This window comes from Rhipicephalus microplus, unplaced genomic scaffold, assembly GCF_043290135.1.
Source record: "Rhipicephalus microplus isolate Deutch F79 unplaced genomic scaffold, USDA_Rmic scaffold_60, whole genome shotgun sequence".
NCBI classification, from domain to species: Eukaryota; Metazoa; Arthropoda; class Arachnida; order Ixodida; family Ixodidae; genus Rhipicephalus; species Rhipicephalus microplus.
In genome coordinates, this window is record NW_027464633.1 from 280812 (window position 1) to 352900 (window position 72089).

Here is a 72089-nt window from a genome sequence, read left to right on the forward strand (position 1 = left end):
TAAAACCGCATTAAACAATGTCACTTGGTGAGATGTAGTGTTTTTCAACATTACAAGTCGGGAACTACGATATCTAATGTGAAAGCGCATGAAACCGTCGTAATCTTGTAGAAAACATTGTAAAGTTGCGAATAAAACGTTTTCTAACGATAGAAGTGCGAAGGTTAGGTTAGGTTAGGTTAGGTTAAGCTAGGTAGCGTCGTGAAACTACCAAAAAAGACGTCATCTAACGAGATAGTGTTGTTTTATTGCGAGTATTAAACTGCGATAGGTGAAATGTTGTGAAAGCACACAAAACGGAATGAACAAGCCAAATACTGCGTGTTCTACCGTTACAAGTGCGAAACTGCTATATTGTGATATTCTCGTTAAAGCGCATGCAAGCATCGTGAAACCTTAAAGAACAATGTCATTTAGCGAGATACAGCGTTCTGTGCTGCAATAAGTTGGTGAAAAACTGTGAGGTTATGCAAATATCGTAATTGTGAACGAAACAGTGTAATAGAGCGTTTTTAGATACAAGTGCGAATGTTAGGTTAGGTTAAGATATGAACCGTCGTAAAACCGCATTAAACAATGTCCCTTAGTGAGATGCAGTGTTTCTCACCATTACAAGTCGGGAACTGCGATATCTAATGTGAAAGCGCTCTCAACCGTCGTTAGGTTAAGTTAGGTTAGGTTAGGTTTGGTTAGGTTAGGTTAGGTTAGCTTAGGTTAGGTTAGGTTGGGTTGGGTTGGGTTAGGTTGGGTTAGGTTAGGTTAGGTTAGGTTAGGTTAGGTTGGGTTAGGTTAGTTTAGGTTAGGTTAGGTTAGGTTAGGTTGGGTTGGGTTGGGTTAGGTTAGGTTAGGTAAGGTTAGGTTAGGTTAGGTTAGGTTACGTTAGGTTAAGGTATGAACCGTCGTAAAACCGCATTAAACAATGTCACTTAGTGAGATGCAGTGTTTTTCACCTTTACAAGATGGGAACTGTGATATCTAATGTGAAAGCGCTTGAAACCGTCGTAATGTTGTAGAAAGCATTGTAAAGTAGCGAGTAAAACGTTTTCTAACGATAGAAGTGCGAAGGTTATGTTAGGTTGAGTTATGTTAGTTTAAGCTAGGTAGCGTCGTGAAACTACCAAAAACAACGTCATCTAACGAGATAGTGTTGTTTTATTGCGAGTACGAAACTGCGATAGGTGAAATGTTGTGAAAGCACACAAAACGGCATGAACAAGCCAAATACTGCGTGTTCTACCGTTACAAGTGCGAAACTGCTATGTTGTGATATTCTCGTTAAAGCGCATGCAAGCATCGTGAAACCTTAAAGAACGATGTCATTTAGCGAGATACAGCGTTCTGTACTGCAATAAGTTGGTGAAAAACTGTGAGGTTAGGCAATTATCGTAATTGTGAACAAAACAGTGTAATAGAGCGTTTTTAGATACAAGTGCGAATGTTAGGTTAGGTTAAGATATGAACCGTCGTAAAACCGCATTAAACAATGTCAATTAGTGAGATGCAGTGTTTTTCACCATTAAAAGTGGGGAACTGCGATATCTAATGTGAAAGCGCTTGCAACCGTCGTTAGGTTAGGTTAGGTTAGGTTAGGTTAGGTTAGGTTTCGTTAGGTTAGGTTAGGTTAGGTTAGGTTAGGTTTGGTTAGGTTAGGTTAGGTTAGCTTAGGTTAGGTTAGGTTGGGTTGGGTTAGGTTGGGTTAGGTTAGGTTAGGTTAGGTTGGGTTAGGTTAGTTTAGGTTAGGTTAAATTAGGTTAGGTTAGGTTGGGTTGGGTTGGTTAGGTTAGGTTAGGTTAGGTTAGGTAAGGTTAGGTTAGGTTAGGTTAGGTTACGTTAGGTTAAGGTATGAACCGTCGTAAAACCGCATTAAACAATGTCACTTAGTGAGATGCAGTGTTTTTCACCTTTACAAGTTGGGAACTGTGATATCTAATGTGAAAGCGCTTGAAACCGTCGTAATGTTGTAGAAAGCAATGTAAAGTAGCGAGTAAAACGTTTTCTAACGATAGAAGTGCGAAGGTTATGTTAGGTTGAGTTATGTTAGGTTAGGTTAGGTTAGGTTAGGTTAGGTTAGGTTAGGTTAGGTTACGTTAGGTTAAGGTATGAACCGTCGTAAAACCGCATTAAACAATGTCACTTAGTGAGATGCAGTGTTTTTCACCTTTACAAGTTGGGAACTGCGATATCTAATGTGAAAGCGCATGAAACCGTCGTAATCTTGTAGAAAACATTGTAAAGTTGCGAGTAAAACGTTTTCTAACGATATAAGTGCGAAGGTTAGGTTAGGTTAGGTTACTTTAAGCTAGGTAGCGTCGTGAAACTACCAAAAACGACGTCATCTAACGAGATAGTGTTGTTTTATTGGGAGTATTAAACTGCGATAGGTGAAATGTTGTGAATGCACACAAAACGGCATGAACAAGCCAAATACTGCGTGTTCTACCGTTACAAGTGCGAAACTGCTATATTGTGATATTCTCGTTAAAGCGCATGCAAGCATCGTGAAACCTTAAAGAACAATGTCATTTAGCGAGATACAGCGTTCTGTACTGCAATAAGTTGGTGAAAAACTGTGAGGTTATGCAAATATCGTAATTGTGAACGAAACAGTGTAATAGAGCGTTTTTCAATACAAGTACGAATGTTAGGTTAGGTTAAGATATGAACCGTCGTAAAACCGCATTAAACAATGTCACTTAGTGAGATGCAGTGTTTTTCACAATTACAAGTCGGGAACTGCGATATCTAATGTGAAAGCGCTTGCAAACGTCGTTAGGTTAGGTTAGGTTAGGTTACGTTAGGTTAGGTTTGGTTAGGTTAGGTTAGGTTATGTTAGGTTAGGTTGGGTTAGGTTAGGTTAGGTTACGTTAGGTTAAGGTATGAACCGTCGTAAAACCGCATTAAACAATGTCACTTAGTGAGATGCAGTGTTTTTCACTTTTACAAGTTGGGAACTGCGATATCTAATGTGAAAGCGCTTGAAACCGTCGTAAAGTTGTAGAAAGCAATGTAAAGTAGCGAGTAAAACGTTTTCTAACGATAGAAGTGCGAAGGTTATGTTAGGTTGAGTTGTGTTAGTTTAAGCTAGGTAGCGTCGTGAAACCACCAAAAACGACGTCATCTAACGAGATAATGTTGTTTTATTGCGAGTACGAAACTGCGATAGGTAAAATGTTGTGAAAGCACACAAAACGGCATGAACAAGCCAAATACTGCGTGTTGTGCCGTTACAAGTGCGAAACTGCTATGTTGTGACATTCTCGGTAAAGCGCATGCAAGTATCGTGAAACCTTAAAGAACGATGTCATTTAGCGAGATACCGCGTTCTGTACTGTAATAAGTTGGTGAGAAACTGTGAGGTCAAGCAAATATCGTAATTGTGAACGAAACAGTGTAATTGAGCGTCTTTATAAACAAGTGCGAATGTTAGGTTAGGTTGACATATCAACCGTCGTAAAACCGCATTAAACAATGTCACTTGGTGAGATGTAGTGTTTTTCAACATTACAAGTCGGGAACTACGATATCTAATGTGAAAGCGCATGAAACCGTCGTAATCTTGTAGAAAACATTGTAAAGTTGCGAATAAAACGTTTTCTAACGATAGAAGTGCGAAGGTTAGGTTAGGTTAGGTTAGGTTAAGCTAGGTAGCGTCGTGAAACTACCAAAAAAGACGTCATCTAACGAGATAGTGTTGTTTTATTGCGAGTATTAAACTGCGATAGGTGAAATGTTGTGAAAGCACACAAAACGGAATGAACAAGCCAAATACTGCGTGTTCTACCGTTACAAGTGCGAAACTGCTATATTGTGATATTCTCGTTAAAGCGCATGCAAGCATCGTGAAACCTTAAAGAACAATGTCATTTAGCGAGATACAGCGTTCTGTACTGCAATAAGTTGGTGAAAAACTGTGAGGTTATGCAAATATCGTAATTGTGAACGAAACAGTGTAATAGAGCGTTTTTAGATACAAGTGCGAATGTTAGGTTAGGTTAAGATATGAACCGTCGTAAAACCGCATTAAACAATGTCCCTTAGTGAGATGCAGTGTTTCTCACCATTACAAGTCGGGAACTGCGATATCTAATGTGAAAGCGCTCTCAACCGTCGTTAGGTTAAGTTAGGTTAGGTTAGGTTTGGTTAGGTTAGGTTAGGTTAGCTTAGGTTAGGTTAGGTTGGGTTGGGTTGGGTTAGGTTGGGTTAGGTTAGGTTAGGTTAGGTTAGGTTAGGTTGGGTTAGGTTAGTTTAGGTTAGGTTAGGTTAGGTTAGGTTGGGTTGGGTTGGGTTAGGTTAGGTTAGGTAAGGTTAGGTTAGGTTAGGTTAGGTTACGTTAGGTTAAGGTATGAACCGTCGTAAAACCGCATTAAACAATGTCACTTAGTGAGATGCAGTGTTTTTCACCTTTACAAGATGGGAACTGTGATATCTAATGTGAAAGCGCTTGAAACCGTCGTAATGTTGTAGAAAGCATTGTAAAGTAGCGAGTAAAACGTTTTCTAACGATAGAAGTGCGAAGGTTATGTTAGGTTGAGTTATGTTAGTTTAAGCTAGGTAGCGTCGTGAAACTACCAAAAACAACGTCATCTAACGAGATAGTGTTGTTTTATTGCGAGTACGAAACTGCGATAGGTGAAATGTTGTGAAAGCACACAAAACGGCATGAACAAGCCAAATACTGCGTGTTCTACCGTTACAAGTGCGAAACTGCTATGTTGTGATATTCTCGTTAAAGCGCATGCAAGCATCGTGAAACCTTAAAGAACGATGTCATTTAGCGAGATACAGCGTTCTGTACTGCAATAAGTTGGTGAAAAACTGTGAGGTTAGGCAATTATCGTAATTGTGAACAAAACAGTGTAATAGAGCGTTTTTAGATACAAGTGCGAATGTTAGGTTAGGTTAAGATATGAACCGTCGTAAAACCGCATTAAACAATGTCAATTAGTGAGATGCAGTGTTTTTCACCATTAAAAGTGGGGAACTGCGATATCTAATGTGAAAGCGCTTGCAACCGTCGTTAGGTTAGGTTAGGTTAGGTTAGGTTAGGTTAGGTTTCGTTAGGTTAGGTTAGGTTAGGTTAGGTTAGGTTTGGTTAGGTTAGGTTAGGTTAGCTTAGGTTAGGTTAGGTTGGGTTGGGTTGGGTTAGGTTGGGTTAGGTTAGGTTAGGTTAGGTTGGGTTAGGTTAGTTTAGGTTAGGTTAAATTAGGTTAGGTTAGGTTGGGTTGGGTTGGTTAGGTTAGGTTAGGTTAGGTTAGGTTAGGTAAGGTTAGGTTAGGTTAGGTTAGGTTACGTTAGGTTAAGGTATGAACCGTCGTAAAACCGCATTAAACAATGTCACTTAGTGAGATGCAGTGTTTTTCACCTTTACAAGTTGGGAACTGTGATATCTAATGTGAAAGCGCTTGAAACCGTCGTAATGTTGTAGAAAGCAATGTAAAGTAGCGAGTAAAACGTTTTCTAACGATAGAAGTGCGAAGGTTATGTTAGGTTGAGTTATGTTAGTTTAAGCTAGGTAGCGTCGTGAAACTACCAAAAACAACGTCATCTAACGAGATAGTGTTGTTTTATTGCGAGTACGAAACTGCGATAGGTGAAATGTTGTGAAAGCACACAAAACGGCATGAACAAGCCAAATACTGCGTGTTGTACCGTTACAAGTGCGAAACTGCTATGTTGTGATATTCTCGTTGAAGCGCATGCAAGCATCGTGAAACCTTAAAGAACGATGTCATTTAGCGAGATACAGCGTTCTGTACTGCAATAAGTTGGTGAAAAACTGTGAGGTTATGCAAATATCCTAATTGTGAACGAAACAGTGTAATAGAGCGTTTTTTAATACAAGTGCGAATGTTAGGTTAGGTTAAGATATGAACCGTCGTAAAACCGCATTAAACAATGTCACTTAGTGAGATGCAGTGTTTTTCACCATTACAAGTCGGGAACTGCGATATCTAATGTGAAAGCGCTTGCAAACGTCGTTAGGTTAGGTTAGGTTAGGTTAAGTTAGGTTACGTTAGGTTAGGTTAGGTTAGGTTTGGTTTGGTTAGGTTAGGTTAGGTTAGGTTAGGTTAGGTTAGGGTATGTTAGGTAAGGTTTGGTTAGGTTAGGTTAGGTTGGGTTAGGTAAGGTTAGGTTAGGTTAAGATATGAACCGCGCTAAAACCGCATTAAACAATGTCACTTAGTGAGATGCTGTGTTTTTCACCATTACAAGTCGGGAACTGCGATATCTAATGTGAAAGCGCATGACACCGTCGTAATCTTGTAGAAAACATTGTAAAGTAGCGAATAAAACGTTTTCTAACGATAGAAGTGCGAAGGTTCGGTTAGTTTGAGCTAGGTAGCGTCGTGAAACCACCAAAAACGATGTCATCTAACGAGATAGTGTTGTTTTATTGCGAGTACGAAACTGCGATAGGTGAAATATTGGGAAAGCACACAAAATGGCATGAACTAGCCAGATACTGCGTCTTGTGCCGTTACAAGTGCGAAACTGCTTTATTGTGATATTCTCGTTAAAGCGCATGCAAGTATCTTGAAACCTTAAAGAACGATGTCATTTAGCGAGATACAGCGTTCTGTACTGTAATAAGTTGGTGAGAAACTGTGAGGTCAAGCAAATATCGTAATTGTGAACTAAACAGTGTAATTGAGCGTATTTAGATACAAGTGCGAATGTTAGGTTAGCTTGAGATATCAACCGTCGTAAAACCGCATTAAACAATGTCACTTAGTGAGATGTAGTGTTTTTCAACATTACAAGTCGGGAACTACGATATCTAATGTGAAAGCGCATGAAACCATCGTAATCTTGTAGAAAACATTGTAAAGTTGCGAGTAAAACGTTTTCTAACGATAGAAGTGCGAAGGTTAGGTTAGGTTGGGTTAGTTTAAGCTAGGTAGCGTCGTGAAACTACCAAAAACGACGTCATCTAACGAGATAGTGTTGTTTTATTGCGAGTATTAAACTGCGATAGGTGAAATGTTGTGAAAGCACACAAAACGGCATGAACAAGCCAAATACTGCGTGTTCTACCGTTACAAGTGCGAAACTGCTATATTGTGATATTCTCGTTAAAGCGCATGCAAGCATCGTGAAACCTTAAAGAACAATGTCATTTAGCGAGATACAGCGTTCTGTACTGCAATAAGTTGGTGAAAAACTGTGAGGTTATGCAAATATCGTAATTGTGAACGAAACAGTGTAATAGAGCGTTTTTCAATACAAGTACGAATGTTAGGTTAGGTTAAGATATGAACCGTCGTAAAACCGCATTAAACAATGTCACTTAGTGAGATGCCGTTTTTTCACCATTACAAGTCGGGAACTGCGATATCTAATGTGAAAGCGCTTGCAAACGTCATTAGGTTAGGTTAGGTTAGGTTAGGTTAGGTTAGGTTAGGTTACGTTAGGTTAGGTTTGGTTAGGTTAGGTTAGGTTAGGTTAGGTTATGTTAGGTTAGGTTGGGTTAGGTTAGGTTAGGTTACGTTAGGTTAAGGTATGAACCGTCGTAAAACCGCATTAAACAATGTCACTTAGTGAGATGCAGTGTTTTTCACTTTTACAAGTTGGGAACTGCGATATCTAATGTGAAAGCGCTTGAAACCGTCGTAAAGTTGTAGAAAGCAATGTAAAGTAGCGAGTAAAACGTTTTCTAACGATAGAAGTGCGAAGGTTATGTTAGGTTGAGTTATGTTAGTTTAAGCTAGGTAGCGTCGTGAAACCACCAAAAACGACGTCATCTAACGAGATAATGTTGTTTTATTGCGAGTACGAAACTGCGATAGGTAAAATGTTGTGAAAGCACACAAAACGGCATGAACAAGCCAAATACTGCGTGTTGTACCGTTACAAGTGCGAAACTGCTATGTTGTGACATTCTCGGTAAAGCGCATGCAAGTATCGTGAAACCTTAAAGAACGATGTCATTTAGCGAGATACAGCGTTCTGTACTGTAATAAGTTGGTGAGAAACTGTGAGGTCAAGCAAATATCGTAATTGTGAACGAAACAGTGTAATTGAGCGTCTTTATATACAAGTGCGAATGTTAGGTTAGGTTGACATATCAACCGTCGTAAAACCGCATTAAACAATGTCACTTAGTGAGATGTAGTGTTTTTCAACATTACAAGTCGGGAACTACGATATCTAATGTGAAAGCGCATGAAACCGTCGTAATCTTGTAGAAAACATTGTAAAGTTGCGAATAAAACGTTTTCTAACGATAGAAGTGCGAAGGTTAGGTTAGGTTAGGTTAGGTTAAGCTAGGTAGCGTCGTGAAACTACAAAAAAAGGCCTTCATCTAACGAGATAGTGTTGTTTTATTGCGAGTATTAAACTGCGATAGGTGAAATGTTGTGAAAGCACACAAAACGGAATGAACAAGCCAAATACTGCGTGTTCTACCGTTACAAGTGCGAAACTGCTATATTGTGATATTCTCGTTAAAGCGCATGCAAGCATCGTGAAACCTTAAAGAACAATGTCATTTAGCGAGATACAGCGTTCTGTACTGCAATAAGTTGGTGAAAAACTGTGAGGTTATGCAAATATCGTAATTGTGAACGAAACAGTGTAATAGAGCGTTTTTAGATACAAGTGCGAATGTTAGGTTAGGTTAAGATATGAACCGTCGTAAAACCGCATTAAACAATGTCCCTTAGTGAGATGCAGTGTTTCTCACCATTACAAGTCGGGAACTGCGATATCTAATGTGAAAGCGCTCTCAACCGTCGTTAGGTTAAGTTAGGTTAGGTTAGGTTTGGTTAGGTTAGGTTAGGTTAGCTTAGGTTAGGTTAGGTTGGGTTGGGTTGGGTTAGGTTGGGTTAGGTTAGGTTAGGTTAGGTTGGGTTAGGTTAGTTTAGGTTAGGTTAGGTTGGGTTGGGTTGGGTTAGGTTAGGTTAGGTTAGGTAAGGTTAGGTTAGGTTAGCTTACGTTAGGTTAAGGTAAGAACCGTCGTAAAACCGCATTAAACAATGTCACTTAGTGAGATGCAGTGTTTTTCACCTTTACAAGATGGGAACTGTGATATCTAATGTGAAAGCGCTTGAAACCGTCGTAATGTTGTAGAAAGCATTGTAAAGTAGCGAGTAAAACGTTTTCTAACGATAGAAGTGCGAAGGTTATGTTAGGTTGAGTTATGTTAGTTTAAGCTAGGTAGCGTCGTGAAACTACCAAAAACAACGTCATCTAACGAGATAGTGTTGTTTTATTGCGAGTACGAAACTGCGATAGGTGAAATGTTGTGAAAGCACACAAAACGGCATGAACAAGCCAAATACTGCGTGTTGTACCGTTACAAGTGCGAAACTGCTATGTTGTGATATTCTCGTTGAAGCGCATGCAAGCATCGTGAAACCTTAAAGAACGATGTCATTTAGCGAGATACAGCGTTCTGTACTGCAATAAGTTGGTGAAAAACTGTGAGGTTATGCAAATATCCTAATTGTGAACGAAACAGTGTAATAGAGCGTTTTTTAATACAAGTGCGATTGTTAGGTTAGGTTAAGATATGAACCGTCGTAAAACCGCATTAAACAATGTCAATTAGTGAGATGCAGTGTTTTTCACCATTAAAAGTGGGGAACTGCGATATCTAATGTGAAAGCGCTTGCAACCGTCGTTAGGTTAGGTTAGGTTAGGTTAGGATAGGTTTCGTTAGGTTAGGTTAGGTTAGGTTAGGTTAGGTTTGGTTAGGTTAGGTTAGGTTAGCTTAGGTTAGGTTAGGTTGGGTTGGGTTGGGTTAGGTTGGGTTAGGTTAGGTTAGGTTAGGTTAGGTTGGGTTAGGTTAGTTTAGGTTAGGTTAGGTTAGGTTAGGTTGGGTTGGGTTGGTTAGGTTAGGTTAGGTTAGGTTAGGTAAGGTTAGGTTAGGTTAGGTTAGGTTACGTTAGGTTAAGGTATGAACCGTCATAAAACCGCATTAAACAATGTCACTTAGTGAGATGCAGTGTTTTTCACCTTTACAAGTTGGGAACTGTGATATCTAATGTGAAAGCGCTTGAAACCGTCGTAATGTTGTAGAAAGCATTGTAAAGTAGCGAGTAAAACGTTTTCTAACGATAGAAGTGCGAAGGTTATGTTAGGTTTGCGTTATGTTAGTTTAAGCTAGGTATCGTCGTGAAACTACCAAAAACAACGTCATCTAACGAGATAGTGTTGTTTTATTGCGAGTACGAAACTGCGATAGGTGAAATGTTGTGAAAGCACACAAAACGGCATGAACAAGCCAAATACTGCGTGTTGTACCGTTACAAGTGCGAAACTGCTATGTTGTGATATTCTCGTTGAAGCGCATGCAAGCATCGTGAAACCTTAAAGAACGATGTCATTTAGCGAGATACAGCGTTCTGTACTGCAATGAGTTGGTGAAAAACTGTGAGGTTATGCAAATATCCTAATTGTGAACGAAACAGTGTAATGGAGCGTTTTTTAATACAAGTGCGAATGTTAGGTTAGGTTAAGATATGAACCGTCGTAAAACCGCATTAAACAATGTCACTTAGTGAGATGTAGTGTTTTTCTACATTACAAGTTGGGAACTACAATATCTAATGTGAAAGCGCATGAAACCATCGTAATCTTGTAGAAAACATTGTAAAGTTGCGAGTAAAACGTTTTCTAACGATAGAAGTGCGAAGGTTAGGTTAGGTTAGGTTAGTTTAAGCTAGGTAGCGTCGTGAAACTACCGAAAACGACGTCATCTAACGAGATAGTGTTGTTTTATTGCGAGTATTAAACTGCGATAGGTGAAATGTTGTGAAAGCACACAAAACGGCATGAACAAGCCAAATACTGCGTGTTCTACCGTTACAAGTGCGAAACTGCTATATTGTGATATTCTCGTTAAAGCGCATGCAAGCATCGTGAAACCTTAAAGAACAATGTCATTTAGCGAGATACAGCGTTCTGTACTGCAATAAGTTGGTGAAAAACTGTGAGGTTATGCAAATATCGTAATTGTGAACGAAACAGTGTAATAGAGCGTCTTTAGATACGAGTACGAATGTTAGGTTAGGTTAAGATATGAACCGTCGTAAAACCGCATTAAACAATGTCATTTAGTGAGATGCAGTGTTTTTCACCATTAAAAGTGGGGAACTGCGATATCTAATGTGAAAGCGCTTGCAACCGTCGTTAGGTTAGGTTAGGTTAGGTTAAGTTTGGTTAGGTTAGGTTAGGTTAGGTTAGATTAGGTTAGGTTGGGTTGAGTTGGGTTAGGTTAGGTTAGGTTACGTTAGGTTGGGTTAGGTTAGGTTAGGTTACGTTAGGTTAGGTTACGTTAGGTTAGGTTAGGTTGGGTTACGTTAGGTTAGGTTAGGTTAGGTAAGGATAATTTCGTTAGGTTAGGTAAGGTTAGGTTAGGTTAGGTTAGGTTGGGTTGGGTGTTGTTGGGTTGGGTTGGGTTGGGTTAGGTTGGGTTAGGTTAGGTTAGGTTACGTTAGGTTAGGTTAGGTTAGGTTAGGTTACGTTAGGTTATGTTAGGTTAGGTTAGGTTACGTTAGGTTAGGTTAGGTCAGGTAAGGTTACGTTACGTTAGAATAGGTTAGGTTAGGTTAGGTTACGTTAGGTTAGGTTAAGTTAGGTTAGGTTAAGTTTGGTTAGGTTAGGTTAGGTTAGCTTAGGTAAGGTTAGGTTGGGTTGGGTTGGGTTGGGTTAGGTTGGGTTAGGTTAGGTTAGGTTAGGTTAGGTTGGGTTAGGTTAGTTTAGGTTAGGTTAGGTTAGGTTGGGTTGGGTTGGCTTAGGTTAGGTTAGGGTGGTAAGGTTAGGTTAGGTTAGGTTAGGTTACGTTAGGTTAAGGTATGAACCGTCGTAAAACCGCATTAAACAATGTCACTTAGTGAGATGCAGTGTTTTTCACCATTACAAGTCGGGAGCTGCGATATCTAATGTGAAAGCGCTTGCAAACGTCGTTAGGTTAGGTTAGGTTAGGTTAGGTTACGTTAGGGTAGGTTTGGTTAGGTTAGGTTAGGTTAGGTTATGTTAGGTTAGGTTGGGTTAGGTTAGGTTAGGTTACGTTAGGTTAAAGTATGAACCGTCGTAAAACCGCAATAAACAATGTCACTTAGTGAGATGCAATGTTTTTCACCTTTACAAGTTGGGAACTGCGATATCTAATGTGAAAGCGCTTGAAACCGTCGTAATGTTGTAGAAAGCAATGTAAAGTATCGAGTAAAACGTTTTCTAACGATAGAAGTGCGAAGGTTATGTTAGGTTGAGTTATGTTAGTTTAAGCTAGGTAGCGTCGTGAAACCACCAAAAACGACGTCATCTAACGAGATAGTGTTGTTTTATTGCGAGTACGAAACTGCGATAGGTAAAATGTTGTGAAAGCACACAAAACGGCATGAACAAGCCAAATACTGCGTGTTGTACCGTTACAAGTGCGAAACTGCTATGTTGTGACATTCTCGGTAAAGCGCATGCAAGTATCGTGAAACCTTAAAGAACGATGTCATTTAGCGAGATACAGCGTTCTGTACTGTAATAAGTTGGTGAGAAACTGTGAGGTCAAGCAAATATTGTAATTGTGAACGAAACAGTGTAATTGAGCGTCATTAGATACAAGTGCGAATGTTAGGTTAGGTTGACATATCAACCGTCGTAAAACCGCATTAAACAATGTCACTTAGTGAGATGTAGTGTTTTTCAACATTACAAGTCGGGAACTACGTTATCTAATGTGAAAGCGCATGAAACCGTCGTAATTTTGTAGAAAACATTGTAAAGTTGCGAGTAAAACGTTTTCTAACGATAGAAGTGCGAAGGTTAGGTTAGGTTAGGTTAGTTTAAGCTAGGTAGCGTCGTGAAACTACCAAAAACGACGTCATCTAACGAGATAGTGTTGTTTTATAGCGAGTATTAAACTGCGATAGGTGAAATGTTGTGAAAGCACTTAAAACGGCATGAACAAGCCAAATACTGCGTGTTCTACCGTTACAAGTGCGAAACTGCTATATTGTGATATTCTCGTTAAAGCGCATGCAAGCATCGTGAAACCTTAAAGAACAATGTCATTTAGCGAGATACAGCGTTCTGTACTGCAATAAGTTGGTGAAAAACTGTGAGGTTATGCAAATATCGTAATTGTGAACGAAACAGTGTAATAGAGCGTTTTTCAATACAAGTACGAATGTTAGGTTAGGTTAAGATATGAACCGTCGTAAAACCGCATTAAACAATGCCACTTAGTGAGATGTCGTGTTTTTCACCATTACAAGTCGGGAACTGCGATATCTAATGTGAAAGCGCTTGCAAACGTCGTTAGGTTAGGTTAGGTTAGGTTACGTTAGGTTAGGTTTGGTTAGGTTAGGTTAGGTTAGGTTATGTTAGGTTGGGTTGGGTTAGGTTAGGTTAGGTTACGTTAGGTTAAGGTATGAACCGTCGTAAAACCGCATTAAACAATGTCACTTAGTGAGATGCAGTGTTTTTCACCTTTACAAGTTGGGAACTGCGATATCTAATGTGAAAGCGCCTAAAACCGTCGTAAAGTTGTAGAAAGCAATGTAAAGTAGCGAGTAAAACGTTTTCTAACGATAGAAGTGCGAAGGTTATGTTAGGTTGAGTTATGTTAGTTTAAGCTAGGTAGCGTCGTGAAACCACCAAAAACGACGTCATCTAACGAGATATTGTTGTTTTATTGCGAGTACGAAACTGCGATAGGTAAAATGTTGTGAAAGCACACAAAACGGCATGAACAAGCCAAATACTGCGTGTTGTACCGTTACAAGTGCGAAACTGCTATGTTGTGACATTCTCGGTAAAGCGCATGCAAGTATCGTGAAACCTTAAAGAACGATGTCATTTAGCGAGATACAGCGTTCTGTACTGTAATAAGTTGGTGAGAAACTGTGAGGTCAAGCAAATATCGTAATTGTGAACGAAACAGTGTAATTGAGCGTCTTTATATACAAGTGCGAATGTTAGGTTAGGTTGACATATCAACCGTCGTAAAACCGCATTAAACAATGTCACTTAGTGAGATGTAGTGTTTTTCAACATTACAAGTCGGCAACTACGATATCTAATGTGAAAGCGCATGAAACCGTCGTAATCTTGTAGAAAACATTGTAAAGTTGCGAATAAAACGTTTTCTAACGATAGAAGTGCGAAGGTTAGGTTAGGTTAGGTTAGGTTAGGTTAGGCTAGGTAGCGTCGTGAAACTACCAAAAACGACGTCATCTAACGAGATAGTGTTGTTTTATTGCGAGTATTAAACTGCGATAGGTGAAATGTTGTGAAAGCACACAAAACGGAATGAACAAGCCAAATACTGCGTGTTCTACCATTACAAGTGCGAAACTGCTATATTGTGATATTCTCGTTAAAGCGCATGCAAGCATCGTGAAACCTTAAAGAACAATGTCATTTAGCGAGATACAGCGTTCTGTACTGCAATAAGTTGGTGAAAAACTGTGAGGTTATGCAAATATCGTAATTGTGAACAAAACAGTGTAATAGAGCGTTTTTAGATACAAGTGCGAATGTTAGGTTAGGTTAAGATATTAACCGTCGTAAAACCGCATTAAACAATGTCAATTAGTGAGATGCAGTGTTTTTCACCATTAAAAGTGGGGAACTGCGATATCTAATGTGAAAGCGCTTGCAACCGTTGTTAGGTTTGTGACAGGTTCAGTAAATAAAGCCAGTCGAGCTAGCTGTGAAACGTTAATCTCTCACGAGAAAAGGAAGTGAGCGTTTGATTTGCAAAAAAAGAAATCATACTTTCACAAACACACAAAAAAAACCACAAAAAGGAAAATACTAAGATCAGAAAAATGTTAACTAACTAGCACTGTCAGTTTCGTTAGCGAGCGGAAACCTCTAAGAGTCTAAACAGTCCTTTTCGTTAAAGTCCTCGTGTTTGAGTCCGGACGCGAGAGAAGACGGATACGGCTCACCAGCGGTTCACGCCCTTCAATAGTCCATTGGGGAAGCTGCCGTGGTGAGAGTGCATAAGCTCGGGCCCGTAGCCCGACGGCTTGCTCCCGCTCCCGGTAGACGTCATCTGCTGCGCTGTCTTCCGCTCGAACATCAGACCAAGGTCTTGCCAAGGATTCGCCAATAGCCGCTGCGGTTGAATGGTCACCAGGACCCCGTGGAAACAGTCGCCCGCTAGGTGGATGCCCTGACGCCCAGGAGGTACTCGCACCCGACGAGGTCGCACGCCGCACCCTAGCCTTCTTCTTCCAAGCACGAGCCCGAATCTCCTCTTCCTCTTTCTTCGATGCCCTGGCTCTGGATTTTTCTCCCATTCCCTTGAATTTTCTTCTTTTTCTAATCGCCAGTGTTCGCCGCACTGGCGCAATACGCCATCTTGCACACATTGTCAGTAGTTCATCTTACGCGCCAAATTTGAAAGTCACTTGACTCGCGCACTTCACTCACAACAAGAGTCCCCCCTTTGAAAAGTTTCTTTTGCGAAGAAAAATAAACTGCAGTTCAGTGCGCGAGAAGTCACCACGCGTCGTCCATTCACAAGATGTCCTTAACAAACAAACAACTTGAAGTAGTCGCTTGTCTCGAGAAAACGTAAAAATTCACAACCGGCTCATATAATCTGCGCCGACATTTTCAGAGCCTCTAATGTGCTCGACTCGGAATGAATATTCTTGTAACGCGAGGCTCCACCGTAATACCCTACTGTTCAGGTGTTTTGCCCTTAAGAGATACTGCAGTGGTTGGTGATCGGTCTGTACGACAAATGACGTTCCGTACAGAAAAACATGATACTTTTCTATCGCCCAGACCAACGCTAAGCATTCCCTCTCGATTGCTGAGTATCTCTTTTCGCGAGGCTGAAGTTGACGACTGGCATATGACACAGGGTGGAGGATGCCATCATGCTCTTGCATAAGGATAGCGCCTATACAAGAATCAGAGGCGTCAGACCGAAGCACGAATTCTCTTTTCAGATCGGGTGCTTTGACGATTGGCCCAGAAGACAAAGCCTTTTTGAGTGATTCAAACGCTTCTTCTCTATCCGTGGTCCACGTAATCTTGTTTTTCTCCATCTTCCTCGTCATCTCAGTAAGCGGCTGTGCTTTCTCGGCGTACCGAGGTATCAGGTCACGGTAATAGCCAGCCAGTCCAAGGAATGACCGGAGTTGCTTCTTTGTTTCAGGCTTAGAAGCACAGGTGATCTTCTGTATCGTGCTTTCGACTGGCCGTATGTTGCCATCTCCCAATCGATGTCCCAAAAAGGTGACTGTGCTCATAGCCACTTCACATTTCTGTGGCTTGATCCTTAGTCCGGCTTGTCGTATCCTGGCAAAAAATTGCTTCAAAGTTGTTAGATGTTCTTCCCACGTAGTGGTAGCCACCAGTACGTCGTCTATGTAATGAACGACGTTGGGTATTCCAAGCAATAACTTTCTCATCAGACGAGTGAAGACCGCGGATGCGGTCTTGATGCCAAAAGGCATATACAGGAAATGATAATGCCCTGATTGGCTTGAAAAGGCGGTCTTTTGCTGCGAGTCTTTTGCGAGAGGAACCTGCCAATATCCTTTAGTTAAATCAAACTTCGAGAACCATTTCTTTGTTCCCACTTCGGCAAACAAGTGATCAGTTCTGGGTATAGGTTCTGCATCAGATACCAGAACATTGTTTATACGGCGAAAGTCTATACAGGCCCTGTAGCCATTGTCTGGCTTTTTGACTAGTACCAAAGGAGAATTATATGGTGACTCTGAGGGTTCTATAATGCCAAGTTGCAACATGTCTTGCACTTCCTTTTCAACGACTTCCTTCATAGAGAATGGCAATGGGTATTGTGGGGTGTTAACTGGTTCTGAACTGGTCGTTTGTAACCGACACTCCACAAGGTTTGTTTTACCTGGGATCTCCGAGAATACGTCTTCGTAGGTACTTAAGATGTCCCGTATCTCCACCCGCTGTCGCTCCCCGATTTCATCTCCAAGCTTTATGGAGTCAATACCGCAGCTACCCTGTACTTTGAAAGTTGGTAGTGGTTTCTCAGACTCCTCTTCCTCCAGAACGACAAAAGATGATGTCTGAGGAAGCTGTTCTTCACGGCGTTCTTCATACTTTTTCAGCATGTTTATGTGGAAAAGTTTTTTTCTGTGTCCAAGGTCCAGCCAGTAGTCATAGTCGTTTTTCTTTTCTATGACTGGAAACGGCCCTTTCCAATGCATCAATAACTTGTTGTTGCTTGTGGGAAGCAAGATCAATGCACGGTCACCAGCTTTCAGGTCCCGTTGCTTGCTGTGGCGGTCGTAATACCTTTTCTGCGACACCTGTGCTCGGCTCAGGTTTTGTCGTACCAGCTCTAGTGTCTTCTCAATTCGCTCTCTTAAATCCAGGACATATCCGTACGTCGTCTTAAGTTCTTCGTTCTCCTGATCATGAGTCCATAGCTCTTTCAGGATGCTCAGAGGTCCTCGAATATGTCGGCCATAAATAAGTTCAAATGGTGAGAACCCGGAGCTTGCTTGTGGGGCTTCACGATAAGCAAACAAAAGAGGTGCTAGCAAGCGATCCCAACATTTAGGCTGTTCTTGAACCATTTTGCGGAGCATTTGCTTGAGTGTTCCATTAAACCTCTCTACCATCCCGTTGCACATAGGATGGTATGGAGTGCAGCTAAGATGCTTGACTGCCAGTAGTTCATTCACCTCCTTCATTAGATCTGAGGTAAAGCACGATGCCTGATCAGCCAAGACTTCTCGTGGAAAACCAATGCGAGAAAACATCTCGACAAGTCCCTCGGCCACTGTAGCTGAGTCAATTGCTGTCAAAGGCACTGCATCAGGGTAGCGAGTGGCGAAATCCACAAGAGTCAAAATATACCGATGGCCTTTTGCCGAGGCTGGAGTTATCGGTCCAATGATGTCGACCGCCACACGTTCAAAAGGGGTGTCGATCAACGGCATACGCCCTAGAGGCACCTTGCCCACCTTGCCTTTCGGTAAAGTCCTTTGACAGGCGTCACATGATCGGACATATCTGCGGATATCTTCTTGTACCCCGGGCCAGTAGAAGGCGTCCAGAACTCGATCTATTGTTTTTTTTACACCCTGATGACCTGACATGACATTTTCATGAGCCAAACGTAACACTTGGCCTCTCAGGGACTTCGGGACTATGGCTTGTTCAATGATCTTACCAGGGGACAGGAAGTATTGTCGGTAAAGAATACCATTCTTGGCTACGAAAGAAAAAGATGTCGAGCCCTTTCTAACAAACTTCTTACCCACTCTGGCTCTGCAGATGTCAAGTGTCTGGTCTTTTTCTTGTTCTTCGCGAAACATTTTGCGAGACATCTGGCCAGGGAGCCCAACAGAGATGGCCCTTCGCGAACTATTGAGACGTGCGGCACCAACCAGTTGAGAATTTGGGTGGTTACCTTCGTCCGCAGAATGAACTTTTTTCTTAATGAATTGATCTTGAGAAAGTTTCCGCGAAACGTCGGGGTCATTGGCGTCACGGGCCCCCGGTACGTTCCCAACTATGACGTCATACAGTGGCGACGGCATACACTTGACGATGGCCATGCCGGAAAAGTATGGAGATCTGATACGTATCTCCGCCTCAGGGGTTACGATGGTGCTGCCATCAGCCAACCACAACGTCGCGGTAGTGCCAGTTAGTGCTTCATCAGGTACTAATGACCGGCGTACTACCAACGTGTTGCTTCCGGTGTCCCTTAGGACTCGAACAATTTGTCCATTCACTTCCCCTGGTAACACTGGCATGGGACGTTTCTTACATTGCGCTTGCGTCTTCACCGTGCCCATAACATTGTCGTCTCGGTCCGAGTCGTCGCCATCAATCATGGATTGTTGTGGACCGGTCTCTTCTTTGGGTAGCATTAAACAAGATGTAGTTGATTTCGAAGTGCCAGTCATTTTCTGACAGCCCTTCACATCATGCCCCCACTTACGGCAGTTTGTACAAAATACTTGTTTAGGTTTACTTCGACAGTCAGAAGCCTTGTGCCCCTTACGGCCACAAACAAAACATTGCATCTCTGCTCTTGGGCTTGAAATCAATTTAGCCTTCCCAGTTGTGTCCTCACTCTTATTCTGAACTATTAATAAGTTCTTCAATCTCTTTGCCTCTATATATATATCAGCTGCCTCTGCCATGGCTTCCAGAGTCTTGCAGTTCTTCTCCCGTAAGAAGAGCGCCAGCTGACTACTGCAGTTCGCCATGAATTGTTCGGCTACAATCAAGTCACAGACTGAATCGAAATTCCTCTCTGTCTGAGACATTTCTATCCACCTGTCAAAGAAACTTTGGAGTCTCGTGGCATACTGTTTTCCAGTTTCGCCGTCTTCAGGCTTGCTTTTCCGGAATTTCTCACGGTAGCCATCAGCCGTGAAGCGAAAACGCTGGAGCAGTGCCAATTTGACTTCGTCGTATGACAGGGAATCGTTCGGTGACAACCGTCCAAATACCTTCAGAGCCTCTCCGCCAAGGCACAAACTAAGAGCCGTGGCCCACTTTTCCCGTGGCCAATCTTGACCTGTCGCCACTCTCTCAAACCTTTTCAGGTAGGCGTCAAGGTCGTCTCTGTCCTCGTTGAAAACGGGTATAAAGTTATGCGGGTTCACTACCATAGGCGCGTTCCTTTGGTTGCCCGTGTCAGCCACCATAGGCTGACCGACACCGGCCTCAGCTACTCTCAGGCGCAGTTGCAGCGTCCTCTCTTCTACTTCCAAGTGTCGCTGGCTTGCTTCTCGGGTTTGGTTCTCCGTTTTTGCTACTTCAAGACGTAGCTGTAAATTGCGGCCTTCCAGCTCCAACTGTTCTTTCTTCGCGTCTCTCTCCGCGGCTCGTTCATCGCGCTCACGCGCTTCTCGTGCGTCAAACCAAGCCTGCAATTCTGCTCCCTCCAACCCCATGCGTTCTGCCAGCGCCATCAACTCTCGCGAGCCCATTTTACTTTTTTAGTTAGCCTTACTCAAATCTACTTTTTAGTGGCAAACACTCACGTCCTGTCGTAGCGGACGCCAATTTGTGACAGGTTCAGTAAATAAAGCCAGTCGAGCTAGCTGTGAAACGTTAATCTCTCACGAGAAAAGGAAGTGAGCGTTTGATTTGCAAAAAAAGAAATCATACTTTCACAAACACACAAAAAAAACCACAAAAAGGAAAATACTAAGATCAGAAAAATGTTAACTAACTAGCACTGTCAGTTTCGTTAGCGAGCGGAAACCTCTAAGAGTCTAAACAGTCCTTTTCGTTAAAGTCCTCGTGTTTGAGTCCGGACGCGAGAGAAGACGGATACGGCTCACCAGCGGTTCACGCCCTTCAATAGTCCATTGGGGAAGCTGCCGTGGTGAGAGTGCATAAGCTCGGGCCCGTAGCCCGACGGCTTGCTCCCGCTCCCGGTAGACGTCATCTGCTGCGCTGTCTTCCGCTCGAACATCAGACCAAGGTCTTGCCAAGGATTCGCCAATAGCCGCTGCGGTTGAATGGTCACCAGGACCCCGTGGAAACAGTCGCCCGCTAGGTGGATGCCCTGACGCCCAGGAGGTACTCGCACCCGACGAGGTCGCACGCCGCACCCTAGCCTTCTTCTTCCAAGCACGAGCCCGAATCTCCTCTTCCTCTTTCTTCGATGCCCTGGCTCTGGATTTTTCTCCCATTCCCTTGAATTTTCTTCTTTTTCTAATCGCCAGTGTTCGCCGCACTGGCGCAATACGCCATCTTGCACACATTGTCAGTAGTTCATCTTACGCGCCAAATTTGAAAGTCACTTGACTCGCGCACTTCACTCACAACAAGGTTAGGTTAGGTTAGGTTAGGTTAGTTTAGGTTAGGTTAGGTTTGGTTAGGTTAGGTTAGGTTAGGTTAGGTTAGGTTAGATTAGGTTAGGTTGGGTTGAGTTGGGTTAGGTTAGGTTAGGTTAGGTTAGGTTAGGTTGGGTTAGGTTAGGTTAGGTTAGGTTAGGTTACGTTAGGTTAGGTTAGGTTACGTTAGGTTAGGTTAGGTTAGGTTACGTTAGGTTAGGTTAGGTTAGGTAAGGATAATTTGGTTAGGTTAGGTAAGGTTAGGTTAGGTTAGGTTAGATTGGGTTGGGTGTTGTTGGGTTGGGTTGGGTTGGGTTAGGTTGGGTTAGGTTGGGTTACGTTAGGTTAGGTTAGGTTAGGTTACGTTAGGTTATGTTAGGTTATGTTAGGTTAGGTTAGGTTACGTTAGGTTAGGTTAGGTCAGGTAAGGTTAGGTTACGTTAGAATAGGTTAGGTTAGGTTAGGTTACGTTAGGTTAGGTTAAGTTAGGTTAGGTTAGGTTTGGTTAGGTTAGGTTAGGTTAGCTTAGGTTAGGTTAGGTTAGGTTAGGTTGGGTTGGGTTGGGTTAGGTTAGGTTAGGTTAGGTAAGGTTAGGTTAGGTTAGGTTAGGTTACGTTAGGTTAAGGTATGAACCGTCGTAAAACCGCATTAAACAATGTCACTTAGTGAGATGCAGTGTTTTTCACCTTTACAAGTTGGGAACTGTGATATCTAATGTGAAAGCGCTTGAAACCGTCGTAATGTTGTAGAAAGCAATGTAAAGTAGCGAGTAAAACGTTTTCTAACGATAGAAGTGCGAAGGTTCGGTTAGTTTGAGCTAGGTAGCGTCGTGAAACCACCAAAAACGATGTCATCTAACGAGATAGTGTTGTTTTATTGCGAGTACGAAACTGCGATAGGTGAAATATTGGGAAAGCACACAAAATGGCATGAACTAGCCAGATACTGCGTCTTGTGCCGTTACAAGTGCGAAACTGCTATATTGTGATATTCTCGTTAAAGCGCATGCAAGCATCGTGAAACCTTAAAGAACGATGTCATTTAGCGAGATACAGCGTTCTGTACTGCAATAAGTTGGTGAAAAACTGTGAGGTTATGCAAATATCCTAATTGTGAACGAAACAGTGTAATAGATCGTTTTTTAATACAAGTGCGAATGTTAGGTTAGGTTAAGATATGAACCGTCGTAAAACCGCATTAAACAATGTCACTTAGTGAGATGCAGTGTTTTTCACCATTACAAGTCGGGAACTGCGATATCTAATGTGAAAGCGCTTGCAAACGTCGTTAGGTTAGGTTAGGTTAGGTTAGGTTAGGTTAGGTTACGTTAGGTTAGGTTAGGTTAGGTTTGGTTAGGTTAGGTTAGGTTAGGTTAGGTATGTTAGGTAAGGTTTGGTTAGGTTAGGTTAGGTTAGGTTAGGTTGGGTTAGGTAAGGTTAGGTTAGGTTAAGATATGAACCGCGCTAAAACCGCATTAAACAATGTCACTTAGTGAGATGCTGTGTTTTTCACCATTACAAGTCGGGAACTGCGATTTCTAATGTGAAAGCGCATAAAACCGTCGTAATCTTGTAGAAAACATTGTAAAGTAGCGAATAAAACGTTTTCTAACGATAGAAGTGCGAAGGTTCGGTTAGTTTGAGCTAGGTAGCGTCGTGAAACCACCAAAAACGATGTCATCTAACGAGATAGTGTTGTTTTATTGCGAGTACGAAACTGCGATAGGTAAAATGTGAAAGCACACAAAACGGCATGAACAAGCCAAATACTGCGTGTTGTACCGTTACAAGTGCGAAACTGCTATGTTGTGACATTCTCGTTAAAGCGCATGCAAGCATCGTGAAACCTTAAAGAACAATGTCATTTAGCGAGATACAGCGTTCTGTACTGCAATAAGTTGGTGAAAAACTGTGAGGTTATGCAAATATCGTAATTGTGAACAAAACAGTGTAATGGAGCGTTTTTAGATACAAGTGCGAATGTTAGGTTAGGTTAAGATATGAACCGTCGTAAAACTGCATTAAACAATGTCAATTAGTGAGATGCAGTGTTTTTCACCATTAAAAGTGGGGAACTGCGATATCTAATGTGAAAGCGCTTGCAACCGTCGTTAGGTTAGGTTAGGTTAGGTTAGGTTAGGTTAGGTTAGGTTTCGTTAGGTTAGGTTAGGTTAGGTTAGGTTAGATTAGGTTAGGTTGGGTTGAGTTGGGTTAGGTTAGGTTAGGTTTGGTTAGGTTAGGTTAGGTTAGCTTAGGTTAGGTTAGGTAGGGTTGGGTTGGGTTGGGTTAGGTTGGGTTAGGTTAGGTTAGGTTAGGTTAGGTTGGGTTAGGTTAGTTTAGGTTAGGTTAGGTTAGGTTGGGTTGGGTTGATTAGGTTAGGTTAGGTTAGGTAAGGTTAGGTTAGGTTAGGTTAGGTTACGTTAGGTTAAGGTATGAACCGTCGTAAAACCGCATTAAACAATGTCACTTAGTGAGATGCAGTGTTTTTCACCTTTACAAGTTGGGAACTGTGATATCTAATGTGAAAGCGCTTGAAACCGTCGTAATGTTGTAGAAAGCAATGTAAAGTAGCGAGTAAAACGTTTTCTAACGATAGAAGTGCCAAGGTTATGTTAGGTTGAGTTATGTTAGTTTAAGCTAGGTAGCGTCGTGAAACTACCAAAAACGACGTCATCTAACGAGATAGTGTTGTTTTATTGCGAGTATTAAACTGCGATAGGTGAAATGTTGTGAAAGCACACAAAACGGCATGAACAAGCCAAATACTGCGTGTTGTACCGTTACAAGTGCGAAACTGCTATGTTGTGACATTCTCGGTAAAGCGCATGCAAGTATCGTGAAACCTTAAAGAACGATGTCATTTAGCGAGATACAGCGTTCTGTACTGTAATAAGTTGGTGAGAAACTGTGAGGTCAAGCAAATATTGTAATTGTGAACGAAACAGTGTAATTGAGCGTCATTAGATACAAGTGCGAATGTTAGGTTAGGTTGACATATCAACCGTCGTAAAACCGCATTAAACAATGTCACTTAGTGAGATGTAGTGTTTTTCAACATTACAAGTCGGGAACTACGATATCTAATGTGAAAGCGCATGAAACCGTCGTAATTTTGTAGAAAACATTGTAAAGTTGCGAGTAAAACGTTTTCTAACGATAGAAGTGCGAAGGTTAGGTTAGGTTAGGTTAGTTTAAGCTAGGTAGCGTCGTGAAACTACCAAAAACGACGTCATCTAACGAGATAGTGTTGTTTTATAGCGAGTATTAAACTGCGATAGGTGAAATGTTGTGAAAGCACACAAAACGGCATGAACAAGCCAAATACTGCGTGTTCTACCGTTACAAGTGCGAAACTGCTATATTGTGATATTCTCGTTAAAGCGCATGCAAGCATCGTGAAACCTTAAAGAACAATGTCATTTAGCGAGATACAGCGTTCTGTACTGCAATAAGTTGGTGAAAAACTGTGAGGTTATGCAAATATCGTAATTGTGAACGAAACAGTGTAATAGAGCGTTTTTCAATACAAGTACGAATGTTAGGTTAGGTTAAGATATGAACCGTCGTAAAACCGCATTAAACAATGCCACTTAGTGAGATGTCGTGTTTTTCACCATTACAAGTCGGGAACTGCGATATCTAATGTGAAAGCGCTTGCAAACGTCGTTAGGTTAGGTTAGGTTAGGTTACGTTAGGTTAGGTTTGGTTAGGTTAGGTTAGGTTAGGTTATGTTAGGTTGGGTTGGGTTAGGTTAGGTTAGGTTACGTTAGGTTAAGGTATGAACCGTCGTAAAACCGCATTAAACAATGTCACTTAGTGAGATGCAGTGTTTTTCACTTTTACAAGTTGGAAACTGCGATATCTAATGTGAAAGCGCTTGAAACCGTCGTAAAGTTGTAGAAAGCAATGTAAAGTAGCGAGTAAAACGTTTTCTAACGATAGAAGTGCGAAGGTTATGTTAGGTTGAGTTATGTTAGTTTAAGCTAGGTAGCGTCGTGAAACCACCAAAAACGACGTCATCTAACGAGATAATGTTGTTTTATTGCGAGTGCGAAACTGCGATAGGTAAAATGTTGTGAAAGCACACAAAACGGCATGAACAAGCCAAATACTGCGTGTTGTACCGTTACAAGTGCGAAACTGCTATGTTGTGACATTCTCGGTAAAGCGCATGCAAGTATCGTGAAACCTTAAAGAACGATGTCATTTAGCGAGATACAGCGTTCTGTACTGTAATAAGTTGGTGAGAAAGTTTGAGGTCAAGCAAATATCGTAATTGTGAACGAAACAGTGTAATTGAGCGTCTTTATATACAAGTGCGAATGTTAGGTTAGGTTGACATATCAACCGTCGTAAAACCGCATTAAACAATGTCACTTAGTGAGATGTAGTGTTTTTCAACATTACAAGTCGGGAACTACGATATCTAATGTCAAAGCGCATGAAACCGTCGTAATCTTGCAGAAAACATTGTAAAGTTGCGATTACAACGTTTTCTAACGATAGAAGTGCGAAGGTTAGGTTAGGTTAGGTTAGGTTAGGTTAAGCTAGGTAGCGTCGTGAAACTACCAAAAACGACGTCATCTAACGAGATAGTGTTGTTTTATTGCGAGTATTAAACTGCGATAGGTGAAATGTTGTGAAAGCACATAAAACAGAATGAACAAGCCAAATACTGCGTGTTCTACCGTTACAAGTGCGAAACTGCTATATTGTGATATTCTCGTTAAAGCGAATGCAAGCATCGTGAACCCTTAAAGAACAATGTCATTTAGCGAGATACAGCGTTCTGTACTGCAATAAGTTGGTGAAAAACTGTGAGGTTATGCAAATATCGTAATTGTGAACGAAACAGTGTAATAGAGCGTTTTTAGATACAAGTGCGAATGTTAGGTTAGGTTAAGATATGAACCGTCGTAAAACCGCATTAAACAATGTCCCTTAGTGAGATGCAGTGTTTCTCACCATTACAAGTCGGGAACTGCGATATCTAATGTGAAAGCGCTCTCAACCGTCGTTAGGTTAAGTTAGGTTAGGTTAGGTTTGGTTAGGTTAGGTTAGGTTAGCTTAGGTTAGGTTAGGTTGGGTTGGGTTGGGTTAGGTTGGGTTAGGTTAGGTTAGGTTAGGTTAGGTTGGGTTAGGTTAGTTTAGGTTAGGTTAGGTTAGGTTAGGTTGGGTTGGGTTGGGTTAGGTTAGGTTAGGTTAGGTAAGGTTAGGTTAGGTTAGGTTAGGTTACGTTAGGTTAAGGTATGAACCGTCGTAAAACCGCATTAAACAATGTCACTTAGTGAGATGCAGTGTTTTTCACCTTTACAAGATGGGAACTGTGATATCTAATGTGAAAGCGCTTGAAACCGTCGTAATGTTGTAGAAAGCAATGTAAAGTAGCGAGTAAAACGTTTTCTAACGATAGAAGTGCGAAAGTTATGTTAGGTTGAGTTATGTTAGTTTAAGCTAGGTAGCGTCGTGAAACTACCAAAAACAACGTCATCTAACGAGATAGTGTTGTTTTATTGCGAGTACGAAACTGCGATAGGTGAAATGTTGTGAAAGCACACAAAACGGCATGAACAAGCCAAATACTGCGTGTTGTACCGTTACAAGTGCGAAACTGCTATGTTGTGATATTCTCGTTGAAGCGCATGCAAGCATCGTGAAACCTTAAAGAACGATGTCATTTAGCGAGATACAGCGTTCTGTACTGCAATAAGTTGGTGAAAAACTGTGAGGTTATGCAAATATCCTAATTGTGAACGAAACAGTGTAATAGAGCGTTTTTTAATACAAGTGCGAATGTTAGGTTAGGTTAAGATATGAACCGTCGTAAAACCGCATTAAACAATGTCACTTAGTGAGATGCAGTGTTTTTCACCATTACAAGTCGGGAACTGCGATATCTAATGTGAAAGCGCTTGCAAACGTCGTTAGGTTAGGTTAGGTTAGGTTAGGTTAGGTTAGGTTACGTTAGGTTAGGTTAGGTTAGGTTAGGTTTGGTTTGGTTAGGTTAGGTTTGGGTATGTTAGGTAAGGTTTGGTTAGGTTAGGTTAGGTTGGGTTAGGTAAGGTTAGGTTAGGTTAAGATATGAACCGCGCTAAAACCGCATTAAACAATGTCACTTAGTGAGATGCTGTGTTTTTCACCATTACAAGTCGGGAACTGCGATATCTAATGTGAAAGCGCATGAAACCGTCGTAATCTTGTAGAAAACATTGTAAAGTAGCGAATAAAACGTTTTCTAACGATAGAAGTGCGAAGGTTCGGTTAGTTTGAGCTAGGTAGCGTCGTGAAACCACCAAAAACGATGTCATCTAACGAGATAGTGTTGTTTTATTGCGAGTACGAAACTGCGATAGGTGAAATATTGGGAAAGCACACAAAATGGCATGAACTAGCCAGATACTGCGTCTTGTGCCGTTACAAGTGCGAAACTGCTTTATTGTGATATTCTCGTTAAAGCGCATGCAAGTATCTTGAAACCTTAAAGAACGATGTCATTTAGCGAGATACAGCGTTCCGTACTGTAATAAGTTGGTGAGAAACTGTGAGGTCAAGCAAATATCGTAATTGTGAACGAAACAGTGTAATTGAGCGTATTTAGATACAAGTGCGAATGTTAGGTTAGCTTGAGATATCAACCGTCGTAAAACCGCATTAAACAATGTCACTTAGTGAGATGTAGTGTTTTTCAACATTACAAGTTGGGAACTACAATATCTAATGTGAAAGCGCATGAAACCGTCGTAATCTTGTAGAAAACATTGTAAAGTTGCGAGTAAAACGTTTTCTAACGATAGAAGTGCGAAGGTTAGGTTAGGTTAGGTTAGTTTAAGCTAGGTAGCGTCGTGAAACTACCGAAAACGACGTCATCTAACGAGATAGTGTTGTTTTATTGCGAGTATTAAACTGCGATAGGTGAAATGTTGTGAAAGCACACAAAACGGCATGAACAAGCCAAATACTGCGTGTTCTACCGTTACAAGTGCGAAACTGCTATATTGTGATATTCTCGTTAAAGCGCATGCAAGCATCGTGAAACCTTAAAGAACAATGTCATTTAGCGAGATACAGCGTTCTGTACTGCAATAAGTTGGTGAAAAACTGTGAGGTTATGCAAATATCGTAATTGTGAACGAAACAGTGTAATAGAGCGTCTTTAGATACGAGTACGAATGTTAGGTTAGGTTAAGATATGAACCGTCGTAAAACCGCATTAAACAATGTCATTTAGTGAGATGCAGTGTTTTTCACCATTAAAAGTGGGGAACTGCGATATCTAATGTGAAAGCGCTTGCAACCGTCGTTAGGTTAGGTTAGGTTAGGTTAGGTTTGGTTAGGTTAGGTTAGGTTAGGTTAGATTAGGTTAGGTTGGGTTGAGTTGGGTTAGGTTAGGTTAGGTTACGTTAGGTTGGGTTAGGTTAGGTTAGGTTAGGTTACGTTAGGTTAGGTTACGTTAGGTTAGGTTAGGTTAGGTTACGTTAGGTTAGGTTAGGTTAGGTAAGGATAATTTGGTTAGGTTAGGTAAGGTTAGGTTAGGTTAGGTTAGGTTGGGTTGGGTGTTGTTGGGTTGGGTTGGGTTGGGTTAGGTTGGGTTAGGTTAGGTTAGGTTACGTTAGGTTAGGTTAGGTTAGGTTAGGTTACGTTAGGTTATGTTAGGTTAGGTTAGGTTACGTTAGGTTAGGTTAGGTCAGGTAAGGTTACGTTACGTTAGAATAGGTTAGGTTAGGTTAGGTTACGTTAGGTTAGGTTAAGTTAGGTTAGGTTAAGTTTGGTTAGGTTAGGTTAGGTTAGCTTAGGTTAGGTTAGGTTGGGTTGGGTTGGGTTGGGTTAGGTTGGGTTAGGTTAGGTTAGGTTAGGTTAGGTTGGGTTAGGTTAGTTTAGGTTAGGTTAGGTTAGGTTAGGTTGGGTTGGGTTGGCTTAGGTTAGGTTAGGGTGGTAAGGTTAGGTTAGGTTAGGTTAGGTTACGTTAGGTTAAGGTATGAACCGTCGTAAAACCGCATTAAACAATGTCACTTAGTGAGATGCAGTGTTTTTCACCATTACAAGTCGGGAGCTGCGATATCTAATGTGAAAGCGCTTGCAAACGTCGTTAGGTTAGGTTAGGTTAGGTTAGGTTAGGTTACGTTAGGTTAGGTTTGGTTAGGTTAGGTTAGGTTAGGTTGGGTATGTTAGGTTAGGTTGGGTTAGGTTAGGTTAGGTTACGTTAGGTTAAGGTATGAACCGTCGTAAAACCGCAATAAACAATGTCACTTAGTGAGATGCAATGTTTTTCACCTTTACAAGTTGGGAACTGCGATATCTAATGTGAAAGCGCTTGAAACCGTCGTAATGTTGTAGAAAGCAATGTAAAGTATCGAGTAAAACGTTTTCTAACGATAGAAGTGCGAAGGTTATGTTAGGTTGAGTTATGTTAGTTTAAGCTAGGTAGCGTCGTGAAACCACCAAAAACGACGTCATCTAACGAGATAGTGTTGTTTTATTGCGAGTACGAAACTGCGATAGGTAAAATGTTGTGAAAGCACACAAAACGGCATGAACAAGCCAAATACTGCGTGTTGTACCGTTACAAGTGCGAAACTGCTATGTTGTGACATTCTCGGTAAAGCGCATGCAAGTATCGTGAAACCTTAAAGAACGATGTCATTTAGCGAGATACAGCGTTCTGTACTGTAATAAGTTGGTGAGAAACTGTGAGGTCAAGCAAATATTGTAATTGTGAACGAAACAGTGTAATTGAGCGTCATTAGATACAAGTGCGAATGTTAGGTTAGGTTGACATATCAACCGTCGTAAAACCGCATTAAACAATGTCACTTAGTGAGATGTAGTGTTTTTCAACATTACAAGTCGGGAACTACGATATCTAATGTGAAAGCGCATGAAACCGTCGTAATTTTGTAGAAAACATTGTAAAGTTGCGAGTAAAACGTTTTCTAACGATAGAAGTGCGAAGGTTAGGTTAGGTTAGTTTAAGCTAGGTAGCGTCGTGAAACTACCAAAAACGACGTCATCTAACGAGATAGTGTTGTTTTATAGCGAGTATTAAACTGCGATAGGTGAAATGTTGTGAAAGCACACAAAACGGCATGAACAAGCCAAATACTGCGTGTTCTACCGTTACAAGTGCGAAACTGCTATATTGTGATATTCTCGTTAAAGCGCATGCAAGCATCGTTAAACCTTAAAGAACAATGTCATTTAGCGAGATACAGCGTTCTGTACTGCAATAAGTTGGTGAAAAACTGTGAGGTTATGCAAATATCGTAATTGTGAACGAAACAGTGTAATAGAACGTTTTTCAATACAAGTACGAATGTTAGGTTAAGATATGAACCGTCGTAAAACCGCATTAAACAATGTCCCTTAGTGAGATGCAGTGTTTCTCACCATTACAAGTCGGGAACTGCGATATCTAATGTGAAAGCGCTCTCAACCGTCGTTAGGTTAAGTTAGGTTAGGTTAGGTTTGGTTAGGTTAGGTTAGGTTAGCTTAGGTTAGGTTAGGTTGGGTTGGGTTGGGTTAGGTTGGGTTAGGTTAGGTTAGGTTAGGTTTGGTTGGGTTAGGTTAGTTTAGGTTAGGTTAGGTTAGGTTAGGTTGGGTTGGGTTGGGTTAGGTTAGGTTAGGTTAGGTAATGTTAGGTTAGGTTAGGTTAGGTTACGTTAGGTTAAGGTATGAACCGTCGTAAAACCGCATTAAACAATGTCACTTAGTGAGATGCAGTGTTTTTCACCTTTACAAGATGGGAACTGTGATATCTAATGTGAAAGCGCTTGAAACCGTCGTAATGTTGTAGAAAGCAATGTAAAGTAGCGAGTAAAACGTTTTCTAACGATAGAAGTGCGAAAGTTATGTTAGGTTGAGTTATGTTAGTTTAAGCTAGGTAGCGTCGTGAAACTACCAAAAACAACGTCATCTAACGAGATAGTGTTGTTTTATTGCGAGTACGAAACTGCGATAGGTGAAATGTTGTGAAAGCACACAAAACGGCATGAACAAGCCAAATACTGCGTGTTGTACCGTTACAAGTGCGAAACTGCTATGTTGTGATATTCTCGTTGAAGCGCATGCAAGCATCGTGAAACCTTAAAGAACGATGTCATTTAGCGAGATACAGCGTTCTGTACTGCAATAAGTTGGTGAAAAACTGTGAGGTTATGCAAATATCCTAATTGTGAACGAAACAGTGTAATAGAGCGTTTTTTAATACAAGTGCGAATGTTAGGTTAGGTTAAGATATGAACCGTCGTAAAACCGCATTAAACAATGTCACTTAGTGAGATGCAGTGTTTTTCACCATTACAAGTCGGGAACTGCGATATCTAATGTGAAAGCGCTTGCAAACGTCGTTAGGTTAGGTTAGGTTAGGTTAGGTTAGGTTACGTTAGGTTAGGTTAGGTTAGGTTTGGTTTGGTTAGGTTAGGTTAGGTTAGGTTAGGGTATGTTAGGTAAGGTTTGGTTAGGTTAGGTTAGGTTGGGTTAGGTAAGGTTGGGTTAGGTTAAGATATGAACCGCGCTAAAACCGCATTAAACAATGTCACTTAGTGAGATGCTGTGTTTTTCACCATTACAAGTCGGGAACTGCGATATCTAATGTGAAAGCGCATGAAACCGTCGTAATCTTGTAGAAAACATTGTAAAGTAGCGAATAAAACGTTTTCTAACGATAGAAGTGCGAAGGTTCGGTTAGTTTGAGCTAGGTAGCGTCGTGAAAACACCAAAAACGATGTCATCTAACGAGATAGTGTTGTTTTATTGCGAGTATTAAACTGCGATAGGTGAAATGTTGTTAAGGTTAAAGCTTGGGCGAGTTGGTTCAAATACATGATTAAAAACACAGCGCAAACAACGGCAGGAAGAAAGGAAGAGACAGGACAGAGCGCTGTCCTGTCTCTTCCTTTCTTCCTGCCGTTGTTTGCGCTGTGTTTTTAATCATGAAATGTTGTGTAAGCACACAAAACGGCATGAACAAGCCAAATACTGCGTGTTCTACCGTTACAAGTGCGAAACTGCTATATTGTGATATTCTCGTTAAAGCGCATGCAAGCATCGTGAAACCTTAAAGAACGATGTCATTTAGCGAGATACAGCGTTCTGTACTGCAATAAGTTGGTGAGAAACTGTGAGGTCAAGCAAATATCGTAATTGTGAACGAAACAGTGTAATTGAGCGTCTTTAGATACAAGTGCGAATGTTAGGTTAGGTTCACATATCAACCGTCGTAAAACCGCATTAAACAATGTCACTTAGTGAGATGTAGTGTTTTTCAACATTACAAGTCGGGAACTACGATATCTAATGTGAAAGCGCTTGCAAACGTCGTTAGGTTAGGTTAGGTTAGGTTAGGTTAGGTTACGTTAGGTTAGGTTTGGATAGGTTAGGTTAGGTTAGGTTAGGTTATGTTAGGTTAGATTGGGTTAGGTTAGGTTAGGTTAGGTTAAGATATGAACCGCGCTAAAACCGCATTAAACAATGTCACTTAGTGAGATGCAGTGTTTTTCACCTTTACAAGTTGAGAACTGCGATATCTAATGTGAAAGCGCTTGAAACCGTCGTAATGTTGTAGAAAGCAATGTAAAGTAGCGAGTAAAACGTTTTCTAACGATAGAAGTGCGAAGGTTATGTTAGGTTGAGTTATGTTAGTTTAAGCTAGGTAGCGTCGTGAAACCACCAAAAACGACGTCATCTCACGAGATATTGTTGTTTTATTGCGAGTACGAAACTGCGATAGGTAAAATGTTGTGAAAGCACACAAAACGGCATGAACAAGCCAAATACTGCGTGTTGTACCGTTACAAGTGCGAAACTGCTATGTTGTGACATTCTCGGTAAAGCGCATGCAAGTATCGTGAAACCTTAAAGAACGATGTCATTTAGCGAGATACAGCGTTCTGTACTGTAATAAGTTGGTGAGAAACTGTGAGGTCAAGCAAATATCGTAATTGTGAACGAAACAATGTAATTGAGCGTCTTTAGATACAAGTGCGAATGTTAGGTTAGGTTCACATATCAACCGTCGTAAAACCGCATTAAACAATGTCACTTAGTGAGATGTAGTGTTTTTCAACATTACAAGTCGGGAACTACGATATCTAATGTGAAAGCGCATGAAACCGTCGTAATCTTGTAGAAAACATTATAAAGTTGCGAGTAAAACGTTTTCTAACGATAGAAGTGCGAAGGTTAGGCTAGGTTGGGTTAGTTTAAGCTAGGTAGCGTCGTGAAACTACCAAAAACGACGTCATCTAACGAGATAGTGTTGTTTTATTGCGAGTATTAAACTGCGATAGGTGAAATGTTGTGAAAGCACACAAAACGGCATGAACAAGCCAAATACTGCGTGTTCTACCGTTACAAGTGCGAATTTGCTATATTGTGATATTCTCGTTAAAGCGCATGCAAGCATCGTGAAACCTTAAAGAACAATGTCATTTAGCGAGATACAGCGTTCTGTACTGCAATAAGTTGGTGAAAAACTGTGAGGTTATGCAAATATCGTAATTGTGAACGAAACAGTGTAATAGAGCGTTTTTCAATACAAGTACGAATGTTAAGTTAGGTTAAGATATGAACCGTCGTAAAACCGCATTAAACAATGTCACTTAGTGAGATGCAGTGTTTTTCACCATTACAAGTCGGGAACTGCGATATCTAATGTGAAAGCGCTTGCAAACGTCGTTAGGTTAGGTTAGGTTAGGTTAGGTTACGTTAGGTTAGGTTTGGTTAGGTTAGGTTAGGTTAGGTTGGGTATGTTAGGTTAGGTTGGGTTAGGTTAGGTTAGGTTACGTTAGGTTAAGGTATGAACCGTCGTAAAACCGCATTAAACAATGTCACTTAGTGAGATGCAGTGTTTTTCACCTTTACAAGTTGGGAACTGCGATATCTAATGTGAAAGCGCTTAAAACCGTCGTAAAGTTGTAGAAAGCAATGTAAAGTAGCGAGTAAAACGTTTTCTAACGATAGAAGTGCGAAGGTTATGTTAGGTTGAGTTATGTTAGTTTAAGCTAGGTAGCGTCGTGAAACCACCAAAAACGACGTCATCTAACGAGATATTGTTGTTTTATTGCGAGTACGAAACTGCGATAGGTAAAATGTTGTGAAAGCACACAAAACGGCATGAACAAGCCAAATACTGCGTGTTGTACCGTTACAAGTGCGAAACTGCTATATTGTGATATTCTCGTTAAAGCGCATGCAAGCATCGTGAAACCTTAAAGAACAATGTCATTTAGCGAGATACAGCGTTCTGTACTGCAATAAGTTGGTGAAAAACTGTGAGGTTATGCAAATATCGTAATTGTGAACAAAACAGTGTAATAGAGCGCTTTTAGATACAAGTGCGAATGTTAGGTTAGGTTAAGATATGAACCGTCGTAAAACCGCATTAAACAATGTCAATTAGTGAGATGCAGTGTTTTTCACCATTAAAAGTGGGGAACTGCGATATCTAATGTGAAAGCGCTTGCAACCGTTGTTAGGTTAGGTTAGGTTAGGTTAGGTTAGTTTAGGTTAGGTTAGGTTTGGTTAGGTTAGGTTAGGTTAGGTTAGGTTAGATTAGGTTAGGTTGGGTTGAGTTGGGTTAGGTTAGGTTAGGTTAGGTTAGGTTGGGTTAGGTTAGGTTAGGTTAGGTTAGGTTGGGTTAGGTTAGGTTACGTTAGGTTAGGTTAGGTTAGGTTACGTTAGGTTAGGTTAGGTTAGGTAAGGATAATTTGGTTAGGTTAGGTAAGGTTAGGTTAGGTTAGGTTAGGTTGGGTTGGGTGTTGTTGGGTTGGGTTGGGTTGGGTTAGGTTGGGTTAGGTTAGGTTACGTTAGGTTAGGTTAGGTTACGTTAGGTTATGTTAGGTTAGGTTAGGTTACGTTAGGTTAGGTTAGGTCAGGTAAGGTTAGGTTACGTTAGAATAGGTTAGGTTAGGTTAGGTTACGTTAGGTTAGGTTAAGTTAGGTTAGGTTAGGTTTGGTTAGGTTAGGTTAGGTTAGCTTAGGTTAGGTTAGGTTAGGTTAGGTTGGGTTGGGTTGGGTTAGGTTAGGTTAGGTTAGGTAAGGTTAGGTTAGGTTAGGTTAGGTTACGTTAGGTTAAGGTATGAACCGTCGTAAAACCGCATTAAACAATGTCACTTAGTGAGATGCAGTGTTTTTCACCTTTACAAGTTGGGAACTGTGATATCTAATGTGAAAGCGCTTGAAACCGTCGTAATGTTGTAGAAAGCAATGTAAAGTAGCGAGTAAAACGTTTTCTAACGATAGAAGTGCGAAGGTTCGGTTAGTTTGAGCTAGGTAGCGTCGTGAAACCACCAAAAACGATGTCATCTAACGAGATAGTGTTGTTTTATTGCGATTACGAAACTGCGATCGGTGAAATATTGGGAAAGCACACAAAATGGCATGAACTAGCCAGATACTGCGTCTTGTGCCGTTACAAGCGCGAAACTGCTTTATTGTGATATTCTCGTTAAAGCGCATGCAAGTATCGTGAAACCTTAAAGAACGATGTCATTTAGCGAGATACAGCGTTCTGTACTGTAATAAGTTGGTGAGAAACTGTGAGGTCAAGCAAATATCGTAATTGTGAACGAAACAGTGTAATTGAGCGTATTTAGATACAAGTGCGAATGTTAGGTTAGGTTGAGATATCAACCGTCGTAAAACCGCATTAAACAATGTCACTTAGTGAGATGTAGTGTTTTTCAACATTACAAGTCGGGAACTACGATATCTAATGTGAAAGCGCATGAAACCGTCGTAATGTTGTAGAAAGCAATGTAAAGCAGCGAGTAAAACGTTTTCTAACGATAGAAGTGCGAAGGTTATGTTAGGTTGAGTTATGTTAGTTTAAGCTACGTAGCGTCGTGAAACCACCAAAAACGACGTCATCTAACGAGATAGTGTTGTTTTATTGCGAGTACGAAACTGCGATAGGTGAAATGTTGTGAAAGCACACAAAACGGCATGAACAAGCCAAATACTGCGTGTTCTACCGTTACAAGTGCGAAACTGCTATATTGTGATATTCTCGTTAAAGCGCATGCAAGCATCGTGAAACCTTAAAGAACGATGTCATTTAGCGAGATACAGCGTTCTGTACTGCAATAAGTTGGTGAAAAACTGTGAGGTTAGGCAAATATCGTAATTGTGAACAAAACAGTGTAATAGAGCGTTTTTAGATACAAGTGCGAATGTTAGGTTAGGTTAAGATATGAACCATCGTAAAACCGCATTAAACAATGTCAATTAGTGAGATGCAGTGTTTTTCACCATCACAAGTCGGGAACTGCGATATCTAATGTGAAAGCGCTTGCAAACGTCGTTACGTTAGGTTAGGTTAGGTTAGGTTAGGTTAGGTTACGTTAGGTTAGGTTTGGATAGGTTAGGTTAGGTTAGGTTAGGTTATGTTAGGTTAGATTGGGTTAGGTTAGGTTAGGTTAGGTTAAGATATGAACCGCGCTAAAACCGCATTAAACAATGTCACTTAGTGAGATGCAGTGTTTTTCACCTTTACAAGTTGAGAACTGCGATATCTAATGTGAAAGCGCTTGAATTCGTCGTAATGTTGTAGAAAGCAATGTAAAGTAGCGAGTAAAACGTTTTCTAACGATAGAAGTGCGAAGGTTATGTTAGGTTGAGTTATGTTAGTTTAAGCTAGGTAGCGTCGTGAAACCACCAAAAACGACGTCATTTAACGAGATAGTGTTGTTTTATTGCGAGTACGAAACTGCGATAGGTAAAATGTTGTGAAAGCACACAAAACGGCATGAACAAGCCAAATACTGCGTGTTGTACCGTTACAAGTGCGAAACTGCTATGTTGTGACATTCTCGGTAAAGCGCATGCAAGTATCGTGAAACCTTAAAGAACGATGTCATTTAGCGAGATACAGCGTTCTGTACTGTAATAAGTTGGTGAGAAACTGTGAGGTCAAGCAAATATCGTAATTGTGAACGAAACAGTGTAATTGAGCGTCTTTAGATACAAGTGCGAATGTTAGGTTAGGTTCACATATCAACCGTCGTAAAACCGCATTAAACAATGTCACTTAGTGAGATGTAGTGTTTTTCAACATTACAAGTCGGGAACTACGATATCTAATGTGAAAGCGCATGAAACCTTCGTAATCTTGTAGAAAATATTATAAAGTTGCGAGTAAAACGTTTTCTAACGATAGAAGTGCGAAGGTTAGGCTAGGTTGGGTTAGTTTAAGCTAGGTAGCGTCGTGAAACTACCAAAAACGACGTCATCTAACGAGATAGTGTTGTTTTATTGCGAGTATTAAACTGCGATAGGTGAAATGTTGTGAAAGCACACAAAACGGCATGAACAAGCCAAATACTGCGTGTTCTACCGTTACAAGTGCGAATTTGCTATATTGTGATATTCTCGTTAAAGCGCATGCAAGCATCGTGAAACCTTAAAGAACAATGTCATTTAGCGAGATACAGCGTTCTGTACTGCAATAAGTTGGTGAAAAACTGTGAGGTTATGCAAATATCGTAATTGTGAACGAAACAGTGTAATAGAGCGTTTTTCAATACAAGTACGAATGTTAGGTTAGGTTAAGATATGAACCGTCGTAAAACCGCATTAAACAATGTCACTTAGTGAGATGCAGTGGTTTTCACCATTACAAGTCGGGAACGGCGATATCTAATGTGAAAGCGCTTGCAAACGTCGTTAGGTTAGGTTAGGTTAGGTTAGGTTAGGTTACGTTAGGTTAGGTTTGGTTAGGTTAGGTTAGGTTAGGTTGGGTATGTTAGGTTAGGTTGGGTTAGGTTAGGTTAGGTTACGTTAGGTTAAGGTATGAACCGTCGTAAAACCGCATTAAACAATGTCACTTAGTGAGATGCAGTGTTTTTCACCTTTACAAGCTGGGAACTGCGATATCTAATGTGAAAGCGCTTAAAACCGTCGTAAAGTTGTAGAAAGCAATGTAAAGTAGCGAGTAAAACGTTTTCTAACGATAGAAGTGCGAATGTTATGTTAGGTTGAGTTATGTTAGTTTAAGCTAGGTAGCGTCGTGAAACCACCAAAAACGACGTCATCTAACGAGATAATGTTGTTTTATTGCGAGTACGAAACTGCGATAGGTAAAATGTTGTGAAAGCACACAAAACGGCATGAACAAGCCAAATACTGCGTGTTGTACCGTTACAAGTGCGAAACTGCTATGTTGTGACATTCTCGGTAAAGCGCATGCAAGTATCGTGAAACCTTAAAGAACGATGTCATTTAGCGAGATACAGCGTTCTGTACTGTAATAAGTTGGTGAGAAACTTTGAGGTCAAGCAAATATCGTAATTGTGAACGAAACAGTGTAATTGAGCGTCTTTATATACAAGTGCGAATGTTAGGTTAGGTTGACATATCAACCGTCGTAAAACCGCATTAAACAATGTCACTTAGTGAGATGTAGTGTTTTTCAACATTACAAGTCGGGAACTACGATATCTAATGTGAAAGCGCATGAAACCGTCGTAATCTTGTAGAAAACATTGTAAAGTTGCGATTAAAACGTTTTCTAACGATAGAAGTGCGAAGGTTAGGTTAGGTTAGGTTAGGTTAAGCTAGGTAGCGTCGTGAAACTACCAAAAACGACGTCATCTAACGAGATAGTGTTGTTTTATTGCGAGTATTAAACTGCGATAGGTGAAATGTTGTGAAAGTACATAAAACGGAATGAACAAGCCAAATACTGCGTGTTCTACCGTTACAAGTGCGAAACTGCTATATTGTGATATTCTCGTTAAAGCGCATGCAAGCATCGTGAAACCTTAAAGAACAATGTCATTTAGCGAGATACAGCGTTCTGTACTGCAATAAGTTGGTGAAAAACTGTGAGGTTATGCAAATATCGTAATTGTGAACGAAACAGTGTAATAGAGCGTTTTTAGATACAAGTGCGAATGTTAGGTTAGGTTAAGATATGAACCGTCGTAAAACCGCATTAAACAATGTCCCTTAGTGAGATGCAGTGTTTCTCACCATTACAAGTCGGGAACTGCGATATCTAATGTGAAAGCGCTCTCAACCGTCGTTAGGTTAAGTTAGGTTAGGTTAGGTTTGGTTAGGTTAGGTTAGGTTAGCTTAGGTTAGGTTAGGTTGGGTTGGGTTGGGTTAGGTTGGGTTAGGTTAGGTTAGGTTAGGTTAGGTTGGGTTAGGTTAGTTTAGGTTAGGTTAGGTTAGGTTAGGTTGGGTTGGGTTGGGTTAGGTTAGGTTAGGTTAGGTAATGTTAGGTTAGGTTAGGTTAGGTTACGTTAGGTTAAGGTATGAACCGTCGTAAAACCGCATTAAACAATGTCACTTAGTGAGATGCAGTGTTTTTCACCTTTACAAGATGGGAACTGTGATATCTAATGTGAAAGCGCTTGAAACCGTCGTAATGTTGTAGAAAGCAATGTAAAGTAGGGAGTAAAACGTTTTCTAACGATAGAAGTGCGAAAGTTATGTTAGGTTGAGTTATGTTAGTTTAAGCTAGGTAGCGTCGTGAAACTACCAAAAACAACGTCATCTAACGAGATAGTGTTGTTTTATTGCGAGTACGAAACTGCGATAGGTGAAATGTTGTGAAAGCACACAAAACGGCATGAACAAGCCAAATACTGCGTGTTGTACCGTTACAAGTGCGAAACTGCTATGTTGTGATATTCTCGTTGAAGCGCATGCAAGCATCGTGAAACCTTAAAGAACGATGTCATTTAGCGAGATACAGCGTTCTGTACTGCAATAAGTTGGTGAAAAACTGTGAGGTTATGCAAATATCCTAATTGTGAACGAAACAGTGTAATAGAGCGTTTTTTATTACAAGTGCGAATGTTAGGTTAGGTTAAGATATGAACCGTCGTAAAACCGCATTAAACAATGTCACTTAGTGAGATGCAGTGTTTTTCACCATTACAAGTCGGGAACTGCGATATCTAATGTGAAAGCGCTTGCAAACGTCGTTAGGTTAGGTTAGGTTAGGTTAGGTTACGTTAGGTTAGGTTAGGTTAGGTTTGGTTTGGTTAGGTTAGGTTAGGTTAGGTTAGGTTAGGGTATGTTAGGTAAGGTTTGGTTAGGTTAGGTTAGGTTGGGTTAGGTAAGGTTAGGTTAGGTTAAGATATGAACCGCGCTAAAACCGCATTAAACAATGTCACTTAGTGAGATGCTGTGTTTTTCACCATTACAAGTCGGGAACTGCGATATCTAATGTGAAAGCGCATGAAACCGTCGTAATCTTGTAGAAAACATTGTAAAGTAGCGAATAAAACGTTTTCTAACGATAGAAGTGCGAAGGTTCGGTTAGTTTGAGCTAGGTAGCGTCGTGAAAACACCAAAAACGATGTCATCTAACGAGATAGTGTTGTTTTATTGCGAGTATTAAACTGCGATAGGTGAAATGTTGTGTAAGCACACAAAACGGCATGAACAAGCCAAATACTGCGTGTTCTACCGTTACAAGTGCGAAACTGCTATATTGTGATATTCTCGTTAAAGCGCATGCAAGCATCGTGAAACCTTAAAGAACGATGTCATTTAGCGAGATACAGCGTTCTGTACTGCAATAAGTTGGTGAAAAACTGTGAGGTTAGGCAAATATCGTAATTGTGAACAAAACAGTGTAATAGAGCGTTTTTAGATACAAGTGCGAATGTTAGGTTAGGTTAAGATATGAACCGTCGTAAAACCGCATTAAACAATGTCAATTAGTGAGATGCAGTGTTTTTCACCATCACAAGTCGGGAACTGCGATATCTAATGTGAAAGCGCTTGCAAACGTCGTTACGTTAGGTTAGGTTAGGTTAGGTTAGGTTACGTTAGGTTAGGTTTGGATAGGTTAGGTTAGGTTAGGTTAGGTTATGTTAGGTTAGATTGGGTTAGGTTAGGTTAGGTTAGGTTAAGATATGAACCGCGCTAAAACCGCATTAAACAATGTCACTTAGTGAGATGCAGTGTTTTTCACCTTTACAAGTTGAGAACTGCGATATCTAATGTGAAAGCGCTTGAAACCGTCGTAATGTTGTAGAAAGCAATGTAAAGTAGCGAGTAAAACGTTTTCTAACGATAGAAGTGCGAAGGTTATGTTAGGTTGAGTTATGTTAGTTTAAGCTAGGTAGCGTCGTGAAACCACCAAAAACGACGTCATTTAACGAGATAGTGTTGTTTTATTGCGAGTACGAAACTGCGATAGGTAAAATGTTGTGAAAGCACACAAAACGGCATGAACAAGCCAAATACTGCGTGTTGTACCGTTACAAGTGCGAAACTGCTATGTTCTGACATTCTCGGTAAAGCGCATGCAAGTATCGTGAAACCTTAAAGAACGATGTCATTTAGCGAGATACAGCGTTCTGTACTGTAATAAGTTGGTGAAAAACTGTGAGGTCAAGCAAATATCGTAATTGTGAACGAAACAGTGTAATTGAGCGTCTTTAGATACAAGTGCGAATGTTAGGTTAGGTTCACATATCAACCGTCGTAAAACCGCATTAAACAATGTCACTTAGTGAGATGTAGTGTTTTTCAACATTACAAGTCGGGAACTACGATATCTAATGTGAAAGCGCATGAAACCGTCGTAATCTTGTAGAAAACATTATAAAGTTGCGAGTAAAACGTTTTCTAACGATAGAAGTGCGAAGGTTAGGCTAGGTTGGGTTAGTTTAAGCTAGGTAGCGTCGTGAAACTACCAAAAACGACGTCATCTAACGAGATAGTGTTGTTTTATTGCGAGTATTAAACTGCGATAGGTGAAATGTTGTGAAAGCACACAAAACGGCATGAACAAGCCAAATACTGCGTGTTCTACCGTTACAAGTGCGAATTTGCTATATTGTGATATTCTCGTTAAAGCGCATGCAAGCATCGTGAAACCTTAAAGAACAATGTCATTTAGCGAGATACAGCGTTCTGTACTGCAATAAGTTGGTGAAAAACTGTGAGGTTATGCAAATATCGTAATTGTGAACGAAACAGTGTAATAGAGCGTTTTTCAATACAAGTACGAATGTTAAGTTAGGTTAAGATATGAACCGTCGTAAAACCGCATTAAACAATGTCACTTAGTGAGATGCAGTGTTTTTCACCATTACAAGTCGGGAACTGCGATATCTAATGTGAAAGCGCTTGCAAACGTCGTTAGGTTAGGTTAGGTTAGGTTAGGTTAGGTTACGTTAGGTTAGGTTTGGTTAGGTTAGGTTAGGTTAGGTTGGGTATGTTAGGTTAGGTTGGGTTAGGTTAGGTTAGGTTACGTTAGGTTAAGGTATGAACCGTCGTAAAACCGCATTAAACAATGTCACTTAGTGAGATGCAGTGTTTTTCACCTTTACAAGTTGGGAACTGCGATATCTAATGTGAAAGCGCTTAAAACCGTCGTAAAGTTGTAGAAAGCAATGTAAAGTAGCGAGTAAAACGTTTTCTAACGATAGAAGTGCGAAGGTTATGTTAGGTTGAGTTATGTTAGTTTAAGCTAGGTAGCGTCGTGAAACCACCAAAAACGACGTCATCTAACGAGATATTGTTGTTTTATTGCGAGTACGAAACTGCGATAGGTAAAATGTTGTGAAAGCACACAAAACGGCATGAACAAGCCAAATACTGCGTGTTGTACCGTTACAAGTGCGAAACTGCTATGTTGTGACATTCTCGGTAAAGCGCATGCAAGTATCGTGAAACCTTAAAGAACGATGTCATTTAGCGAGATACAGCGTTCTGTACTGTAATAAGTTGGTGAGAAACTGTGAGGTCAAGCAAATATCGTAATTGTGAACGAAACAGTGTAATTGAGCGTCTTTATATACAAGTGCGAATGTTAGGTTAGGTTGACATATCAACCGTCGTAAAACCGCATTAAACAATGTCACTTAGTGAGATGTAGTGTTTTTCAACATTACAAGTCGGCAACTACGATATCTAATGTGAAAGCGCATGAAACCGTCGTAATCTTGTAGAAAACATTGCAAAGTTGCGAATAAAACGTTTTCTAACGATAGAAGTGCGAAGGTTAGGTTAGGTTAGGTTAGGTTAGGTTAGGCTAGGTAGCGTCGTGAAACTACCAAAAACGACGTCATCTAACGAGATAGTGTTGTTTTATTGCGAGTATTAAACTGCGATAGGTGAAATGTTGTGAAAGCACACAAAACGGAATGAACAAGCCAAATACTGCGTGTTCTACCATTACAAGTGCGAAACTGCTATATTGTGATATTCTCGTTAAAGCGCATGCAAGCATCGTGAAACCTTAAAGAACAATGTCATTTAGCGAGATACAGCGTTCTGTACTGCAATAAGTTGGTGAAAAACTGTGAGGTTATGCAAATATCGTAATTGTGAACAAAACAGTGTAATAGAGCGTTTTTAGATACAAGTGCGAATGTTAGGTTAGGTTAAGATATGAACCGTCGTAAAACCGCATTAAACAATGTCAATTAGTGAGATGCAGTGTTTTTCACCATTAAAAGTGGGGAACTGCGATATCTAATGTGAAAGCGCTTGCAACCGTTGTTAGGTTAGGTTAGGTTAGGTTAGGTTAGTTTAGGTTAGGTTAGGTTTGGTTAGGTTAGGTTAGGTTAGGTTAGGTTAGGTTAGATTAGGTTAGGTTGGGTTGAGTTGGGTTAGGTTAGGTTAGGTTAGGTTAGGTTGGGTTAGGTTAGGTTAGGTTAGGTTAGGTTAGGTTGGGTTAGGTTAGGTTACGTTAGGTTAGGTTAGGTTAGGTTACGTTAGGTTAGGTTAGGTTAGGTAAGGATAATTTGGTTAGGTTAGGTAAGGTTAGGTTAGGTTAGGTTAGGTTGGGTTGGGTGTTGTTGGGTTGGGTTGGGTTGGGTTAGGTTGGGTTAGGTTAGGTTACGTTAGGTTAGGTTAGGTTAGGTTACGTTAGGTTATGTTAGGTTAGGTTAGGTTACGTTAGGTTAGGTTAGGTCAGGTAAGGTTAGGTTACGTTAGAATAGGTTAGGTTAGGTTAGGTTACGTTAGGTTAGGTTAAGTTAGGTTAGGTTAGGTTTGGTTAGGTTAGGTTAGGTTAGCTTAGGTTAGGTTAGGTTAGGTTGGGTTGGGTTGGGTTAGGTTAGGTTAGGTTAGGTAAGGTTAGGTTAGGTTAGGTTAGGTTACGTTAGGTTAAGGTATGAACCGTCGTAAAACCGCATTAAACAATGTCACTTAGTGAGATGCAGTGTTTTTCACCTTTACAAGTTGGGAACTGTGATATCTAATGTGAAAGCGCTTGAAACCGTCGTAATGTTGTAGAAAGCAATGTAAAGTAGCGAGTAAAACGTTTTCTAACGATAGAAGTGCGAAGGTTCGGTTAGTTTGAGCTAGGTAGCGTCGTGAAACCACCAAAAACGATGTCATCTAACGAGATAGTGTTGTTTTATTGCGATTACGAAACTGCGATAGGTGAAATATTGGGAAAGCACACAAAATGGCATGAACTAGCCAGATACTGCGTCTTGTGCCGTTACAAGCGCGAAACTGCTTTATTGTGATATTCTCGTTAAAGCGCATGCAAGTATCGTGAAACCTTAAAGAACGATGTCATTTAGCGAGATACAGCGTTCTGTACTGTAATAAGTTGGTGAGAAACTGTGAGGTCAAGCAAATATCGTAATTGTGAACGAAACAGTGTAATTGAGCGTATTTAGATACAAGTGCGAATGTTAGGTTAGGTTGAGATATCAACCGTCGTAAAACCGCATTAAACAATGTCACTTAGTGAGATGTAGTGTTTTTCAACATTACAAGTCGGGAACTACGATATCTAATGTGAAAGCGCATGAAACCGTCGTAATGTTGTAGAAAGCAATGTAAAGCAGCGAGTAAAACGTTTTCTAACGATAGAAGTGCGAAGGTTATGTTAGGTTGAGTTATGTTAGTTTAAGCTAGGTAGCGTCGTGAAACCACCAAAAACGACGTCATTTAACGAGATAGTGTTGTTTTATTGCGAGTACGAAACTGCGATAGGTAAAATGTTGTGAAAGCACACAAAACGGCATGAACAAGCCAAATACTGCGTGTTGTACCGTTACAAGTGCGAAACTGCTATGTTGTGACATTCTCGGTAAAGCGCATGCAAGTATCGTGAAACCTTAAAGAACGATGTCATTTAGCGAGATACAGCGTTCTGTACTGTAATAAGTTGGTGAGAAACTGTGAGGTCAAGCAAATATCGTAATTGTGAACGAAACAGTGTAATTGAGCGTCTTTAGATACAAGTGCGAATGTTAGGTTAGGTTCACATATCAACCGTCGTAAAACCGCATTAAACAATGTCACTTTGTGAGATGTAGTGTTTTTCAACATTACAAGTCGGGAACTACGATATCTAATGTGAAAGCGCATGAAACCGTCGTAATCTTGTAGAAAATATTATAAAGTTGCGAGTAAAACGTTTTCTAACGATAGAAGTGCGAAGGTTAGGCTAGGTTGGGTTAGTTTAAGCTAGGTAGCGTCGTGAAACTACCAAAAACGACGTCATCTAACGAGATAGTGTTGTTTTATTGCGAGTATTAAACTGCGATAGGTGAAATGTTGTGAAAGCACACAAAACGGCATGAACAAGCCAAATACTGCGTGTTCTACCGTTACAAGTGCGAATTTGCTATATTGTGATATTCTCGTTAAAGCGCATGCAAGCATCGTGAAACCTTAAAGAACAATGTCATTTAGCGAGATACAGCGTTCTGTACTGCAATAAGTTGGTGAAAAACTGTGAGGTTATGCAAATATCGTAATTGTGAACGAAACAGTGTAATAGAGCGTTTTTCAATACAAGTACGAATGTTAGGTTAGGTTAAGATATGAACCGTCGTAAAACCGCATTAAACAATGTCACTTAGTGAGATGCAGTGTTTTTCACCATCACAAGTCGGGAACTGCGATATCTAATGTGAAAGCGCTTGCAAACGTCGTTACGTTAGGTTAGGTTAGGTTAGGTTAGGTTACGTTAGGTTAGGTTTGGATAGGTTAGGTTAGGTTAGGTTAGGTTATGTTAGGTTAGATTGGGTTAGGTTAGGTTAGGTTAGGTTAAGATATGAACCGCGCTAAAACCGCATTAAACAATGTCACTTAGTGCGATGCAGTGTTTTTCACCTTTACAAGTTGAGAACTGCGATATCTAATGTGAAAGCGCTTGAAACCGTCGTAATGTTGTAGAAAGCAATGTAAAGTAGCGAGTAAAACGTTTTCTAACGATAGAAGTGCGAAGGTTATGTTAGGTTGAGTTATGTTAGTTTAAGCTAGGTAGCGTCGTGAAACCACCAAAAACGACGTCATTTAACGAGATAGTGTTGTTTTATTGCGAGTACGAAACTGCGATAGGTAAAATGTTGTGAAAGCACACAAAACGGCATGAACAAGCCAAATACTGCGTGTTGTACCGTTACAAGTGCGAAACTGCTATGTTGTGACATTCTCGGTAAAGCGCATGCAAGTATCGTGAAACCTTAAAGAACGATGTCATTTAGCGAGATACAGCGTTCTGTACTGTAATAAGTTGGTGAGAAACTGTGAGGTCAAGCAAATATCGTAATTGTGAACGAAACAGTGTAATTGAGCGTCTTTAGATACAAGTGCGAATGTTAGGTTAGGTTCACATATCAACCGTCGTAAAACCGCATTAAACAATGTCACTTAGTGAGATGTAGTGTTTTTCAACATTACAAGTCGGGAACTACGATATCTAATGTGAAAGCGCATGAAACCGTCGTAATCTTGTAGAAAATATTATAAAGTTGCGAGTAAAACGTTTTCTAACGATAGAAGTGCGAAGGTTAGGCTAGGTTGGGTTAGTTTAAGCTAGGTAGCGTCGTGAAACTACCAAAAACGACGTCATCTAACGAGATAGTGTTGTTTTATTGCGAGTATTAAACTGCGATAGGTGAAATGTTGTGAAAGCACACAAAACGGCATGAACAAGCCAAATACTGCGTGTTCTACCGTTACAAGTGCGAATTTGCTATATTGTGATATTCTCGTTAAAGCGCATGCAAGCATCGTGAAACCTTAAAGAACAATGTCATTTAGCGAGATACAGCGTTCTGTACTGCAATAAGTTGGTGAAAAACTGTGAGGTTATGCAAATATCGTAATTGTGAACGAAACAGTGTAATAGAGCGTTTTTCAATACAAGTACGAATGTTAGGTTAGGTTAAGATATGAACCGTCGTAAAACCGCATTAAACAATGTCACTTAGTGAGATGCAGTGTTTTTCACCATTACAAGTCGGGAACGGCGATATCTAATGTGAAAGCGCTTGCAAACGTCGTTAGGTTAGGTTAGGTTAGGTTAGGTTAGGTTACGTTAGGTTAGGTTAGGTTTGGTTAGGTTAGGTTAGGTTAGGTTGGGTATGTTAGGTTAGGTTGGGTTAGGTTAGGTTAGGTTACGTTAGGTTAAGGTATGAACCGTCGTAAAACCGCATTAAACAATGTCACTTAGTGAGATGCAGTGTTTTTCACCTTTACAAGTTGGGAACTGCGATATCTAATGTGAAAGCGCTTAAAACCGTCGTAAAGTTGTAGAAAGCAATGTAAAGTAGCGAGTAAAACGTTTTCGAACGATAGAAGTGCGAAGGTTATGTTAGGTTGAGTTATGTTAGTTTAAGCTAGGTAGCGTCGTGAAACCACCAAAAACGACGTCATCTAACGAGATATTGTTGTTTTATTGCGAGTACGAAACTGCGATAGGTAAAATGTTGTGAAAGCACACAAAACGGCATGAACAAGCCAAATACTGCGTGTTGTACCGTTACAAGTGCGAAACTGCTATGTTGTGACATTCTCGGTAAAGCGCATGCAAGTATCGTGAAACCTTAAAGAACGATGTCATTTAGCGAGATACAGCGTTCTGTACTGTAATAAGTTGGTGAGAAACTGTGAGGTCAAGCAAATATCGTAATTGTGAACGAAACAGTGTAATTGAGCGTCTTTATATACAAGTGCGAATGTTAGGTTAGGTTGACATATCAACCGTCGTAAAACCGCATTAAACAATGTCACTTAGTGAGATGTAGTGTTTTTCAACATTACAAATTGGCAACTACGATATCTAATGTGAAAGCGCATGAAACCGTCGTAATCTTGTAGAAAACATTGTAAAGTTGCGAATAAAACGTTTTCTAACGATAGAAGTGCGAAGGTTAGGTTAGGTTAGGTTAGGTTAGGTTAGGCTAGGTAGCGTCGTGAAACTACCAAAAACGACGTCATCTAACGAGATAGTGTTGTTTTATTGCGAGTATTAAACTGCGATAGGTGAAATGTTGTGAAAGCACACAAAACGGAATGAACAAGCCAAATACTGCGTGTTCTACCATTCCAAGTGCGAAACTGCTATATTGTGATATTCTCGTTAAAGCGCATGCAAGCATCGTGAAACCTTAAAGAACAATGTCATTTAGCGAGATACAGCGTTCTGTACTGCAATAAGTTGGTGAAAAACTGTGAGGTTATGCAAATATCGTAATTGTGAACAAAACAGTGTAATAGAGCGTTTTTAGATACAAGTGCGAATGTTAGGTTAGGTTAAGATATGAACCGTCGTAAAACCGCATTAAACAATGTCAATTAGTGAGATGCAGTGTTTTTCACCATTAAAAGTGGGGAACTGCGATATCTAATGTGAAAGCGCTTGCAACCGTTGTTAGGTTAGGTTAGGTTAGGTTAGGTTAGTTTAGGTTAGGTTAGGTTTGGTTAGGTTAGGTTAGGTTAGGTTAGATTAGGTTAGGTTGGGTTGAGTTGGGTTAGGTTAGGTTAGGTTAGGTTAGGTTGGGTTAGGTTAGGTTAGGTTAGGTTAGGTTACGTTGGGTTAGGTTAGGTTAGGTTAGGTTACGTTAGGTTAGGTTAGGTTAGGTAAGGATAATTTGGTTAGGTTAGGTAAGGTTAGGTTAGGTTAGGTTAGGTTGGGTTGGGTGTTGTTGGGTTGGGTTGGGTTGGGTTAGGTTGGGTTAGGTTAGGTTACGTTAGGTTAGGTTAGGTTAGGTTACGTTAGGTTATGTTAGGTTAGGTTAGGTTACGTTAGGTTAGGTTAGGTCAGGTAAGGTTAGGTTACGTTAGAATAGGTTAGGTTAGGTTAGGTTAGGTTACGTTAGGTTAGGTTAAGTTAGGTTAGGTTAGGTTTGGTTAGGTTAGGTTAGGTTAGCTTAGGTTAGGTTAGGTTAGGTTAGGTTGGGTTGGGTTGGGTTAGGTTAGGTTAGGTTAGGTAAGGTTAGGTTAGGTTAGGTTAGGTTACGTTAGGTTAAGGTATGAACCGTCGTAAAACCGCATTAAACAATGTCACTTAGTGAGATGCAGTGTTTTTCACCTTTACAAGTTGGGAACTGTGATATCTAATGTGAAAGCGCTTGAAACCGTCGTAATGTTGTAGAAAGCAATGTAAAGTAGCGAGTAAAACGTTTTCTAACGATAGAAGTGCGAAGGTTCGGTTAGTTTGAGCTAGGTAGCGTCGTGAAACCACCAAAAACGATGTCATCTAACGAGATAGTGTTGTTTTATTGCGATTACGAAACTGCGATAGGTGAAATATTGGGAAAGCACACAAAATGACATGAACTAGCCAGATACTGCGTCTTGTGCCGTTACAAGCGCGAAACTGCTTTATTGTGATATTCTCGTTAAAGCGCATGCAAGTATCGTGAAACCTTAAAGAACGATGTCATTTAGCGAGATACAGCGTTCTGTACTGTAATAAGTTGGTGAGAAACTGTGAGGTCAAGCAAATATCGTAATTGTGAACGAAACAGTGTAATTGAGCGTATTTAGATACAAGTGCGAATGTTAGGTAAGGTTGAGATATCAACCGTCGTAAAACCGCATTAAACAATGTCACTTAGTGAGATGTAGTGTTTTTCAACATTACAAGTCGGGAACTACGATATCTAATGTGAAAGCGCATGAAACCGTCGTAATGTTGTAGAAAGCAATGTAAAGCAGCGAGTAAAACGTTTTCTAACGATAGAAGTGCGAAGGTTATGTTAGGTTGAGTTATGTTAGTTTAAGCTACGTAGCGTCGTGAAACCACCAAAAACGACGTCATCTAACGAGATAGTGTTGTTTTATTGCGAGTACGAAACTGCGATAGGTAAAATGTTGTGAAAGCACACAAAACGGCATGAACAAGCCAAATACTGCGTGTTCTACCGTTACAAGTGCGAAACTGCTATATTGTGATATTCTCGTTAAAGCGCATGCAAGCATCGTGAAACCTTAAAAAGCAATGTCATTTAGCGAGATACAGCGTTCTGTACTGCAATAAGTTGGTGAAAAACTGTGAGGTTATGCAAATATCCTAATTGTGAACGAAACAGTGTAATAGATCGTTTTTTAATACAAGTGCGAATGTTAGGTTAGGTTAAGATATGAACCGTCGTAAAACCGCATTAAACAATGTCACTTAGTGAGATGCAGTGTTTTTCACCATTACAAGTCGGGAACTGCGATATCTAATGTGAAAGCGCTTGCAAACGTCGTTAGGTTAGGTTAGGTTAGGTTAGGTTAGGTTGGGTTAGGTAAGGTTAGGTTAGGTTAAGATATGAACCGCGCTAAAACCGCATTAAACAATGTCACTTAGTGAGATGCTGTGTTTTTCACCATTACAAGTCGGGAACTGCGATTTCTAATGTGAAAGCGCATAAAACCGTCGTAATCTTGTAGAAAACATTGTAAAGTAGCGAATAAAACGTTTTCTAACGATAGAAGTGCGAAGGTTCGGTTAGTTTGAGCTAGGTAGCGTCGTGAAACCACCAAAAACGATGTCGTCTAACGAGATAGTGTTGTTTTATTGCGAGTACGAAACTGCGATAGGTGAAATATTTGGAAAGCACACAAAATGGCATGAACTAGCCAGATACTGCGTCTTGTGCCGTTACAAGCGCGAAACTGCTTTATTGTGATATTCTCGTTAAAGCGCATGCAAGTATCGTGAAACCTTAAAGAACGATGTCATTTAGCGAGATACAGCGTTCTGTACTGTAATACGTTGGTGAGAAACTGTGAGGTCAAGCAAATATCGTAATTGTGAACGAAACAGTGTAATTGAGCGTATTTAGATACAAGTGCGAATGTTAGGTTAGGTTGAGATATCAACCGTCGTAAAACCGCATTAAACAATGTCACTTAGTGAGATGTAGTGTTTTTCAACATTACAAGTCGGGAACTACGATATCTAATGTGAAAGCGCATGAAACCGTCGTAATGTTGTAGAAAGCAATGTAAAGCAGCGAGTAAAACGTTTTCTAACGATAGAAGTGCGAAGGTTATGTTAGGTTGAGTTATGTTAGTTTAAGCTACGTAGCGTCGTGAAACCACCAAAAACGACGTCATCTAACGAGATAGTGTTGTTTTATTGCGAGTACGAAACTGCGATAGGTAAAATGTTGTGAAAACACACAAAACGGCATGAACAAGCCAAATACTGCGTGTTCTACCGTTACAAGTGCGAAACTGCTATATTGTGATATTCTCGTTAAAGCGCATGCAAGCATCGTGAAACCTTAAAGAACAATGTCATTTAGCGAGATACAGCGTTCTGTACTGCAATAAGTTGGTGAAAAACTGTGAGGTTATGCAAATATCGTAATTGTGAACAAAACAGTGTAATAGAGCGTTTTTAGATACAAGTGCGAATGTTAGGTTAGGTTAAGATATGAACCATCGTAAAACCGCATTAAACAATGTCAATTAGTGAGATGCAGTGTTTTCACCATTAAAAGTGGGGAACTGCGATATCTAATGTGAAAGCGCTTGCAACCGTCGTTAGGTTAGGTTAGGTTAGGTTAGGTTAGGTTAGGTTAGGTTAGGTTAGGTTAGGTCAGGTAAGGTTAGGTTACGTTAGAATAGGTTAGGTTAGGTTAGGTTTTGTTAGGTTAGGTTAAGTTAGGTTAGGTTAAGTTTGGTTAGGTTAGCTTAGGTTAGGTTACGTTGGGTTGGGTTGGGTTGGGTTAGGTTGGGTTAGGTTAGGTTAGGTTAGGTTAGGTTGGGTTAGGTTAGTTTAGGTTAGGTTAGGTTAGGTTAGGTTGGGTTGGGTTGGCTTAGGTTAGGTTAGGGTGGTAAGGTTAGGTTAGGTTAGGTTACGTTGGGTTAAGGTATGAACCGTCGTAAAACCGCATTAAACAATGTCACTTAGTGAGATGCAGTGTTTTTCACCATTACAAGTCGGGAGCTGCGATATCCAATGTGAAAGCGCTTGCAAACGTCGTTAGGTTAGGTTAGGTTAGGTTAGGTTAGGTTAGGTTAGGTTAGGTTAGGTTACGTTAGGTTAGGTTTGGTTAGGTTAGGTTAGGTTAGGTTAGGTTATGTTAGGTTAGGTTGGGTTAGGTTAGGTTAGGTTACGTTAGGTTAAGGTATGAACCGTCATAAAACCGCAATAAACAATGTCACTTAGTGAGATGCAATGTTTTTCACCTTTACAAGTTGGGAACTGCGATATCTAATGTGAAAGCGCTTGAAACCGTCGTAATGTTGTAGAAAGCAATGTAAAGTATCGAGTAAAACGTTTTCTAACGATAGAAGTGCGAAGGTTATGTTAGGTTGAGTTATGTTAGTTTAAGCTAGGTAGCGTCGTGAAACCACCAAAAACGACGTCATCTAACGAGATATTGTTGTTTTATTGCGAGTACGAAACTGCGATAGGTAAAATGTTGTGAAAGCACACAAAACGGCATGAACAAGCCAAATACTGCGTGTTGTACCGTTACAAGTGCGAAACTGCTATGTTGTGACATTCTCGGTAAAGCGCATGCAAGTATCGTGAAACCTTAAAGAACGATGTCATTTAGCGAGATACAGCGTTCTGTACTGTAATAAGTTGGTGAGAAACTGTGAGGTCAAGCAAATATCGTAATTGTGAACGAAACAGTGTAATTGAGCGTCTTTATATACAAGTGCGAATGTTAGGTTAGGTTGACATATCAACCGTCGTAAAACCGCATTAAACAATGTAACTTAGTGAGATGTAGTGTTTTTCAACATTACAAGTCGGCAACTACGATATCTAATGTGAAAGCGCATGAAACCGTCGTAATCTTGTAGAAAACATTGTAAAGTTGCGAATAAAACGTTTTCTAACGATAGAAGTGCGAAGGTTAGGTTAGGTTAGGTTAGGCTAGGTAGCGTCGTGAAACTACCAAAAACGACGTCATCTAACGAGATAGTGTTGTTTTATTGCGAGTATTAAACTGCGATAGGTGAAATGTTGTGAAAGCACACAAAACGGAATGAACAAGCCAAATACTGCGTGTTCTACCATTCCAAGTGCGAAACTGCTATATTGTGATATTCTCGTTAAAGCGCATGCAAGCATCGTGAAACCTTAAAGAACAATGTCATTTAGCGAGATACAGCGTTCTGTACTGCAATAAGTTGGTGAAAAACTGTGAGGTTATGCAAATATCGTAATTGTGAACAAAACAGTGTAATAGAGCGTTTTTAGATACAAGTGCGAATGTTAGGTTAGGTTAAGATATGAACCGTCGTAAAACCGCATTAAACAATGTCAATTAGTGAGATGCAGTGTTTTTCACCATTAAAAGTGGGGAACTGCGATATCTAATGTGAAAGCGCTTGCAACCGTTGTTAGGTTAGGTTAGGTTAGGTTAGGTTAGTTTAGGTTAGGTTAGGTTTGGTTATGTTAGGTTAGGTTAGATTAGGTTAGGTTGGGTTGAGTTGGGTTAGGTTAGGTTAGGTTAGGTTAGGTTGGGTTAGGTTAGGTTAGGTTAGGTTACGTTGGGTTAGGTTAGGTTACGTTAGGTTAGGTTAGGTTAGGTTAGGTTACGTTAGGTTAGGTTAGGTTAGGTAAGGATAATTTGGTTAGGTTAGGTAAGGTTAGGTTAGGTTAGGTTAGGTTGGGTTGGGTGTTGTTGGGTTGGGTTGGGTTGGGTTAGGTTGGGTTAGGTTAGGTTACGTTAGGTTAGGTTAGGTTAGGTTACGTTAGGTTATGTTAGGTTAGGTTAGGTTACGTTAGGTTAGGTTAGGTCAGGTAAGGTTAGGTTACGTTAGAATAGGTTAGGTTAGGTTAGGTTAGGTTACGTTAGGTTAGGTTAAGTTAGGTTAGGTTAGGTTTGGTTAGGTTAGGTTAGGTTAGCTTAGGTTAGGTTAGGTTAGGTTAGGTTGGGTTGGGTTGGGTTAGGTTAGGTTAGGTTAGGTAAGGTTAGGTTAGGTTAGGTTAGGTTACGTTAGGTTAAGGTATGAACCGTCGTAAAACCGCATTAAACAATGTCACTTAGTGAGATGCAGTGTTTTTCACCTTTACAAGTTGGGAACTGTGATATCTAATGTGAAAGCGCTTGAAACCGTCGTAATGTTGTAGAAAGCAATGTAAAGTAGTGAGTAAAACGTTTTCTAACGATAGAAGTGCGAAGGTTCGGTTAGTTTGAGCTAGGTAGCGTCGTGAAACCACCAAAAACGATGTCATCTAACGAGATAGTGTTGTTTTATTGCGATTACGAAACTGCGATAGGTGAAATATTGGGAAAGCACACAAAATGGCATGAACTAGCCAGATACTGCGTCTTGTGCCGTTACAAGCGCGAAACTGCTTTATTGTGATATTCTCACAAGAGTGGAAACTTGGGCTAGTTGGTGCGTAGTCATATTTGCAAGATGTTTCAGCGCGCGAACAAAGGAAAAAGGACAGGGTAGACAGAAAGAGCGCTGACTTCCAACTAACTTTATTTCACAGAGTGGCAAGAATATATACTGCTAAAAAAAGGATGATAACAGAGCATGAAGGTAAAATGCACACTAATCTACACATCAGTAACAAAACACGTGTGACAGGTCCTCTATTGCCTCAAAGCCGAGCTAGGTAATCACGTTCAGCCTGTGATAAAGCAATCGATGATGTGCTTACACATTTATCTCCTAGCAAGTGTATTTTTTCGGCTTCAATAATTTCTCGGGTAAGCTGATCCCTGTGCCTTGCCAATATGGAGCATTGATCAAAGAGAGGTGTGCACCCACAATCTCGGCAATGAATGCCAAGATGCCCTTGTACCACATTGTGCACATTGTTTCGGTGTTCTCGGAGGCGGTCATTTATGCACCTGCCGGTTTGCCCGACATAGATGCACCCACACGTCAGTGGAATCAAGTAAACGACTCCCACTGCGCATGGGACGTAGCGTGTCCTGTGCGCGACAGAGCACGAGGCAGAATTTGCACGAGGTGCATTGACCCGTTTGCAAAGCCTCTGCAATTTTTCCGGGGCAGAAAAAACCACAAAAACGTTGGCGTCTCGAGCAATCTTTTTTAGCCTGTGTGATACGTCGTGCACGTAAGGCAGTACGACAGGCCGGCTCTTTTTGCCACTGTTTCGCTTATCCGGTTTGTCGCCTCGCTTCAAGACAGTGACCAGCTTTTCCGCCACCGAAACGAGAACATGCGCGGGGTAACCAGCTTTGGTAAGCCGCTCTACTTGTAGAGCAAAGCTGTGGTGTACCATGTGGGGGCATGACTTCTTTAAGGCATTGACAAGGCAGAGGTTAGCGATGCCCCGCTTGACCAATTTAGAGTGAGCTGAGCTGAAAGGCAGAAGAGGCTTGCCGCTCCTTGGCTCATACATCCAGCAAACATGTCGGGAGTCTAACAAAAGCTTCAAATCTAGAAACTTCAGGTTGTTATTAGTGGGTGATTCATGGGTTATAACTAGTGGTTTCAGGCACTCCCGGAAAACAGTCAACACGTCAGAGGAAACGGTCTGAAAGTTTTGACTATCGCATTTCAACAACACTAAGTAATCATCAACAAAACGGCAAACTTTAAAAACTACAGAGTCGTCAAGCTTGTTTGACAAGACACGATTATGATGTGCTAGAAATATGTCACTAAGAATGGGTGCCAAACATGAACCAATACATATTCCACTTTTTTGCAAGTAGTTTTTGTCCTCCCATGATACAAAGGTGGCCTTCAAATAAAAACCGAGTAATTCTAATAAGCTGCTGTTGTGAATTCCAGTACGCGTTTGAAACGCTGATGATCCTAACCTGTCTATGGATTCCTCTACACATTTAAGTAGTTGGTCATGCGGCAAAGAGTAATACAAGTCCTTAATATCCACAGACATTGCCTGGAGTCCTGTGTTAGTTCGTCCAATAATGTCAATAACAGCGTCAGAGTTCTTGACCAAAAAAGGATCGTCTATTGTTATGTGTTTTAGCTTTTCCTGCAAGAAAAGTGCTACAGACTTTTGCCAGGTCCCCCTTTCTGTTACAATGACCCGCAATGGGCAGTCAATTTTGTGAGTTTTCGCAGAAAAGAACAGGTCAAGGCTAAGCTTTTTGCAATACAGGAAGCACTGTCGCGTACCTAAAAGCACATTCCTTGTCACTTCTGCCGGCTGACAAGGAGGGTGGTTTTGCGGTTCTTCCTCGTTCAATGTTTAAAGTGAAAGCTATGCATGCAATGCAGTCTCTTTTCAACGAGAATGATGAGATTGGTCTGGATAAGCTTAAGAAGCGTGCAAAAACTCTTACCGGGGCCCTGGGGTTTCAGAAGCTTTCGAAGGCGATAGATAGTTGCAAAAAGCTTAGCCTTGACCTGTTCTTTTCTGCGAAAACTCACAAAATTGACTGCCCATTGCGGGTCATTGTAACAGAAAGGGGGACCTGGCAAAAGTCTGTAGCACTTTTCTTGCAGGAAAAGCTAAAACACATAACAATAGACGATCCTTTTTTGGTCAAGAACTCTGACGCTGTTATTGACATTATTGGACGAACTAACACAGGACTCCAGGCAATGTCTGTGGATATTAAGGACTTGTATTACTCTTTGCCGCATGACCAACTACTTAAATGTGTAGAGGAATCCATAGACAGGTTAGGATCATCAGCGTTTCAAACGCGTACTGGAATTCACAACAGCAGCTTATTAGAATTACTCGGTTTTTATTTGAAGGCCACCTTTGTATCATGGGAGGACAAAAACTACTTGCAAAAAAGTGGAATATGTATTGGTTCATGTTTGGCACCCATTCTTAGTGACATATTTCTAGCACATCATAATCGTGTCTTGTCAAACAAGCTTGACGACTCTGTAGTTTTTAAAGTTTGCCGTTTTGTTGATGATTACTTAGTGTTGTTGAAATGCGATAGTCAAAACTTTCAGACCGTTTCCTCTGACGTGTTGACTGTTTTCCGGGAGTGCCTGAAACCACTAGTTATAACCCATGAATCACCCACTAATAACAACCTGAAGTTTCTAGATTTGAAGCTTTTGTTAGACTCCCGACATGTTTGCTGGATGTATGAGCCAAGGAGCGGCAAGCCTCTTCTGCCTTTCAGCTCAGCTCACTCTAAATTGGTCAAGCGGGGCATCGCTAACCTCTGCCTTGTCAATGCCTTAAAGAAGTCATGCCCCCACATGGTACACCACAGCTTTGCTCTACAAGTAGAGCGGCTTACCAAAGCTGGTTACCCCGCGCATGTTCTCGTTTCGGTGGCGGAAAAGCTGGTCACTGTCTTGAAGCGAGGCGACAAACCGGATAAGCGAAACAGTGGCAAAAAGAGCCGGCCTGTCGTACTGCCTTACGTGCACGACGTATCACACAGGCTAAAAAAGATTGCTCGAGACGCCAACGTTTTTGTGGTTTTTTCTGCCCCGGAAAAATTGCAGAGGCTTTGCAAACGGGTCAATGCACCTCGTGCAAATTCTGCCTCGTGCTCTGTCGCGCACAGGACACGCTACGTCCCATGCGCAGTGGGAGTCGTTTACTTGATTCCACTGACGTGTGGGTGCATCTATGTCGGGCAAACCGGCAGGTGCATAAATGACCGCCTCCGAGAACACCGAAACAATGTGCACAATGTGGTACAAGGGCATCTTGGCATTCATTGCCGAGATTGTGGGTGCACACCTCTCTTTGATCAATGCTCCATATTGGCAAGGCACAGGGATCAGCTTACCCGAGAAATTATTGAAGCCGAAAAAATACACTTGCTAGGAGATAAATGTGTAAGCACATCATCGATTGCTTTATCACAGGCTGAACGTGATTACCTAGCTCGGCTTTGAGGCAATAGAGGACCTGTCACACGTGTTTTGTTACTGATGTGTAGATTAGTGTGCATTTTACCTTCATGCTCTGTTATCATCCTTTTTTTAGCAGTATATATTCTTGCCACTCTGTGAAATAAAGTTAGTTGGAAGTCAGCGCTCTTTCTGTCTACCCTGTCCTTTTTCCTTTGTTCGCGCGCTGAAACATCTTGCAAATGTGATATTCTCGTTAAAGCGCATGCAAGTATCGTGAAACCTTAAAGAACGATGTCATTTAGCGAGATACAGCGTTCTGTACTGTAATAAGTTGGTGAGAAACTGTGAGGTCAAGCAAATATCGTAATTGTGAACGAAACAGTGTAATTGAGCGTATTTAGATACAAGTGCGAATGTTAGGTTAGGTTGAGATATCAACCGTCGTAAAACCGCATTAAACAATGTCACTTAGTGAGATGTAGTGTTTTTCAACATTACAAGTCGGCAACTACGATATCTAATGTGAAAGCGCATGAAACCGTCGTAATCTTGTAGAAAACATTGTAAAGTTGCGAATAAAACGTTTTCTAACGATAGAAGTGCGAAGGTTAGGTTAGGTTAGGTTAGGTTAGGTTAGGCTAGGTAGCGTCGTGAAACTACCAAAAACGACGTCATCTAACGAGATAGTGTTGTTTTATTGCGAGTATTAAACTGCAATAGGTGAAATGTTGTGAAAGCACACAAAACGGAATGAACAAGCCAAATACTGCGTGTTCTACCATTCCAAGTGCGAAACTGCTATATTGTGATATTCTCGTTAAAGCGCATGCAAGCATCGTGAAACCTTAAAGAACAATGTCATTTAGCGAGATACAGCGTTCTGTACTGCAATAAGTTGGTGAAAAACTGTGAGGTTATGCAAATATCGTAATTGTGAACAAAACAGTGTAATAGAGCGTTTTTAGATACAAGTGCGAATGTTAGGTTAGGTTAAGATATGAACCGTCGTAAAACCGCATTAAACAATGTCAATTAGTGAGATGCAGTGTTTTTCACCATTAAAAGTGGGGAACTGCGATATCTAATGTGAAAGCGCTTGCAACCGTTGTTAGGTTAGGTTAGGTTAGGTTAGGTTAGTTTAGGTTAGGTTAGGTTTGGTTAGGTTAGGTTAGGTTAGGTTAGATTAGGTTAGGTTGGGTTGAGTTGGGTTAGGTTAGGTTAGGTTAGGTTAGGTTGGGTTAGGTTAGGTTAGGTTAGGTTAGGTTACGTTGGGTTAGGTTAGGTTACGTTAGGTTAGGTTAGGTTAGGTTACGTTAGGTTAGGTTAGGTTAGGTAAGGATAATTTGGTTAGGTTAGGTAAGGTTAGGTTAGGTTAGGTTAGGTTGGGTTGGGTGTTGTTGGGTTGGGTTGGGTTTGGTTAGGTTGGGTTAGGTTAGGTTACGTTAGGTTAGGTTAGGTTAGGTTACGTTAGGTTATGTTAGGTTAGGTTAGGTTACGTTAGGTTAGGTTAGGTCAGGTAAGGTTAGGTTACGTTAGAATAGGTTAGGTTAGGTTAGGTTAGGTTACGTTAGGTTAGGTTAAGTTAGGTTAGGTTAGGTTTGGTTAGGTTAGGTTAGGTTAGCTTAGGTTAGGTTAGGTTAGGTTAGGTTGGGTTGGGTTGGGTTAGGTTAGGTTAGGTTAGGTAAGGTTAGGTTAGGTTAGGTTAGGTTACGTTAGGTTAAGGTATGAACCGTCGTAAAACCGCATTAAACAATGTCACTTAGTGAGATGCAGTGTTTTTCACCTTTACAAGTTGGGAACTGTGATATCTAATGTGAAAGCGCTTGAAACCGTCGTAATGTTGTAGAAAGCAATGTAAAGTAGCGAGTAAAACGTTTTCTAACGATAGAAGTGCGAAGGTTCGGTTAGTTTGAGCTAGGTAGCGTCGTGAAACCACCAAAAACGATGTCATCTAACGAGATAGTGTTGTTTTATTGCGATTACGAAACTGCGATAGGTGAAATATTGGGAAAGCACACAAAATGACATGAACTAGCCAGATACTGCGTCTTGTGCCGTTACAAGCGCGAAACTGCTTTATTGTGATATTCTCGTTAAAGCGCATGCAAGTATCGTGAAACCTTAAAGAACGATGTCATTTAGCGAGATACAGCGTTCTGTACTGTAATAAGTTGGTGAGAAACTGTGAGGTCAAGCAAATATCGTAATTGTGAACGAAACAGTGTAATTGAGCGTATTTAGATACAAGTGCGAATGTTAGGTAAGGTTGAGATATCAACCGTCGTAAAACCGCATTAAACAATGTCACTTAGTGAGATGTAGTGTTTTTCAACATTACAAGTCGGGAACTACGATATCTAATGTGAAAGCGCATGAAACCGTCGTAATGTTGTAGAAAGCAATGTAAAGCAGCGAGTAAAACGTTTTCTAACGATAGAAGTGCGAAGGTTATGTTAGGTTGAGTTATGTTAGTTTAAGCTACGTAGCGTCGTGAAACCACCAAAAACGACGTCATCTAACGAGATAGTGTTGTTTTATTGCGAGTACGAAACTGCGATAGGTAAAATGTTGTGAAAGCACACAAAACGGCATGAACAAGCCAAATACTGCGTGTTCTACCGTTACAAGTGCGAAACTGCTATATTGTGATATTCTCGTTAAAGCGCATGCAAGCATCGTGAAACCTTAAAAAACAATGTCATTTAGCGAGATACAGCGTTCTGTACTGCAATAAGTTGGTGAAAAACTGTGAGGTTATGCAAATATCCTAATTGTGAACGAAACAGTGTAATAGATCGTTTTTTAATACAAGTGCGAATGTTAGGTTAGGTTAAGATATGAACCGTCGTAAAACCGCATTAAACAATGTCACTTAGTGAGATGCAGTGTTTTTCACCATTACAAGTCGGGAACTGCGATATCTAATGTGAAAGCGCTTGCAAACGTCGTTAGGTTAGGTTAGGTTAGGTTAGGTTAGGTTAGGTTAGGTTACGTTAGGTTGGGTTAGGTTAGGTTTGGTAAGGTTAGGTTAGGTTAGGTTAGGTATGTTAGGTAAGGTTTGGTTAGGTTAGGTTAGGTTAGGTTAGGTTGGGTTAGGTAAGGTTAGGTTAGGTTAAGATATGAACCGCGCTAAAACCGCATTAAACAATGTCACTTAGTGAGATGCTGTGTTTTTCACCATTACAAGTCGGGAACTGCGATTTCTAATGTGAAAGCGCATAAAACCGTCGTAATCTTGTAGAAAACATTGTAAAGTAGCGAATAAAACGTTTTCTAACGATAGAAGTGCGAAGGTTCGGTTAGTTTGAGCTAGGTAGCGTCGTGAAACCACCAAAAACGATGTCGTCTAACGAGATAGTGTTGTTTTATTGCGAGTACGAAACTGCGATAGGTGAAATATTGGGAAAGCACACAAAATGGCATGAACTAGCCAGATACTGCGTCTTGTGCCGTTACAAGCGCGAAACTGCTTTATTGTGATATTCTCGTTAAAGCGCATGCAAGTATCGTGAAACCTTAAAGAACGATGTCATTTAGCGAGATACAGCGTTCTGTACTGTAATAAGTTGGTGAGAAACTGTGAGGTCAAGCAAATATCGTAATTGTGAACGAAACAGTGTAATTGAGCGTATTTAGATACAAGTGCGAATGTTAGGTTAGGTTGAGATATCAACCGTCGTAAAACCGCATTAAACAATGTCACTTAGTGAGATGTAGTGTTTTTCAACATTACAAGTCGGGAACTACGATATCTAATGTGAAAGCGCATGAAACCGTCGTAATGTTGTAGAAAGCAATGTAAAGCAGCGAGTAAAACGTTTTCTAACGATAGAAGTGCGAAGGTTATGTTAGGTTGAGTTATGTTAGTTTAAGCTACGTAGCGTCGTGAAACCACCAAAAACGACGTCATCTAACGAGATAGTGTTGTTTTATTGCGAGTACGAAACTGCGATAGGTAAAATGTTGTGAAAGCACACAAAACGGCATGAACAAGCCAAATACTGCGTGTTCTACCGTTACAAGTGCGAAACTGCTATATTGTGATATTCTCGTTAAAGCGCATGCAAGCATCGTGAAACCTTAAAGAACAATGTCATTTAGCGAGATACAGCGTTCTGTACTGCAATAAGTTGGTGAAAAACTGTGAGGTTATGCAAATATCGTAATTGTGAACAAAACAGTGTAATAGAGCGTTTTTAGATACAAGTGCGAATGTTAGGTTAGGTTAAGATATGAACCGTCGTAAAACCGCATTAAACAATGTCAATTAGTGAGATGCAGTGTTTTCACCATTAAAAGTGGGGAACTGCGATATCTAATGTGAAAGCGCTTGCAACCGTCGTTAGGTTAGGTTAGGTTAGGTTAGGTTAGGTTAGGTTAGGTTAGGTTAGGTTAGGTCAGGTAAGGTTAGGTTACGTTAGAATAGGTTAGGTTAGGTTAGGTTTTGTTAGGTTAGGTTAAGTTAGGTTAGGTTAAGTTTGGTTAGGTTAGCTTAGGTTAGGTTACGTTGGGTTGGGTTGGGTTGGGTTAGGTTGGGTTAGGTTAGGTTAGGTTAGGTTAGGTTGGGTTAGGTTAGTTTAGGTTAGGTTAGGTTAGGTTAGGTTGGGTTGGGTTGGCTTAGGTTAGGTTAGGGTGGTAAGGTTAGGTTAGGTTAGGTTACGTTGGGTTAAGGTATGAACCGTCGTAAAACCGCAATAAACAATGTCACTTAGTGAGATGCAGTGTTTTTCACCATTACAAGTCGGGAGCTGCGATATCTAATGTGAAAGCGCTTGCAAACGTCGTTAGGTTAGGTTAGGTTAGGTTAGGTTAGGTTAGGTTAGGTTACGTTAGGTTAGGTTTGGTTAGGTTAGGTTAGGTTAGGTTAGGTTATGTTAGGTTAGGTTGGGTTAGGTTAGGTTAGGTTACGTTAGGTTAAGGTATGAACCGTCATAAAACCGCAATAAACAATCTCACTTAGTGAGATGCAATGTTTTTCACCTTTACAAGTTGGGAACTGCGATATCTAATGTGAAAGCGCTTGAAACCGTCGTAATGTTGTAGAAAGCAATGTAAAGTATCGAGTAAAACGTTTTCTAACGATAGAAGTGCGAAGGTTATGTTAGGTTGAGTTATGTTAGTTTAAGCTAGGTAGCGTCGTGAAACCACCAAAAACGACGTCATCTAACGAGATATTGTTGTTTTATTGCGAGTACGAAACTGCGATAGGTAAAATGTTGTGAAAGCACACAAAACGGCATGAACAAGCCAAATACTGCGTGTTGTACCGTTACAAGTGCGAAACTGCTATGTTGTGACATTCTCGGTAAAGCGCATGCAAGTATCGTGAAACCTTAAAGAACGATGTCATTTAGCGAGATACAGCGTTCTGTACTGTAATAAGTTGGTGAGAAACTGTGAGGTCAAGCAAATATCGTAATTGTGAACGAAACAGTGTAATTGAGCGTCTTTATATACAAGTGCGAATGTTAGGTTAGGTTGACATATCAACCGTCGTAAAACCGAATTAAACAATGTCACTTAGTGAGATGTAGTGTTTTTCAACATTACAAGTCGGCAACTACGATATCTAATGTGAAAGCGCATGAAACCGTCGTAATCTTGTAGAAAACATTGTAAAGTTGCGAATAAAACGTTTTCTAACGATAGAAGTGCGAAGGTTAGGTTAGGTTAGGTTAGGCTAGGTAGCGTCGTGAAACTACCAAAAACGACGTCATCTAACGAGATAGTGTTGTTTTATTGCGAGTATTAAACTGCGATAGGTGAAATGTTGTGAAAGCACACAAAACGGAATGAACAAGCCAAATACTGCGTGTTCTACCATTCCAAGTGCGAAACTGCTATATTGTGATATTCTCGTTAAAGCGCATGCAAGCATCGTGAAACCTTAAAGAACAATGTCATTTAGCGAGATACAGCGTTCTGTACTGCAATAAGTTGGTGAAAAACTGTGAGGTTATGCAAATATCGTAATTGTGAACAAAACAGTGTAATAGAGCGTTTTTAGATACAAGTGCGAATGTTAGGTTAGGTTAAGATATGAACCGTCGTAAAACCGCATTAAACAATGTCAATTAGTGAGATGCAGTGTTTTTCACCATTAAAAGTGGGGAACTGCGATATCTAATGTGAAAGCGCTTGCAACCGTTGTTAGGTTAGGTTAGGTTAGGTTAGGTTAGTTTAGGTTAGGTTAGGTTTGGTTAGGTTAGGTTAGGTTAGGTTAGATTAGGTTAGGTTGGGTTGAGTTGGGTTAGGTTAGGTTAGGTTAGGTTACGTTAGGTTAAGGTATGAACCGTCGTAAAACCGCATTAAACAATGTCACTTAGTGAGATGCAGTGTTTTTCACCTTTACAAGTTGGGAACTGTGATATCTAATGTGAAAGCGCTTGAAACCGTCGTAATGTTGTAGAAAGCAATGTAAAGTAGCGAGTAAAACGTTTTCTAACGATAGAAGTGCGAAGGTTCGGTTAGTTTGAGCTAGGTAGCGTCGTGAAACCACCAAAAACGATGTCATCTAACGAGATAGTGTTGTTTTATTGCGATTACGAAACTGCGATAGGTGAAATATTGGGAAAGCACACAAAATGGCATGAACTAGCCAGATACTGCGTCTTGTGCCGTTACAAGCGCGAAACTGCTTTATTGTGATATTCTCACAAGAGTGGAAACTTGGGCTAGTTGGTGCGTAGTCATATTTGCAAGATGTTTCAGCGCGCGAACAAAGGAAAAAGGACAGGGTAGACAGAAAGAGCGCTGACTTCCAACTAACTTTATTTCACAGAGTGGCAAGAATATATACTGCTAAAAAAAGGATGATAACAGAGCATGAAGGTAAAATGCACACTAATCTACACATCAGTAACAAAACACGTGTGACAGGTCCTCTATTGCCTCAAAGCCGAGCTAGGTAATCACGTTCAGCCTGTGATAAAGCAATCGATGATGTGCTTACACATTTATCTCCTAGCAAGTGTATTTTTTCGGCTTCAATAATTTCTCGGGTAAGCTGATCCCTGTGCCTTGCCAATATGGAGCATTGATCAAAGAGAGGTGTGCACCCACAATCTCGGCAATGAATGCCAAGATGCCCTTGTACCACATTGTGCACATTGTTTCGGTGTTCTCGGAGGCGGTCATTTATGCACCTGCCGGTTTGCCCGACATAGATGCACCCACACGTCAGTGGAATCAAGTAAACGACTCCCACTGCGCATGGGACGTAGCGTGTCCTGTGCGCGACAGAGCACGAGGCAGAATTTGCACGAGGTGCATTGACCCGTTTGCAAAGCCTCTGCAATTTTTCCGGGGCAGAAAAAACCACAAAAACGTTGGCGTCTCGAGCAATCTTTTTTAGCCTGTGTGATACGTCGTGCACGTAAGGCAGTACGACAGGCCGGCTCTTTTTGCCACTGTTTCGCTTATCCGGTTTGTCGCCTCGCTTCAAGACAGTGACCAGCTTTTCCGCCACCGAAACGAGAACATGCGCGGGGTAACCAGCTTTGGTAAGCCGCTCTACTTGTAGAGCAAAGCTGTGGTGTACCATGTGGGGGCATGACTTCTTTAAGGCATTGACAAGGCAGAGGTTAGCGATGCCCCGCTTGACCAATTTAGAGTGAGCTGAGCTGAAAGGCAGAAGAGGCTTGCCGCTCCTTGGCTCATACATCCCGCAAACATGTCGGGAGTCTAACAAAAGCTTCAAATCTAGAAACTTCAGGTTGTTATTAGTGGGTGATTCATGGGTTATAACTAGTGGTTTCAGGCACTCCCGGAAAACAGTCAACACGTCAGAGGAAACGGTCTGAAAGTTTTGACTATCGCATTTCAACAACACTAAGTAATCATCAACAAAACGGCAAACTTTAAAAACTACAGAGTCGTCAAGCTTGTTTGACAAGACACGATTATGATGTGCTAGAAATATGTCACTAAGAATGGGTGCCAAACATGAACCAATACATATTCCACTTTTTTGCAAGTAGTTTTTGTCCTCCCATGATACAAAGGTGGCCTTCAAATAAAAACCGAGTAATTCTAATAAGCTGCTGTTGTGAATTCCAGTACGCGTTTGAAACGCTGATGATCCTAACCTGTCTATGGATTCCTCTACACATTTAAGTAGTTGGTCATGCGGCAAAGAGTAATACAAGTCCTTAATATCCACAGACATTGCCTGGAGTCCTGTGTTAGTTCGTCCAATAATGTCAATAACAGCGTCAGAGTTCTTGACCAAAAAAGGATCGTCTATTGTTATGTGTTTTAGCTTTTCCTGCAAGAAAAGTGCTACAGACTTTTGCCAGGTCCCCCTTTCTGTTACAATGACCCGCAATGGGCAGTCAATTTTGTGAGTTTTCGCAGAAAAGAACAGGTCAAGGCTAAGCTTTTTGCAATACAGGAAGCACTGTCGCGTACCTAAAAGCACATTCCTTGTCACTTCTGCCGGCTGACAAGGAGGGTGGTTTTGCGGTTCTTCCTCGTTCAATGTTTAAAGTGAAAGCTATGCATGCAATGCAGTCTCTTTTCAACGAGAATGATGAGATTGGTCTGGATAAGCTTAAGAAGCGTGCAAAAACTCTTACCGGGGCCCTGGGGTTTCAGAAGCTTTCGAAGGCGATAGATAGTTGCAAAAAGCTTAGCCTTGACCTGTTCTTTTCTGCGAAAACTCACAAAATTGACTGCCCATTGCGGGTCATTGTAACAGAAAGGGGGACCTGGCAAAAGTCTGTAGCACTTTTCTTGCAGGAAAAGCTAAAACACATAACAATAGACGATCCTTTTTTGGTCAAGAACTCTGACGCTGTTATTGACATTATTGGACGAACTAACACAGGACTCCAGGCAATGTCTGTGGATATTAAGGACTTGTATTACTCTTTGCCGCATGACCAACTACTTAAATGTGTAGAGGAATCCATAGACAGGTTAGGATCATCAGCGTTTCAAACGCGTACTGGAATTCACAACAGCAGCTTATTAGAATTACTCGGTTTTTATTTGAAGGCCACCTTTGTATCATGGGAGGACAAAAACTACTTGCAAAAAAGTGGAATATGTATTGGTTCATGTTTGGCACCCATTCTTAGTGACATATTTCTAGCACATCATAATCGTGTCTTGTCAAACAAGCTTGACGACTCTGTAGTTTTTAAAGTTTGCCGTTTTGTTGATGATTACTTAGTGTTGTTGAAATGCGATAGTCAAAACTTTCAGACCGTTTCCTCTGACGTGTTGACTGTTTTCCGGGAGTGCCTGAAACCACTAGTTATAACCCATGAATCACCCACTAATAACAACCTGAAGTTTCTAGATTTGAAGCTTTTGTTAGACTCCCGACATGTTTGCTGGATGTATGAGCCAAGGAGCGGCAAGCCTCTTCTGCCTTTCAGCTCAGCTCACTCTAAATTGGTCAAGCGGGGCATCGCTAACCTCTGCCTTGTCAATGCCTTAAAGAAGTCATGCCCCCACATGGTACACCACAGCTTTGCTCTACAAGTAGAGCGGCTTACCAAAGCTGGTTACCCCGCGCATGTTCTCGTTTCGGTGGCGGAAAAGCTGGTCACTGTCTTGAAGCGAGGCGACAAACCGGATAAGCGAAACAGTGGCAAAAAGAGCCGGCCTGTCGTACTGCCTTACGTGCACGACGTATCACACAGGCTAAAAAAGATTGCTCGAGACGCCAACGTTTTTGTGGTTTTTTCTGCCCCGGAAAAATTGCAGAGGCTTTGCAAACGGGTCAATGCACCTCGTGCAAATTCTGCCTCGTGCTCTGTCGCGCACAGGACACGCTACGTCCCATGCGCAGTGGGAGTCGTTTACTTGATTCCACTGACGTGTGGGTGCATCTATGTCGGGCAAACCGGCAGGTGCATAAATGACCGCCTCCGAGAACACCGAAAGAATGTGCACAATGTGGTACAAGGGCATCTTGGCATTCATTGCCGAGATTGTGGGTGCACACCTCTCTTTGATCAATGCTCCATATTGGCAAGGCACAGGGATCAGCTTACCCGAGAAATTATTGAAGCCGAAAAAATACACTTGCTAGGAGATAAATGTGTAAGCACATCATCGATTGCTTTATCACAGGCTGAACGTGATTACCTAGCTCGGCTTTGAGGCAATAGAGGACCTGTCACACGTGTTTTGTTACTGATGTGTAGATTAGTGTGCATTTTACCTTCATGCTCTGTTATCATCCTTTTTTTAGCAGTATATATTCTTGCCACTCTGTGAAATAAAGTTAGTTGGAAGTCAGCGCTCTTTCTGTCTACCCTGTCCTTTTTCCTTTGTTCGCGCGCTGAAACATCTTGCAAATGTGATATTCTCGTTAAAGCGCATGCAAGTATCGTGAAACCTTAAAGAACGATGTCATTTAGCGAGATACAGCGTTCTGTACTGTAATAAGTTGGTGAGAAACTGTGAGGTCAAGCAAATATCGTAATTGTGAACGAAACAGTGTAATTGAGCGTATTTAGATACAAGTGCGAATGTTAGGTTAGGTTGAGATATCAACCGTCGTAAAACCGCATTAAACAATGTCACTTAGTGAGATGTAGTGTTTTTCAACATTACAAGTCGGGAACTACGATATCTAATGTGAAAGCGCATGAAACCGTCGTAATGTTGTAGAAAGCAATGTAAAGCAGCGAGTAAAACGTTTTCTAACGATAGAAGTGCGAAGGTTATGTTAGGTTGAGTTATGTTATTTTAAGCTACGTAGCGTCGTGAAACCACCAAAAACGACGTCATCTAACGAGATAGTGTTGTTTTATTGCGAGTACGAAACTGCGATAGGTAAAATGTTGTGAAAGCACACAAAACGGCATGAACAAGCCAAATACTGCGTGTTCTACCGTTACAAGTGCGAAACTGCTATATTGTGATATTCTCGTTAAAGCGCATGCAAGCATCGTGAAACCTTAAAAAACAATGTCATTTAGCGAGATACAGCGTTCTGTACTGCAATAAGTTGGTGAAAAACTGTGAGGTTATGCAAATATCCTAATTGTGAACGAAACAGTGTAATAGATCGTTTTTTAATACAAGTGCGAATGTTAGGTTAGGTTAAGATATGAACCGTCGTAAAACCGCATTAAACAATGTCACTTAGTGAGATGCAGTGTTTTTCACCATTACAAGTCGGGAACTGCGATATCTAATGTGAAAGCGCTTGCAAACGTCGTTAGGTTAGGTTAGGTTAGGTTAGGTTAGGTTAGGTTACGTTAGGTTGGGTTAGGTTAGGTTTGGTAAGGTTAGGTTAGGTTAGGTTAGGTATGTTAGGTAAGGTTTGGTTAGGTTAGGTTAGGTTAGGTTAGGTTGGGTTAGGTAAGGTTAGGTTAGGTTAAGATATGAACCGCGCTAAAACCGCATTAAACAATGTCACTTAGTGAGATGCTGTGTTTTTCACCATTACAAGTCGGGAACTGCGATTTCTAATGTGAAAGCGCATAAAACCGTCGTAATCTTGTAGAAAACATTGTAAAGTAGCGAATAAAACGTTTTCTAACGATAGAAGTGCGAAGGTTCGGTTAGTTTGAGCTAGGTAGCGTCGTGAAACCACCAAAAACGATGTCGTCTAACGAGATAGTGTTGTTTTATTGCGAGTACGAAACTGCGATAGGTGAAATATTGGGAAAGCACACAAAATGGCATGAACTAGCCAGATACTGCGTCTTGTGCCGTTACAAGCGCGAAACTGCTTTATTGTGATATTCTCGTTAAAGCGCATGCAAGTATCGTGAAACCTTAAAGAACGATGTCATTTAGCGAGATACAGCGTTCTGTACTGTAATAAGTTGGTGAGAAACTGTGAGGTCAAGCAAATATCGTAATTGTGAACGAAACAGTGTAATTGAGCGTATTTAGATACAAGTGCGAATGTTAGGTTAGGTTGAGATATCAACCGTCGTAAAACCGCATTAAACAATGTCACTTAGTGAGATGTAGTGTTTTTCAACATTACAAGTCGGGAACTACGATATCTAATGTGAAAGCGCATGAAACCGTCGTAATGTTGTAGAAAGCAATGTAAAGCAGCGAGTAAAACGTTTTCTAACGATAGAAGTGCGAAGGTTATGTTAGGTTGAGTTATGTTAGTTTAAGCTACGTAGCGTCGTGAAACCACCAAAAACGACGTCATCTAACGAGATAGTGTTGTTTTATTGCGAGTACGAAACTGCGATAGGTAAAATGTTGTGAAGCACACAAAACGGCATGAACAAGCCAAATACTGCGTGTTCTACCGTTACAAGTGCGAAACTGCTATATTGTGATATTCTCGTTAAAGCGCATGCAAGCATCGTGAAACCTTGAAGAACAATGTCATTTAGCGAGATACAGCGTTCTGTACTGCAATAAGTTGGTGAAAAACTGTGAGGTTATGCAAATATCGTAATTGTGAACAAAACAGTGTAATAGAGCGTTTTTAGATACAAGTGCGAATGTTAGGTTAGGTTAAGATATGAACCGTCGTAAAACCGCATTAAACAATGTCAATTAGTGAGATGCAGTGTTTTCACCATTAAAAGTGGGGAACTGCGATATCTAATGTGAAAGCGCTTGCAACCGTCGTTAGGTTAGGTTAGGTTAGGTTAGGTTAGGTTAGGTTAGGTTAGGTCAGGTAAGGTTAGGTTACGTTAGAATAGGTTAGGTTAGGTTAGGTTTTGTTAGGTTAGGTTAAGTTAGGTTAGGTTAAGTTTGGTTAGGTTAGCTTAGGTTAGGTTACGTTGGGTTGGGTTGGGTTGGGTTAGGTTGGGTTAGGTTAGGTTAGGTTAGGTTAGGTTGGGTTAGGTTAGTTTAGGTTAGGTTAGGTTAGGTTAGGTTGGGTTGGGTTGGCTTAGGTTAGGTTAGAGTGGTAAGGTTAGGTTAGGTTAGGTTACGTTGGGTTAAGGTATGAACCGTCGTAAAACCGCATTAAACAATGTCACTTAGTGAGATGCAGTGTTTTTCACCATTACAAGTCGGGAGCTGCGATATCTAATGTGAAAGCGCTTGCAAACGTCGTTAGGTTAGGTTAGGTTAGGTTAGGTTAGGTTAGGTTACGTTAGGTTAGGTTTGGTTAGGTTAGGTTAGGTTAGGTTAGGTTATGTTAGGTTAGGTTGGGTTAGGTTAGGTTAGGTTACGTTAGGTTAAGGTATGAACCGTCATAAAACCGCAATAAACAATGTCACTTAGTGAGATGCAATGTTTTTCACCTTTACAAGTTGGGAACTGCGATATCTAATGTGAAAGCGCTTGAAACCGTCGTAATGTTGTAGAAAGCAATGTAAAGTATCGAGTAAAACGTTTTCTAACGATAGAAGTGCGAAGGTTATGTTAGGTTGAGTTATGTTAGTTTAAGCTAGGTAGCGTCGTGAAACCACCAAAAACGACGTCATCTAACGAGATAGTGTTGTTTTATTGCGAGTACGAAACTGCGATAGGTAAAATGTGAAAGCACACAAAACGGCATGAACAAGCCAAATACTGCGTGTTGTACCGTTACAAGTGCGAAACTGCTATGTTGTGACATTCTCGTTAAAGCGCATGCAAGCATCGTGAAACCTTAAAGAACAATGTCATTTAGCGAGATACAGCGTTCTGTACTGCAATAAGTTGGTGAAAAACTGTGAGGTTATGCAAATATCGTAATTGTGAACAAAACAGTGTAATGGAGCGTTTTTAGATACAAGTGCGAATGTTAGGTTAGGTTAAGATATGAACCGTCGTAAAACCGCATTAAACAATGTCAATTAGTGAGATGCAGTGTTTTTCACCATTAAAAGTGGGGAACTGCGATATCTAATGTGAAAGCGCTTGCAACCGTCGTTAGGTTAGGTTAGGTTAGGTTAGGTTAGGTTAGATTAGGTTAGGTTGGGTTGAGTTGGGTTAGGTTAGGTTAGGTTAGGTTAGGTTGGGTTAGGTTAGGTTAGGTTAGGTTAAGTTACGTTAGGATATGTTAGGTTAGGTTAGGTTACGTTAGGTTAGGTTAGGTCAGGTAAGGTTAGGTTACGTTAGAATAGGTTAGGTTAGGTTAGGTTACGTTAGGTTAGGTTAAGTTAGGTTAGGTTAGGTTTGGTTAGGTTAGGTTAGGTTAGCTTAGGTTAGGTTAGGTTGGGTTGGGTTGGGTTAGGTTGAGTTAGGTTAGGTTAGGTTAGGTTAGGTTGGGTTAGGTTAGTTTAGGTTAGGTTAGGTTAGGTTAGGTTGGGTTGATTAGGTTAGGTTAGGTTAGGTAAGGTTAGGTTAGGTTAGGTTAGGTTACGTTAGGTTAAGGTATGAACCGTCGTAAAACCGCATTAAACAATGTCACTTAGTGAGATGCAGTGTTTTTCACCTTTACAAGTTGGGAACTGTGATATCTAATGTGAAAGCGCTTGAAACCGTCGTAATGTTCTAGAAAGCAATGTAAAGTAGCGAGTAAAACGTTTTCTAACGATAGAAGTGCGAA